General features: G+C 57.4%; 4 protein-coding genes across 9 annotated transcripts; 2 read left to right on the forward strand and 2 right to left on the reverse strand.

Moving 5' to 3' along the window:
* The first annotated feature begins 1,157 nt into the window (after nucleotides 1-1,157).
* LOC115644243 (ceramide kinase-like) lies at nucleotides 1,158-19,095 on the forward strand. 3 transcript variants are annotated; one of them, XM_030548359.1, is made up of 13 exons: nucleotides 1,158-1,442; nucleotides 9,390-9,482; nucleotides 10,811-10,936; nucleotides 11,526-11,654; nucleotides 12,699-12,762; nucleotides 12,898-13,043; nucleotides 13,426-13,500; nucleotides 13,755-13,907; nucleotides 14,355-14,460; nucleotides 15,059-15,147; nucleotides 15,961-16,160; nucleotides 16,474-16,673; nucleotides 17,591-19,095. In XM_030548359.1, the coding sequence occupies exons 1-13, from the start codon at nucleotides 1,319-1,321 to the stop codon at nucleotides 17,652-17,654; spliced, it is 1,569 nt and encodes a 522-aa protein (XP_030404219.1). In that variant the 5' UTR covers nucleotides 1,158-1,318; the 3' UTR covers nucleotides 17,655-19,095. The 3 variants fall into 3 exon arrangements, with proteins under 3 accessions (XP_030404219.1, XP_030404218.1, XP_030404220.1); XM_030548358.1 differs by lacking the exon at nucleotides 17,591-19,095 and having other exon boundaries at nucleotides 15,961-16,555; XM_030548360.1 differs by lacking the exons at nucleotides 13,755-13,907; nucleotides 17,591-19,095 and having other exon boundaries at nucleotides 15,961-16,555.
* A 264-nt stretch (nucleotides 19,096-19,359) lies between these two features.
* Nucleotides 19,360-31,463, reverse strand: G6PD (glucose-6-phosphate dehydrogenase). Of its 2 annotated transcripts, none has more exons than XM_030548327.1 (13): nucleotides 31,395-31,463; nucleotides 30,518-30,657; nucleotides 26,190-26,227; nucleotides 25,979-26,087; nucleotides 25,536-25,753; nucleotides 25,206-25,364; nucleotides 24,892-25,017; nucleotides 24,059-24,152; nucleotides 23,476-23,662; nucleotides 21,922-22,157; nucleotides 21,494-21,570; nucleotides 19,782-19,874; nucleotides 19,360-19,450 (listed from the first exon to the last, which is right to left on the reverse strand). In XM_030548327.1, exons 2-13 carry the CDS (start codon nucleotides 30,635-30,637, stop codon nucleotides 19,360-19,362), a joined length of 1,548 nt encoding a protein of 515 aa, XP_030404187.1. In that variant the 5' UTR covers nucleotides 30,638-30,657; nucleotides 31,395-31,463. The 2 variants fall into 2 exon arrangements, with proteins under 2 accessions (XP_030404187.1, XP_030404188.1); XM_030548328.1 differs by having other exon boundaries at nucleotides 31,337-31,405.
* Nucleotides 31,464-31,750: 287 nt separating this feature from the next.
* IKBKG (inhibitor of nuclear factor kappa B kinase regulatory subunit gamma) lies at nucleotides 31,751-42,915 on the forward strand. 3 transcript variants are annotated; one of them, XM_030548324.1, is made up of 15 exons: nucleotides 31,751-31,846; nucleotides 32,157-32,360; nucleotides 34,091-34,302; nucleotides 34,541-34,624; nucleotides 34,914-35,042; nucleotides 38,080-38,144; nucleotides 38,462-38,524; nucleotides 38,803-38,926; nucleotides 39,734-39,852; nucleotides 40,022-40,174; nucleotides 40,335-40,431; nucleotides 40,536-40,685; nucleotides 40,771-40,913; nucleotides 41,205-41,266; nucleotides 41,398-42,915. In XM_030548324.1, the coding sequence occupies exons 2-15, from the start codon at nucleotides 32,177-32,179 to the stop codon at nucleotides 41,553-41,555; spliced, it is 1,743 nt and encodes a 580-aa protein (XP_030404184.1). In that variant the 5' UTR covers nucleotides 31,751-31,846; nucleotides 32,157-32,176; the 3' UTR covers nucleotides 41,556-42,915. The 3 variants fall into 3 exon arrangements, with proteins under 3 accessions (XP_030404184.1, XP_030404185.1, XP_030404186.1); XM_030548325.1 differs by having other exon boundaries at nucleotides 31,766-32,033; XM_030548326.1 differs by lacking the exons at nucleotides 31,751-31,846; nucleotides 32,157-32,360 and adding an exon at nucleotides 32,396-32,517.
* Nucleotides 42,916-59,223: 16,308 nt separating this feature from the next.
* LOC115644235 (selenide, water dikinase 1-like) lies at nucleotides 59,224-61,593 on the reverse strand (the record flags this gene model as incomplete). Its single annotated transcript, XM_030548335.1, has 3 exons — nucleotides 59,224-60,153; nucleotides 60,841-61,053; nucleotides 61,432-61,593. Coding segments are annotated over 3 exons (605 nt in total), but the record flags the coding sequence as incomplete, so codon positions are not given.
* Between the last annotated feature and the right edge of the window lie 125 nt (nucleotides 61,594-61,718).

Genomic DNA, 61,718 nt, shown 5'->3' on the forward strand with positions numbered 1-61,718 from the left:
CATACGTCCTCAGCTGTGTCTCCCCATACACACCCCTTCAATCTAACTCCCAATGGTGACGGTGTCACCAGGACTCCATGTCTCTATCCCAGCCCCAGCTGCCTTTCTGGAAGTTGCTTTATCCAAGTACAAAGGATTGGTCTCAGTACAAGGGTAAGTGGATGAGTCTCAGGTTGGACTGAGGGCTAATGGTCCCCTGGATCTCAGAATCTGTCCCTCCTGGCTGCTGAACCTCCACCCCACGGAGCCCAGCCCCACAGGGTCTGTAACCTGGGCTGGCAGTTCCCCCTGGGGACCCGTCTCTTTAACTCAGCGTCTGAGGCTGCCAGGTTTATGGGCACCTTATCAGCCCAGGCATTACAGATCAGCCCTGAAATCCAGCCCCTTCCCCTGCTCATTTCACTCCAGGCCTTCTTTTATCCTTGTCAACAAAGGGCTCAGCCGCTCCCAGGCCTGGGACGCCTGAGGGACCTACAGAGCTGTGTCCACAGGGAACAGGGGAGAGCAGAGAGGGTCAAAACAGGTCTTGGGCAGCCATCTCTGGGATGGGGCAGGGCGGCTTTTTCTACAGGGAACTCATGAGACACAGCCCCACTGGCATGGAGCCCAGGGGGTCAGTTTACACGGGGACCCCTTGCCAGGTGCTGAGATGTGGCCCCTCCAGGTAGGGCCCAGGAGCTGTTTAGATGGGTGGCCCCCTCACCTGGTGCTGAGACACATACATAAGGTCCTCTTGACACTTGGCTTGGAGATATAGCCACCTCTGGGGTGAGGCGCTGGGGCTGTTTACCTAAGTGCAGGCTGCAGAACAGCCTATGAATGAGCTGTACATGGGTATTGCCCCAGCTGCCCCATCTGTCTGGGGGGGGGGTGCATTGGGGGGGACTGGAGGCTCACAGAAATGTGGGGGCGGGATCTGGAGGTTCCTGGGGGTGAGAGGCTGGAGGCTGTGAGATGGGGAGGGGGGTGGGAATGATGTGGCGCGCGGGGTCCTAGAGGTGTGTGTGGGGAGGGGCTGGAGTCTGGATGCTCCTAGGGGATGCTGCGGGGGCGGAGGCTCCCGTCCCGTCCCGTCCCAAGGGTGGCCGGGGGCGGGCCTCTCCGGTTTCCCCGCCCCGGGAGCAGCCCGCACCTCTCGCAGGTTAAAACACCCGGAGCCGGGATCCAGCTGCAGCGCCTCCACCAGACCCTCTAGTTCCCGTGGATCCGGACCCGAACCGCCCGGACCCGATCCAGTCTGACAGCTGCAGCCCTGAACCCTCCTAGAACCGAATTAACCCGCGACTACCCCGACCACACTCCCCGATCCTTCCTCGCCATGGGAGACCCCTTCCACTGCTCCCTGCTGCGCACCCCTCGTGGCCGGTTCCGCGTCTCGCTGCCCCCGGGGGGTGAGTTCCTGCTGGGGACCCCGGAGCCCCTGAGTCGGCTGGGCGCCGCTGGTGAGTCCGGGGACCTGGGAGGTGGATAGAGACAGGTCCCTTCCGCAGCTCCAGGAGGGAGGGGAGGTGTCTAGGACTCCTGGGTTCTAGTCTCAAGTCTGGGAGGAATGCGGGAGGGGGGACTCAGAACTCCTGGGTTCACTGCACTGAGGGAGGCTAGGCCCAGGGGACGCGGTGTAGATCCCTGCCTCGGATTTAGCTGCCATCGTCCCGCTGAGCCGGGCAGGTGCCTCACCAGAAGAGAATTGTCCTAGGGAACTGCCTGCCACAGACCCTGGGGTGGGAGCTGATTCAGTGGTGAACCAGGGGAGCTCCCACAGGAATGGGGGGAGGGGGGAGACAGTTTTCGGAGTGTCCCTCACCCTAACCTGAAACCCTTTGCTAAGAGGGGGGCTCGGCAGTGCCAGGAGGCAGAGGAGCCCGTCTGAGGGCAGAGGGTGGCGAGGCGTTGAACAGATTATTCTGTGTCTAGTACCTGGCACTGTGGGGGGTGTGGCCTATGGCAAGGGCCCCGAATGAGCCAATTGTGATTTGTTATCTAATGTGACCCAGGCCAGAGAACATCCCCCAAATTGAGCATTTCAGTCCTCAGGGGCTTAGCTGCTGTGTGCCAAAGTCAGAGCAGAGGAGAGCTGTGTGGGGCTCGTCTGTGCCCCACTCCATGCCTTTTCCATCACACAGGGCCATCGCTGCCCAGCCCATGTGTGGAAACTGCCTCCCACCCACCATTCATGTGGGAGTCTGGGTTGGGACATCAGGGCCTCTTCTCCCAGGGCAATGCTCCTCTGTACAGCTAGGCAGAGGGGGCCCTGCAGAGCCCTTTGTTTATGTGCGTTCTGTACGTGGCTGGCTCTGCCCCAGCATGCTCAGGTGTTTAGGCCAGATGTGCGACCCAGACTTTGTGTGTGTGTGTGTGTGTGTGTGCGGGGGACGACGACTGGGCACTTCTGGGGTCTAATCAGTGGGGCCACAGGCCACCAGGGAAAGGCCAGGTCCACTTCCTCCCACCCCAAGTTATTCAGTAATATTTGCCCTGTGTTTTAGTGCAGATAAATGGCCCACTCCTCCATGGGTGTGATTTCCTCCTGTAATTAACCATTAACCAGGGCAGCCTGTTTGCATAGCAGGAACCCTCCCTGCACTTGTAGGAGGTCAGGCCAGGGTTGGACACTGTGAGTTAGGGATGACTGGCCTGTGCTCCTGTCTGTCTGTCTCCAGCGGTGGTCTCAGTCTCCAGGTTAGTTGTCTATATGCAGGAGTGGTGCCAGGGTTTTTGGTGCCCTAGGCGGGGGTCCTTCCGCACTCCCGGTCTTCGGGGCACTTCGGCGGCGGGTCCCAGAGTGAGTGAAGGACCCGCCGCAGAATTGCCGCCACCGCTCCAGAGCGTGGAAGGACCCCCCGCCACCGAAATGCCGCCCTCCCAAATCCTGGTGCCCTAGGCGACTGCCTAGGTTGCCTAAATGGAAGCACCGGCCCTGTCTACATGCAAGGTTAGTCAGGACAAGCTGTTCTGGAATCATCATTTCCGATTAATCCCACACGCAGACAAATTCACTCCCATAGAACAAACTAACGTAGCGGCCTCAGTATCTCTCGAAGTGTTTGCTGTCTTCCTCCACCTCTGCGAGGGAAATACATCCGCTCCATTGCCTAGTAGGGCAGCGGAGACACAGAGAGTTGGGGCAGCCAGGGCAGAGCAATGAGAATTGAACCAGCTGCACCAATGTCTCCAAACCCCTTCTCCACAGAGGCCATGTCTGCATGTCTTACAGCAGCACATCTATACTGCTGGGCAGTGCTGCTGTAAGGTCTCCCGTGTAGCTGCTCTGTGCTGGAGGGAGAGAGCTCTCCTGTCAGCCTAATTAAACCACCCCCAATGAGCGGCAGTAGCTGTCGTCCGGAGAGTGTCTCCTGCCCACATAACATTGTCAACATCTGCGCTTCTATTGGTGCAATTTATGTTGTTTAGAGGGATTTTTTTTCACATCTCGAGTGACATAAGTGCTAGTGTAGACGTGGCCTAAACTAGCCAGCAACAAGCTACTCCTAAAAGGTTTGTCTACAGTTGAAGGTTAATCTGAATTAAGGGAAGGTAAGACCAGGGCAGTTAGTAAGACGTTTCTTACCTTCAATGGACGCAGGGAAAAGAAGTGACGGGCTTAACCTGCAAGAAGGAAGATGTAGGTTAAATTTTAGGAAAACACTTTCTAGCTCTCAGGGTCGTTCAGCTCTGGAATCGGCTTCCCAGGGAGGTCGAGGAATCCCCATAATGGGAGGTTTCAGCACAGGCTGGACAAGCCCTGGTCAGGGATGGTCTGGATTTCCGTGGTCCTGCCTCAGCATGGGGGGCTGGGCTAGATGACCTCTTGAGGTCTAGGGTGCAAATTTAAAGTGCAGTTGCTCCCTGTACAGGACACTACAATGTCTTACTTCTGTTCAAAGTTGGAGTAAGAGGAAACAGAAAGTAGGCACTTCTGTTCTGGAATGGCAGCATCCACAGGAATAGCTGTTGTGCTTTAAATTCACACCCTAGCTTAATCTACAGGCTTGTCTGCACCTGGGAGTTAATTCAGATTACATCTCTTTGTTCTGTGCAGAGCCTAGCACAATGTGGCCGTGGTCCATGACAGAGACACCACAATACACATCATAACAATGTGTAGATGCAGCAGGGTGGATGGGGCTTGTGCCTTCATGCCGGGAGCACAAAAGCACCAGGGTCTTTGGCTGTATCGCTGCCTCTGCAAGGAATTGGGATACCAGTTCTATCAGCCATCATGAGCAGTAAATAAACTCCACAGTGCAGGCCCCTCAGCCCTCCGCGGCAGGGGCACCGAGACACTGGCCTCGTCATGCTCAGCACTGTCTCCTAAGGAGCCATCTAGCCTCATAAGCAGCCTGCAGCCTCTCCATAGCCTGAGATAGGCCCACGGGCTCCTCAGCCAGGGAACGGAGCTAGGCACCGGAGCTGCCCAGCAGCCTAGTGGTCAGAGCACTCCCCTGGGGTGCAGGAGAATGAGAGTCAAACCTCTGTCCCCCTCAGTGCAAGGACTGGCAGAGACGCACTTCCATCCAGGCTGTAAGGGAGGTTGGGGTGTGGCTCCCCTGCCGAAGCTGGGGAAACAGTCCTCTGAGGAGGGGGCCGTGAGACTAGCTGGGGTCCCACTCTACCCCCTGCCTATGAGGGATGCTACGGCAGAGTGTTTTCAGTCTCTGGGTGAAGCTGATCCATGGCGTGAACTGCAGTTAAAGTCTTTAGACACAGGGACTAGACCCAGCCGGTCTGATCTCCTGGGGACAAGCCCACCCCACCAAGCCATTTTGCAAGTCACAGGCCGGGTTGTGCCAAGGAACGTTTGTTTGTGCCAAGAACAGCAGCTTCAGCAGAAGAGACTGAACCAGCCCCATGCCAGCGAGCAGGGCATGGCCTTGGGAAGGAGAGAACTAGTTATTGTGTAAACCAGGCCAGACACCTAACTTGGAGAGTCCCAACCCTGGGGGGAAAGGCCCCATATCCCCTCATCCGGACGGACTAGCCTCGCCCATGTCCCACAGCCCAGCCTGTCCTGGGGCCGGGTTAGCCAGAGACCCCGAGGGACCAGGCCCCATATCCCATTCCTGTTCTTCCAGCCCCCACAGCCCAGCCCGTCCTGGGGCTGGGTTAGCCAGAGACCCCGAGGGACCAGGACCCATATCCCATTCCTGTTCTTCCAGCCCCCACAGCCCAGCCTGTCCTTGGGCTGGGTTAGCCAGAGACCCCGAGGGATCAGGCCCCATATCCCATTCCTGTTCTTCCAGCCCCCACAGCCCAGCCTGTCCTGGGGCTGGGTTAGCCAGAGACCCCGAGGGACCAGGCCCCATGTCCCATTCCTGTTCTTCCAGCCCCCACAGCCCAGCCTGTCCTTGGGCTGGGTTAGCCAGAGACCCCGAGGGACCAGGCCCCATATCCCATTCCTGTTCCTCCAGCCCCCACAGCCCTGCCTGTCCTGGGGCTGGGTTAGCCAGAGACCCCGAGGGACCAGGCCCCATGTCCCATTCCTGTTCTTCCAGCCCCCACAGCCCAGCCTGTCCTTGGGCTGGGTTAGCCAGAGACCCCGAGGGATCAGGCCCCATATCCCATTCCTGTTCCTGTTCTTCCAGCCCCCACAGCCCAGCCTGTCCTGGGGCTGGGTTAGCCAGAGACCCCGAGGGACCAGGCCCCATGTCCCATTCCTGTTCTTCCAGCCCCCACAGCCCAGCCTGTCCTGGGGCTGGGTTAGCCAGAGACCCCGAGGGACCAGGCCCCATATCCCATTCCTGTTCCTCCAGCCCCCACAGCCCTGCCTGTCCTGGGGCTGGGTTAGCCAGAGACCCCGAGGGACCAGGCCCCATGTCCCATTCCTGTTCTTCCAGCCCCCACAGCCCAGCCTGTCCTTGGGCTGGGTTAGCCAGAGACCCCGAGGGACCAGGCCCCATATCCCATTCCTGTTCTTCCAGCCCCCACAGCCCTGCCTGTCCTGGGGCTGGGTTAGCCAGAGACCCCGAGGGACCAGGCCCCATATCCCATTCCTGTTCTTCCAGCCCCCACAGCCCAGCCTGTCCTGGGGCTGGGTTAGCCAGAGACCCCGAGGGACCAGGCCCCATGTCCCATTCCTGTTCTTCCAGCCCCCACAGCCCAGCCTGTCCTTGGGCTGGGTTAGCCAGAGACCCCGAGGGACCAGGCCCCATATCCCATTCCTGTTCTTCCAGCCCCCACAGCCCAGCCTGTCCTGGGGCTGGGTTAGCCAGAGACCCCGAGGGACCAGGCCCCATGTCCCATTCCTGTTCTTCCAGCCCCCACAGCCCAGTCCGTCCTGGGGCTGGGTTAGCCAGAGACCCCGAGGGACCAGGCCCCATATCCCATTCCTGTTCTTCCAGCCCCCACAGCCCAGCCTGTCCTGGGGCTGGGTTAGCCAAAGACCCCGAGGGACCAGGCCCCATATCCCATTCCTGTTCTTCCAGCCCCCACAGCCCTGCCTGTCAGCAAAGAGCCAGCTGCTGTCAGAAGCTTTGGGCCACGTTAGGTACTTGCAGATGGTGATCATGTCATTGCGTAGGCTCTTGGATAAGGCCTGGTATAAAGTGAGCCTTCAGTGAGATTAGGAGGATGGGCCAGCCCCGTGGGTGTCTGAGCTCGGCTGACTGTGGACATATTACTGAGTTTGTCGAGGGGCACAGCCATACCCGGGGTGCTGAGACATTACAGAGCATGAGTTGCTCAAACACTGGGGAGACGGGTGGGAGGGGGAGTGCCTGAGACCTAGATGATAGAACTGCCTCGCTCAGGGAGGCGAGATGCCTGCCCCCCGAGCAATGTTGTGACACCCACCTCACCCCCTGCAGGCAGCGCTGTGTCACCAGAGCATGTCTCGGGGAGTGGATTAACTACGCTTTCTCCTGATGCTGCACTTTCAGGGGAGACCTGCCCTTCAGTAAATCAGCTTCTCACTGAAAACAGGTTTTCCAACCCTCGGATGATCCTTCACACTCTTTCCTGAATCCTTCCCAATTTATCACCGTTCCGTTGAAGTGTGGACACCAGAACTGGGCAAGCTATCCAGTCTCGGGCTCACCAATGCCATATGCAGAGGTGCCACCTGCTCTACTCCTACTCACTAGTGCTCCATTTGTACCCAGTTACTCCTTTTCACTGATTGGCTGGTCAGTTTGGGTCCCAGGGGAGGTTCCCGTTGGACGCAGGACCTGATGGAGTCCATATTGCCTTTCATACAGTCTTGTTTGTTCATTCCTTGTAAATAAAGTCCTGCTTCTCCAAACACAGGAGAGACCAGGAACAAAGTGAGCTGTTCGTTAGCTTGCAGCCCCAACCCCATTAGCCACCAGACCCAAAAGATCTGGCTGGCTTTTTCCAGCATCACACCCTGCTCACAAGCTTTCTTGCTGTTTGCCTCTGCCCCTCTCTCTTTGTTCCCCGTTTGAGCCAGCGGGTTCTTCTTTCCCTCAGCCACATGTCGGCAAAACAAGCCCCTTCTCCCCACAAGATGCAGCTTTTGGGGCAGAAGATTAGGCCTTGTTATAGGAGTGGCCCCTGAAGCATTTCTTACAGCTATGGTGTGGGCTAAAACCTCACAAACACTTGCGAACTCAGCCCATTGCAAGAGTTCACCCAGCTCAGAGCACCCTGGGCTAGGCCAATGACTTGTCTGTGTCTGAAGCACCCTTGTGTTTAGTTAAAAGTGTAGCAACTTCCAGAAGGGCAGACAGTTGTTATCCAAAAGCCATGATCCCCCACTTCCCCTGGTAGTTTGTGTAGCTAGATATTCATCGCATGGTTAACCGGCGTTCAGTTGGTATCTGCCGGGACACCCCTGCCCAGTCCTCTCCAGAATCACAGTCCAGCTGCCCATCTTATGCCTGTTCCCTCCTGTTCTAAGCACGTCTGTATCTGTTGGGCCTGTATGACTGACCTGGTGTCCAGCTGCATTGAAATGCCCAGCCAGGTGTTGGTTGTACTAGCAATGCTTTTCTCTCTCCCTAGCCCGGGACCCTGGGGGAAAAGTTCCTGCCTCCCCTGCCCAGCCCAGAGAGAGGCCAGCCCTGCGACACTGCCGGGAAAGGCCCAGTGCCCCATTCCCTGCGGCTGGAGCTGGTGACCTCAGGATCAACGTGTCTCCTATTTCTGGCACTGTAGTTTTGATGCCTGTGGGTTTGGCTCTGACCTCGGGTTCACGTGGCAGCGCTGGTATCGAAGCGTGCATCCGGGTGTCGCGAATTCTGCCTTAGGCCAGACAAGGGGCACTGGGGGTTAATTGCTTAGCTGCATATTTTAAAACACTCCTGTAATTAAGCGATTCCCCAAGGGAACCCAAGTGCCAGGGATGGGCTGGCATTTATTACCCAGTGAAGTGGCAGCTTCAGTTTCTGCTTAAAACTTGAAATCTCCAGAGGCTCAACAACCCACCCAAAAGCCAAACCAGCATGAAATGTGGCAGGTTGGGCTGGGCATGGTGGTGGTGGTGGGAAGGTTGGGGGGGAAATGGGATGCTGATTGCAGAAAGAGTTCCTGAATAGGGTGTCCCTCTCGTCCCAATATTAGGGGTTTTGTCCTATAAAGGACCCTATTCCTGCCCCACTCCCCCGTCCCGATTTTCACACAATACTTATTTCCAGGGAAGTGGGAGCGAATCTGAGCTATCAGCGAGAGGCTCCATATAGAAGCCAGAAGTCCTGACAACCAGCTTCCTACTCGCTGCTCTAACCCACCAGACTCCCCTTCCCTCTCAGAGCTGGGGAGAAACCAGGAGTCCTGGCTTCCAGCTCCCTCCGTTCTAACCTTCTGAACTCCACTCCCCTCCCAGAGCTGGGGAGAAACCAGGAGTCCTGGCTTCCAGCTCCCTCCGTTCTAACCTTCTGAACTCCACTCCCCTCCCAGAGCTGGGGAGAAACCAGGAGTCCTGGCTTCCAAACCCCTGCCTCCACTCTAACCCCCAGACCCCACTCTACTCCCAAAGCTGGGGCGAGAACCCAGGCTTCCTGTTGAGTCAGACAGGCATGCTAGGGGACCTGAACACAAGCTAGCGGAGGTGGGAATGCCTTGGGGCTGTGGGGTCTGAGGCCCCAGAGCAGTAGCATCTGGGGACAGCACACAATGGTTTGTATGTGCCCAGGGAGATATGACAGAGCGTTATGCTCCTGAGCACATCCGGTGCCACCACCCCTCCTGCCCTGCAGCAGCTGAGCTGGGTCAGCGAGTGGCACAACAGGTTGGGCTGGTCAGAGCTGCCCCAGGGCCCAGTCTGGAGACAGCTCCATGCACACAGAGGCCTGGCACAGCTTCCCCCACTTCCTTGGGCTGGGGGAGGGAGGATCACTGGCTCCTGGGCTCTAATCACTAGACCCTATTCCCCACCCAAAGCTGAGGAGAGAACCCATGAGTCCTGCGCTAACCCCTCTCCTGATCCCTCACAGGGCAAAGCTTCTGCATCCCTATCAGTGAGATGGTCAGGGTGCAGCTGGGTGGGTCTGGTTCGTCCCTCACAGTGGAGGGAAACCAATTCACAGGTGAGTCAGGTGGTGAGGGTGTGAGGGCTGTGGGGCAGGGTGGAGGGGCTGTATTTGAAGCATCCGAGACTGTCAGCAAATGATGAGGTGGCGGTGCCAGCCAGCGGAGATGGGTTTGGGGCCAGCGCCGGGCAGCAGAGATGGGTTTGGGGGAGAGGGCTGTGCAGCGGAGATGAGTTTGGGGGACAGAGCTGGGCAGCGGAGATGGGTTTGGGGGAGAGGGCTGGACAGCAGAGATGGGTTTGGGGACAGGGCTGAGCAGCAGAGATGGGTTTGGGGACAGGGCCGTGCAGCAGAGATGAGTTTGGGGGACAGAGCTGGGCAGCGGAGATGGGTTGGGGGCAGGTCTGGGCAGCGGAGATGGGTCTGGGTACAGGGCCGTGCTGCGGAGATGAGTTTGGGGGACAGGGCTGGGCACTGGAGATGGGTTTGGGGACAGGGCTGGGCAGCGGAAATGGGTTTGGGGGCAGGTCCGGGCAGTGGAGATGGTTTTGAGGGACAGGGCTGGGCAGCAGACATGGGTTTGGAAGACAGGGCCGGGCAGCGGAGATGAGTTTGGGGGACAGAGCTGGGCAGCGGAGATGGTTTTGAGGGACAGGGCTGGGCAGCAGACATGGGTTTGGAAGACAGGGCCGGGCAGCGGAGATGAGTTTGGGGGACAGAGCTGGGCAGCGGAGATGGTTTTGAGGGACAGGGCTGGGCAGCAGACATGGGTTTGGAAGACAGGGCCGGGCAGCGGAGATGAGTTTGGGGGACAGGGCCGGGCAGCGGAGATGGGTTTGGGGGACAGGGCCAGGCAGCAGAGATGGGTTTGGGGACAGGGCTGTGCAGCGGAAATGAATTTGGGGGACAGGGCTGGGCAGCAGAGATGGGTTTGGGGGCAGGTCCAGGCAGCAGAGATGGGTTTGGAGGACAGGGCCGGGCAGCGGAGATGGGTCTGGGGACAGGGCCATGCAGCGGAGATGAGTTTGGGGGACAGGGCTGGGCAGCGGAGATGGGTTTGGGGACAGGGCTGGGCAGCGGAGATGGGTTTGGAGGACAGGGCCGGGCAGCGGAGATGGGTCTGGGGACAGGGCTGTGCAGCGGAGATGAGTTTGGGGGACAGGGCCGGGCAGCGGAGATGGGTTTGGGGACAGGGTCAGGGAGCGAAGATGGGTTTGGTGGGCAGGTACAGGCAGCAGGACAGGATGGGGTGAGGCAGGTTGGAGCAATGGAAACGGGGGACAGAGACTAATGGGAGTGACTGACCCTCCCATCTCCAGGGCAGCTGCTCTGCGGGGGTCAGCGCCGTCCATGGGCTCTGACCCCCTGTCTCTGGTTCCCCCCAGTTTTCTTTGTGCAGCGGGAGAAGCATCAGCGCTGGAGCCTGGGCTCCCTGGAGTTCACTGTGACCCCTGGCTCGGGGCTGGCCCCACGCTGGGTCGATGCCCTGCAGTGTAGCATCCAGCTGCATGGTCAGTACTGGGGGTAGGGGCGGTCAGTAGTGGGGAACAATACTGGGGGGACTGGTCAATACGGGGGGGGACCAGTCAGTAAGGGAGGGGGAACTGGTCAGTAGTGGGGGACAATACTGGGGGGACTGGTCAGCACTGGGGGGACCGGTCAGTAAGGGATGGGGGACTGGTCAGTACTGGGGAGGACCGGTCAGTACTGGGGAATGGGGCGGTCAGTAAGGGGGGTACTAGTCAGTAAACTCGGGGAGGAGGCACTGGAGCAGGCTGTGGATCCAGAGGGTCCCTGGGAATTGCAGCAGTCTGGTTATTTCCTACTCCCAGGGTCAGCCGTTCTGGGGGACCCCTCCCCACCCATGATGGGCAGAGGGGAGGAAGCTGTGACCCTCTCCATGGGGCTTGGTGCCAGCATCCTGGGCTGGACCCATAGCAGCTGCTCTGGTGGAGGGTGTCCCTGGAGGGGACTGTGGGTTGGGACATCCCTATGGCAGGGTGGGGGGGAAGAACCAGTGCTCCAGGAGCACCCCACTCCATCACGCACCTTGCCCAGGAACCTGTGACCCAAGATGATGCTCTCTCTGCTCCTCCCCAGGTGTGACACGCCCCAGGAAGCTGCTGGTCTTCGTGAACCCTGTGGGGGGGCGGTGCCGCGCAAGTGAGATTTACCGAGACCGGGTGGCTGGGCTTTTTGCCCTGGCGGGGATCCAGACGGAGGTCATAGGTGAGTGTCCCCACAACATCCCCCCACATCCCCACCATTGCACTGTGTTGCTCCCTCCCTCTGAGTGACCCCCCCAGTCACAGACCCACAGGGTTGATGCTATGCCCCCAGCTTGGGAACAGTCTCTGGGAAGGACCCTTCAGTGTGCCAGACCTTCCCAAGGTCTCTCTCTTCCTTCGGGGTACACACGGCCTCCCTCTCTGCTTGGACCGAGCCCCAGGGCTCCAGCCCTCCAGAGTCACACAGGGAGCTCGGCCCAGCAAGGCCGCTGGGACAGATGCCTGCTAGAGACTCAGCTGTGCAGTGGGACTGATGAGAACAGAACATAACAATAGCCAGGCTGGGATGGACCAATGGTCCAGCTAGCCCCATGTCCTGTCTGCTGCCTGTGGCACATGCCAGATGCTCCAGAGGAATGGACAGAGCCAGGGGTCTATTGTGTGATCCATCCCCTGTGTCTAGTCCTGGCATCTGGCTGTCAGCAGCTTAGGGACACCCAGAGCAGGGGGCTGCATCTGGGGCCATCCTGGCTAACAGCCAGCCATAGACTAAGGCTCCAAGAATTTGCTTGTGTCCTCAGGGATTTGTACATTGATCGGTGGCCGGCCTCGGACCTGTTTAGTCTCTGGCAGTGAGGCAACATTCACCACAATGTCTCTGGGCTTGCCCTGAGCCCACGCAGTCCTTTCCCACCCACCAGGTAACACGACTATGCACAGGGGAAGCTGAGGCATGCATAGGGTTCATAAAAATAATACAGAAAATTTCCATTTTGTGACAGCCCCTCCTTCTCCATCCCTGGCCAACTCCACCATGCTGCCCCCTTCCTCTGAAATCCCCCATCACCAGACATCCCCCACTGGTCCCCCATCCTGAGTGACCACCCCACTCCACCGCACTGTGCTGCTCCCTCCTGCTGAGACCTCCCACCCCTGCCCCATGAGCAATTCCCACCCTGCAACCCCTCCCTCCAAGTGCCCCCTGACTCCCTCCCACTCCCACCCACTCCCATCTCTGCTCACTCACTCCCCCATCTCCCCACAGAGACCCAGCGACCCCACGAGGCCCGAGACCTCATCCTGCAGCGGGACCTGGGCGACCTGGATGGGTGAGAGACCCCTTTACCCTGCCCCGCCACCCAACCCTAGGATGGGGCACTCCCATTAACTCCCCCCACCTCACATACCCCATGGGCAGCTCTGTCCCCCCCAGCCCCAGTAACCCCTAGGTCTCTGGCCCCCAGGCTGGTTTGCGTTGGAGGTGACGGGACATTTAACGAGCTGATGCATGCACTCATCTCCCGGACGCAGAGGAAGGCTGGGATTCCTGAGGACAACCCCACGGCCCCGCTCCTGCCCCCACGGCTCCGCATCGGCATCATTCCTGCAGGTGTGCATGGGAGGAGAGGGGACAGTGGAGGGAAGCAGGGACTGGTGGAGATAGCAGACATGGGGGGAGTGGGCAGCAGGGGGGGAGGACGGGGGGAGCTGGTAGGAGGGAGGGCACTGGGGACAGGTGGGGGCAGAAGAGGTGGTCGGGTGGAGGGGTTATGGGAGGAGCTCCAGGGGGACAGGGGGGAGTGGCAGGTGGAGATAATAGACACGGGGGAGGTGGGCAGCAGGGTAGAGGGTGGATGATGGGGGGAGCTGGTCAGAGGGAAGACATTGGGGAGAGGGGGTGGAAGAGGGGGTGGGGGTGGGGCTGTGGAGCCTGCAAGGGGCAACAGCTCAGCAGGCCCCAGGGGATGACTCACCCCATTCTCCCAACCCAGGCTCCACGGACTGCATCTGCTTCGCCACAGTGGGGACCAACGACCCTGTCACCTCCGCCCTGCACATCATCATCGGTACAGGATGCCTGGCTCCTATCTGTGCACCTGGGAGGGGAGTGGGGTCTGGTGGGTCGGGGGTTGGGAGCCCGGACTCCTGGATTCTCTGATGGCCCTGGGACGGGAGTGGGGGCTGGTGGGTCTGGGGGTGGGTTCTCTCCCCAGCTCTGGGAGGGGAGTGGGAGGTTGATGGAGTAGAGTGGTGGGGGTGAGGAGTGGAGGAGAAGCAGGACTCCATGTATTTAGGTGCCCATGCCCCCCCTTTGCCCCAGGGGACAGCCAGCCCCTGGATGTGTGCAGTGTCCACCACCATGAGCGGCTGCTGCGGTACGCGGTCTCGCTGGTGGGCTACGGCTTCTATGGGGACGTGGTGAGCGACAGCGAGCGGCACCGCTGGATGGGCCCAATGCGCTATGACTTCTCAGGTGCCGGGGGGCCCAGAGGGCATGGCAAGGAGCCCCCAGCTGGGGTGTCCCCTTCCCCCAGGCCTGGGGAATGGGGGAACCCCAGTGAGGGAGAGGCCAGTGGTCCCCTAGCCAAAGAGGGGGTGGGGACTGGAGAGGGAGCCCCTGCCCCAGGATGGGGTGTGAAGGGGGGCTTGGGCTCAGGGGATCCTCTCACTCAGCTGGGAATCCAGGGAATGACCGGGGGATGGGGCAGAAGGAGCCGGGCCTGAGACGTGCCATAGGGTGGTCACTGCCCACAGGGAATGTGCTGGAGAGGCCTAGCCAGAACAAGGCCACCAGAGGGGAGGGGGCAGCGTGTCTGGGGGGCAGGAAAGGAACGAGCCTCAAAGGGGGCTCCGTGGGGGGGGGGGAACAGTTTTGACTGGAGCAGGCTATGCAAGGCCTTGAACCCTCTCCCTTATGCAGGATTCAAGGCCGTGCTGTGTAACCGCAGCTACGAGGGCACGGTGGAGTTCCTGACGGTAGGGGGAACTGAGGCCAATCCCCGGGACCAGACGCGCTGCAGGGCAGGGTAGGTGGGGGTGGGATGCAGGGTGGGGGGGCTGCTGGCCTATGGAAGGGGAAGTAGGGTGGATGGGGCTGTGGGTAGAGGGAGCTGCTGGCCTGTGGGAGGGGCTGCTCTCCTGGGGGCATGCTGCAAGGCAGGGGGAGCATGGGAGGGGCTGCAGAATGGGGTGGGGTGGCTGGTGTCCTGTGGGAGGGGCTGCAAGGTAGGGTAGGTGGGGGGATTACAGGTGGGCTGCTGGCCCATTGGGATGGGACTGGATCCCACCGGGGGTGGGGGGGTGTCAATCCAGGCCCTCATGTCCCCCAGCAGTGGCAGCCCAGAGCATTGGGGGGAGTGACTTCCTGTCCCACCCACAAACTAGTCTGCATCCATTAAATGTTCAAGCAGCTGCTTCCCCCTCACACTGATTGGCTCAGGCAGCATCAGTCATACTTGGGGCAGCTCTCCCCCACCACTCAGAGTGATGGGCTCAGGCTCTCTGCAGACTTAGGCAGCATTGGTCACACCTGGGGCAGCTCCCCCAGCACCTACAGGATGGCTCTGAACCCTGTGGAGGGGCCAGGGCCCTGGACACTTGCTGTCACAACTTCTTCCCTTGCAGCTGCCTTGTCTGCTCTGAGTCCAATCACCAGTGCCTGGGGGACAGCAAGGAGGAGAAGCTGCTGCAGCAGGAAGGCAATAGGGCTGTGGGTGAGCTGAGCACAGGGCAGGCATCCCTGCCCCTTGCAGTAACAAGCCGGCTAGGGCCGCAGGAGCCTCTGGGGACATCCTAACTAGCTCGTGTAAACCCAGCTCAGCCTGGGGGCGCCTGCAATGACATGCAACAAAAGGAGGCTGAGCTGGGCCCAGAGTCACAGGCACCAGCAGATCTGGGGAGACAACCCAGGAGTCCTGGCGTCCAGCTCCCCCCAACCCTCACGCTCTGACCCACCAGACCCCACTCCCCTCCTAGAGCCAGGGGAGAACCCAGGAGTCCTGGTTCTGACTCCCTTCCCCCTCTGCTGTCACCTACGGGGCTCCCCTGAAGTCATGCAAAAGGGCACTGTCTCCCTGGTGCAGGCCAGGAGGCGGGAGTGTCAATCTGGGATTTAAAGTGTTCCCAAACCAGCAAGTGGTGGTGGTGATTTGGGGCAGAGGGATCAGAGGGTAACGGTGTCTCTCCCCCAGCCAGCGAGCAGAAAGATCAGGGGGGTAATGGTGGCTCTCCCCCAGCTAGTATGTGGCAGAGGAATGCGGGGGGCAGGTGCAGGGGTTGGGGCAGGGAGACCAGGGGTAAGGGTGTCTCTCCCCCAGCTAGCGAGTGATGGAGGGATGGGAGTAAGGGGTTCAGGGTAGGGAGACTGGGACTAACGGTGTCTCTCCCCCAGCCAGCGAGTGGTGGAGGGGATTCAGGGCCAGGAGACCAGGCACAAGGGTGTCTCTCCCCTAGCCAGCGAGTGATGGAGGGATGGGGGTAAGGGGTTCAGGGTAGGGAGACTGGGACTAACGGTGTCTCTCCCCCAGCCAGCGAGTGGCAGCGGGAGCAGGGCCGTTTCCTGGCCATTAACTTGACCTGCATGAGCAGTGCCTGCCCAAAGAGCCCCGATGGCCTCTCGCCCAGTGCCCACCTAGCTGACGGCACGGCCGACCTCATCCTGGTGCGCGAGTGCTCAGCCCTGGGCTTCCTGCGTCACCTGAGTCGGCACATGGACCATCGGGACCAGGTGTGTGTGTGTGGGGGGTGGAGACCCCCAGGGCCCAGGAAAGGGGCAAGGGCCAGACCCAGGGGCATGAGGAGGGTGCACAAGCCTGGAGTCACAGCCATGGGGTCAGCAGGTTTGGGGGGGGTTGTAACGCTGAGTGGGACCAGTCACTGTGAGGGGTCGCACCCTGGCCCTTCTGGGTCCAGCCCCCAGGAGGCTCCAGCATCAGGGGAGCAGCTGCCCCCCACTGTGGGGGATGGGGCAGTCCCTGCCAGCAAGGCTGGGTCCCTCCCCAGGCCTCTCGCTCAGTCCAGCACCCCTCTTCCCTCTGCAGTTTGACCTGCCCTTTGTGAGTGTGCACCGGGTACGGGCCCTGCGCTTCACCCCCAAGCAGCTGGAGGACGACGACGAGGGGGAGCAGCCTGGCCGCAGGGGGTGGAAGGGGCTTCTAGGAGGGCTGTGCTGTGGGGAGCAGCCACTGAGCTCCTGGAGCTGTGATGGGGAGACCCTGCCCCACGCCGACATCAGTGTCAGGTGAGTTTCCATAGCCCCATGGAAGGGAGGGGGAAATGCTCCAGAGCAGGCCATGTCCATGCCATGAAACCCACTTGACAATGGCATACAGGGCTTCCCCCCACGGCATTATGGGAACTTCCCAAAGGAGTGTGGGAGTTTGGTAAGCAAGACACAAGCAGTAATTCTTCTGCTCCACTCCACACGGACAAGGCCTCAGCTGCAGGACTGTTTCCAGTGCTGGGCCCCATATTTCAGAAAAACGTGGGCAAATTGGAGACAGTCCAGAGAGCAAAAAACTCATCCAAAGGCTAGAAAAGATGGAGCTGTGAGGGAAGATTGAAAAACTTGGGTTTGATTAGTGTGGAGAAAAGATTGGGGGGAGGGGGAACTGAGAAGCATTTTCAATTACATAAAAGGTTGTCACAAGGGGGAGGGAGAAGACTCGGTCTCCTGCACCTCTGAGGGTATTACAAGAAGCAATGGGCTTAAATTGCAGCCAGGGCAGTTTAGGTTGGACATAAGGAAGTTTTTCCTAAACAGCCGGGGTGGTTAAACACTGGAACAAATTGCCTAGGGAGGCTGTGGCATCTCAGTGGAGGGGTTGAGAACAGGTTAGATGACCCCTGTCTGGTTATTACACAGTGCTACCTTGAGAGTAGGGGCTGGGACTAGGGGACCTCTTGAGGTCCCTTCCAGTGGCATTAGCCTTTCGCAGCCACATCACACTGGCAGCTCCCAGTCATCCTGTGATCGACCAACACACAGGACTTTCTCCTCCTTTGTTGCTTCCAACCGGTCAGGCCCCAACTTGTAGCAAAAAGCCTTGGTGCTTGTCTCTGAGTGCAAGACCTGGCCCTGTGCACTATTACGTTTCCTCTCATTTCTGTCACTCCCACTTTCCAGGCTGCCCTGTTGATATCGTCTTTTGTCCACAGGGTGCACAGGCAGCTCATCCACCTGTTTGCCCGGGGCATTGAGCAGGGGATGGGCCTGCTTTAGGGGCCGCTTGGAGCTGTGCCATGTGAGAGGGCTGTGCCCTCGCCCATCAACGGAGACCAAGAGCCCAGCAGGGCAACAGAGATGCTGTGGTTTGCAGGGACAGCCACATGTCAGAGCCCTCTGTTTGCTTCCTGGCCCCCAGAGGGAGCTGTGCCGTGCTGGGTCAGCTGTGGGGGAGTCAAACCATCCCCACCTGGCTGGCTCCGAGGTGGGGTGGGGACAGGGGCGGGATGCGCAGTCCTCTGCAGCAACCTGGAGGCTCAGGCCGCCCCCACCGAAGCCCAACTGGACAGTAGCCACCCCTGCGGATGTTGTTCAACCAGGGCCACGTCTACGCTAACTTACATTGGTGTGAAGCCACCGCAGCGATCACAGTCCGTGGAGCGGGGTGGTTACATCGGCAGGAGCCAAAGTTCGGTGTTGACACTTTCAGTTAGGTTGACGTCAAGTGGCCTTGGGTCAACCTAACGCTGTAGTGTAGCCCAGATCCCGGGGGTAAGCAGGGACAGATATAATGTAGCGGGGAGTGGGAACGATGGGGGGAAAGTACGGGGCTTCTGAACAAGCAGCTCAGTCACAAATAAAGGGAGAACAGGTTCTGCTTGGCTGTGTTTGATTTTCACCAGGGGTGGGGATCAGGGGCATCCAGTGCCTTTGTGGTGGGGGTAGGCAGCAGGCCATTCCCTGACAGGCTGGGGGGCAGCCCTGGGCATGGATGGAGACTGGCCTCTGATTTAATGCCAACCCCGCCCCCCCGGTGGCTATCACTAGGGCCATCCGAGTTACCAAGCAACACCCAGGAGAGCTGGGTGCAGGGTCAGCCTCTGGCTATGAAGCTGTCAGATCCCCAAGGGGCACAGGACGCAGCAGCCAGACAGACGGAGCCAAGGCAGATTCCAACAATCGCTGTTTACAAAACGGCGCCATTTACAAAAGCCCCAGGGCTGTGGCGTGGCTGGAATGTCTCAGCAGCAAAGCAAGCACAGAGTCCCAGACCAGGTGGTGGCAGTCGGCCCCACCGGAGCCAGAGGCTCTAAGCTCCCTCAGCCCAGTGTGGGGCCAGAGCCTAGGGCAGGGGCGGGTAGCGAGATGGGCTGTAAACATGACAGGCTGTTGTGGTCCCAAGATGTGAGTGGGGAAGGGGATCTAGACCCAATGCGGGGCAGGGACCTGGCTGGAGTGCATCTGGAGGGGCAGGGAATCCAGACCGAGGGAGCTGTAGGGTATTGGAGGACGGTGTAGATAGGATGGGTTGGGGGGTTAGTGTCTGGGCAGGGGCTACAGGAGACCTCGGTGAACCAGGACCTGGGCCTACTGGGGGGGTAGGACAGGGCCACAGAAATCGCAACCCATTTGATTGTCAAGGACACATCCCCAGTGCCCAGCGCCACCCTCCCTGCCCGCCTCCCCCACCATACCCAGCTCTCCCATCCCCTGCCCTTCTCTGCCAGTCCCCCCCACCCATCCCCAGCTCCCCCAACCCTGCCCTTCTCTACTGGCCTACCCACCCCATCCCCAGCTCCCCCAACCCTGCCCTTCTCTGCTGGCCTCCCACCCATACCCAACTCTCTCCTTCCCTCTCCACCCCCAGCCACACGTCCCCACCCCAGCTGTCCCAGGAGAGGGGGAGCAGCTAGCAGACCAGACAGACCCCACCAGGGTGAGAAGCAGGGTTGTTTTGGGGAGGCAGCAGCTGGCCCCCAGCTCAGAGCTTGTGCGGATTCACCCAGCGGTAGGTGCCCTCGTATTGGAACCCAACTCTCTTCATCAGCTCGTCCGCCTCAGGTGGGCCCCGGCTGGGAAAGAGCAACACCCCCAGGTTAGCGCCCACAGGCAGCCCTATCGAAAAAAGTGTGGGGCACAGGGTCCTTACGGGAGGTGGGGCAGGGCAGCCCTCCCCACCATCTCCCCAATCATTCACCTCCTTCCTCCGCAGCTCCAGCCGGAGACTCGCCTTTCTGGCAGCTTAACTCCCACCTAAGTCAGGCTTGTGCCCAGCCAGTCCCCACAGCATCTCTCCCTCTTCTCTGGCCAGGGTTAGGGCTCCTGCCAGCCGCCCAGCCCCCCCTGCCCAGTGCCCACCCTGTCTGCTGCCCGGGAGTCCAGCACAGTGCCCTGGGCCCTCACCTGCCGTAGCAGTATGGTATTGGTTTGATCCTCTCAGACTCGATCTTGTGCAGCAGTGGAGTGAAAATGCGCCAGGCTTCACGCAGCTCGTCACTGGGGGGTGAGGGGAGCAGCATCAGTGTCTGTGGCAACCGGGGGGGGGGGGAGGAACGGGGGACAACATGGGGGGGTGGCGACAGCCAGTATCACATCCTGAGCAGGTGGACGCAACCTGTGAGTGCTGGACAGGAGGAGGCAATCCCATGCTAAAGGGAGAGTCTGTCCCACACTGGGATGGCAACCAGCACCCACCCAGCCTGCTCTGGCCAGACCCAGCACCCATCCAGCGCCGCCCTGACCAGGCCGCTTCCCAGGCACCAGCCGCTCCCCAGGGCACCCCGCCTTGCTCAGACCCCCACGGTCCCCAGGCACCAGCACCCACCCAGCCCAGGCCGCTCCCCAGGTACCAGCACCTACCCAGCCCCGTTCTGCCCAGACCCAGACATTCCCCCACGGTCCCCAGGCACCAGCACCCACCCAGCCCAGGCCGCTCCCCAGGTACCAGCACCCACCCAGTCCCGCTCTGCCCAGACCCAACTGCTCCCCAGGCACCAGCACCCACCCAGCCCGCTCTGCCAGACCCAGACGCTCCCCCATGGTCCCCAGGCACCAGCACCCACCCAGCCCCTCTCTGCCCAGACCCAGCTGCTCCCCCACAGTCCCCAGTTACCAGCACCCACCCAGCCCCGCTCTGTCCAGACCCAGCTGCTCCCCCACAGTCCCCAGTTACCAGCACCCACCCAGCCCCGCTCTGTCCAGACCCAGCTGCTTCCCAGGCACCGGCACCCACCCAGCCCGCTCTGCCTAGACCCAGCTGCTCCCCCACAGTCCCCAGTTACCAGCACCCACCCAGCCCCGCTCTGCCCAGACCCAGACACTCCCCCACGGTCCCCAGGCACCAGCACCCACCCAGGCCGCTCTGCCCAGACCCAGCTGCTCCCCCACAGTCCCCAGTTACCAGCACCCACCCAGCCCCACTCTGCCCAGACCAGGCCGCTCCCCAGGCACCAGCACCTACCCAGCCCCGCTCTGCCCAGACCCAGACACTCCCCCACGGTCCCCAGGCACCAGCACCCACCCAGCCCCTCTCTGCCCAGACCCAGCTGCTCCCCCACAGTCCCCAGTTACCAGCACCCACCCAGCCCCGCTCTGCCCAGACCAGGCCGCTCCCCAGGCACCAGCACCCACCCAGATCAGGCCACTCCCCAGGTACCAGCACCTACCCAGCCCCGCTCTGCCCAGACCCAGCACCTACCCAGCCCCGCCCTGCCCAGACCAGGCCGCTCCTCAGGCACCAGCACCCACCCAGCCCCACTCTGCCCAGACCCAGACACTCCCCCACGGTCCCCAGGCACCAGCACCTACCCACCCACCCCACCCTGCCCAGACCAGGCCGCTCCCCCACAGTCCCCAGGCGCCAACACCCAGCTGCCCTGCCCAGACCCAGCTGCTCCCCATGGTCCCAGGTGCCAGCACCCACCCGCCCCGGTCTGCATGGATCCAGCCCCAGCACCTGGCTGCCCCGGGGACAGGGATCAGGGCCTGGATTGAGCTCAGCACCCAGACGCTTGGGGCCATCAGAGATGGGGGATCAGGGCCGGATAGGCCCAGCATCTGGCCGTCTCGGGGCTCTTGGGGATTGGGGATCAGGGCTGGAGAGGCCCAGCACCCACCTGCGCACAAAGTGCATCTGGTTGCCACAGAAGACATCCAGGATGAGTCGCTCATAGGCATCCGGCAGCTTCACATCCTGGGGAGATGAGACGTGACCTGGGGTTGTGTTGGGAAGAGGCAGCTGGGATGGGGGGGCTGGTTTGGCAACCGTAGGTCAGGTCCAGCTCTGACTCCTCGGGCAGTGGGGGTCGGGGATGGATGGGAACTGGGGGGCAGCACCTTGTAGCGGTTGCTGTAGGTCAGGTCCAGCTCCGACTCCTAGGGAAGTGGGGGACTGGGGGGGAGGGGGCGAGGGGGTGGTTGTGGTGGGGCCCGGGGTCTGACACCTTGTAGCGGTTGCCGTAGGTCAGGTCCAGCTCCGACTCCTAGGGAAGTGGGGGACGGGGGGGGCGAGGGGGTGGTTGTGGTGGGGCCCTGGGTCTGACACCTTGTAGCGGTTGCCGTAGGTCAGGTCCAGCTCCGACTCCTCGGGGTCAAAGAACATGCCAGGTTTCTTGGTCATCATCTTGGTGTAGACGGCCTCATTGGGCTGCACCCGGATCACCAGCTCATTGCGCTTGCACTGCCGCTGGAAGATGTCGCCCGGCACGTCCCGGAACTGCAGCCGCACCTCGGCCTTGCGCTCATTCAGGGCCTTACCACAGCGCAGCACAAATGGGACGCCTGGGGAGGACAAGTTAGAGACAGAGCTAGGGCTCCCCACCCCAATAGCATGACAGCAGACATGGGGCAGGGACGGGGTGTGTAGGAGAGAGAGACACTCCCCAGCATGTAACACTGCGGGAGAGGTGAGGGCATCATATATTTCCTGTCCCATTCAGGACTGTCCCGCCTGGGGCCACCCCATCCCGTCCCATCCCATTCCGTCCAGTTCTTTCCCAGGATCAGTCCCCTGTCCCATCCTCCCCATGGCATTGGCCCCCAGGCACTCGCTCCCACCCCACGGTGCTCACCCCCATCTCCCGACACTGACCCCCAGACGCTCATTCATGCCTCCCACAGCGGTCGCTCACATCCCCGCCAGTCAGCCCCCCCCGCACTCATCCCGCAGCCCCTTCCCTCCCCCGGCACTGACTCCCCCAAACATTCGCTCACCCCCACCACCACGCTTGCTCACTCATGCCCCCCACAGCACTCCCCCAGTCCCTTCTCCCCCAGCACTCATCCCCCAGTCCCTTCCCTCCCCAGCACTCATCCCGCCGCCCCTTCCTTCCCCCAGCGCTCATCCCGCCGCCCCTTCCTTCCCCCAGCACTCATCCCGCAGCCCCTTCCCTCCCACGGCACTGACTCCCCCAAACATTCGCTCACCCCCACCACCATGCTTGCTCACTCATGCCCCCCATGGCACTCCCGCAGCCCCTTCCCTCCCCCGGCACTCATCCCGCAGCCCCTTCCCTCCCCCGGCACTCATCCCGCAGCCCCTTCCCTCCCCCGGCACTGACTCCCCCAAACATTCGCTCATCCCCACCACCACGCTTGCTCACTCATGCCCCCCACGGCACTCCCCCAGTCCCTTCCCCCCCAGCACTCATCCCGCAGCCCCTTCCCTCCCCCAGCACTCATCCCGCAGCCCCTTCCCTCCCACAGCACTCATCCCGCAGCCCCTTCCCTTCCCAGCACTCATCCCGCAGCCCCTTCCCCCCCACAGCACTCATCCCGCAGCCCCTTCCCTCCCCCGGCACTCATCCCGCAGCCCCTTCCCTCCCCCGGCACTGACTCCCCCAAACATTTGCTCATCCCACCACCACGCTTGCTCACTCATGCCCCCCACGGCACTCCCCCAGTCCCTTCCCCCCCAGCACTTCCTTACCCCCCCATGATGCTCACTCATCCCCCTATTCCTGTGCGCTGGCTCACTCCCCCGCTGGTCATGCCCCCATGGCGCTGGCTCACCCCCAGCCCCTTCGCCCCCGGCACTCGCTTACCCCCACATGGCGCTGGCTCACTCCCTGCTGATCACCCCCCCACAATGCTTGCTCACCGTCCCATCTCTCGTTGTCCACGTACAGCACAGCGGTAGCGAAGGTGGCCGTGCTGGAGCCAGTGGGGACAGTGGGATCATCCAAGTAGCTCTTCCGGGCCTTGCCCACCCCATCGGGGTTCCCCACATACTGGCCCAGCACCACATTGCCCAGCTGCAACTCCGAGATGCACTTCAGCACCTTCACCTGCAGCGGAGACAGATGGCTTAGGCCCCAGCATCACCACGGGGGCCAGGGAGGGCGCTGGGCTGCTTGTCGAGCAGCAGAGGAAGGGGAGGAGCCCAGGGTAACGGAGTTCGGAGAGTGACAGCAGAAGGACTGGGGAGCACAGGGTCAGCGCCATCATACCAGAGAAGTAGCTAGTTTGGTTCAGACACATGCAGTGGCAGCTCTGGGCCACAAGACAGCATCTCGACCCAATCCAGTAGGACAAGAGCAGCTAAGCACAGAGCTGGAGGGGTGGGGGTGGGAGGGCAGGATATCTCCTGGCACAGGCCCTGCCCTGGGTCCCAGCACTCTATGCCAAGGGGGATGCCCCCTGGGCCAGGGCCTGGGGTGCTTGGTCCCTATGCAGTGACCCACCTTCTCATCCCGCACGTCATCTGAGTCGGTGGAAGCCGGTTTTTCCATGGCCACCAGGCAAAGCATCTGCAGCAGGTGGTTCTGCATCACATCGCTGCCGGGAGGGGAGAGGAGTCAGTGCAGGAATCACTGCCCCATCCGGCCCCACAGCACAATCCCCTGTCTTCTCCATCCACCCCCAATCCCCTAGATCCTTTCCTCCCAGCAGGGGGAGGGGTCAGCGTGGGACTCTCCACCCCAGCACGGCTCCTGTCCAGCCCCCCAGGATGATCCCACCTCTCCTCCATCCACCCCCACTGCCCGGGATCAGTGGTTCACAACCAGGGGTACATGTGCGTCTGAGGGTACTCAGAGGTCTTCCAGAGAGTATATCAATACATCTAGATATTTGCCTAGTTTCAGAACAGGCTACATAAAAAGCACTAGCAACTTCAGTACAAACTAAAAGTACAACATTTATATTCCAATGGATTTATTTTATAATTCTGTGGTAACAATGAGAACATCAGCAATTTCCCAGTAATCCTGTACTGTGCCATGTTTGTAGTTTTATGTCGGACTTTGAAAACAAGTGGTTTTTAAATGGCGTAAAACTTGGGGTACATGAGACACATCAGACTCCTGAAAGGGATACAGTTATCAGGAAAGGTTGAGAGCCTCTGCCCTGGATCCTTCTCTCCCAGCAGGAGGAGGGGGTCAGTGCCAGCTGGCCTGGGTATCCTCTCGCTCTCCCCAGCCGTTACCATCTCTACCCCCACCCCTCCAGCAGAAAAGCCAGCACCGCTCTGCCTGCCACCCCCACACCAAGGACAGGGGCCCCCTGCCCTGCTCACCGGATGATCCCGAACTCATCGAAGTAGCCGCCTCGCCCCTCCGTGCCAAACGGCTCCTTGAAGGTCAGGATGACGCAGGCCACGTTGTCCCGGTTCCACACAGGGCCGAAGATCCTGTTCCCAAACCTGCCAGGGAGACGCAGAGCCTGTCTGACGGGGGGAGCTCCCATGCTGGCAGGCTTTGGGGTGGGGGTCTCACCCTGACAGATGGCGAGGGGCCTTTAATGCTCCCCCGCCACCCGTGCAGCTTTTCCCTTGGGAAAGGGCCCAGCCATGCTCCCCCCGGCTCTGCCCCATCTCCCAGCCAGCCCCACCTCAGCACCATGAGGTTCTGCACCATCTCCTTGCCCAGGTAGTGGTCAATGCGGTAGATCTGGTCCTCCCGGAAGAGCGACGCGATGTGATTGGACAGTTTGTTGGAGCTCTCCAGGTCCTTCCCAAATGGCTTCTCCACGATGATGCGGTTCCAGCCCCTGAGGGGAGGGGAGAGCAGACAGTGTCAAACGTGGCTGCAGTTACAGAGGAACCTTGGAGCCCCCACAACTCTCCTCCATCCCATGAGGGTCTCACACACCCCAGGCCTGTGCTCTGACCCCATCCCCTGGGCGCTCACTCTTAGACCCTGCCCCACCTCCATCTCTCACCCATGACCCATGCAGCACTCCTTGATGTTGCGGGTGACGTGCTCGTAGACACTAGGGGGCAGTGCCAGGTAGAAGAGCCGGTTGGCCTTGTCCCCATTGTGCAGTGCGTCCAGGTGGGCGTTCAGCTGCCGGAAGGAGGTTCTGTGGTCATAGGTTCCCGACACATAGCTGTTCCGGGCGAAGAACTCCTCCAGCTTCTTCTGCTCATCTGGCTCCACCTAGGGGGAGGGGACGCGGCTGCCATCAGCTGAGGGACATGGCCCCTCCAGTCAGCTAAGGCACCGGGGGACACCCAGCCACACACCCCATCCAATCCCAGGGATAAAGGTCCTGCCCCGCACTATTCAGGGGAACTGTACCCCAGACACTGCCCCCCCCAGGGCTGGGGACCCCAGGCCCTCCCCTGTTCTGGAGGGGCTGGTGGGCAGGCTGAGGGGCCACACCTTGAAGTAGGGCTGGCTCTGCTTGCGGATGTCGGCCACAGTGAGCTGGGAGCGGGCGTAGCCCACCACGTATGTGTCATCGGGCAGGAGGCCATCCCGGAAGAGCCACCTGGAAGAGAGTTCAGTGGGGTCACCCGACGCCAGACCACCGAGGCGCCAGGTACCACCACACAGCCCCGGCCTGGTGGGGTGGGCGGGAAGAGGGATTTACCAGATGGTCGGGTAGATCTTCTTCTTGGCCAAGTCACCCTGGAACAGACAAAGGGGAGGTCATAGCAGCAAACAGGCAGGGAAAGGCTCTGTGCCCCATTCCCACCTCCCTGCCCTGTGGCCGGATGGGAGCTGGTGCCCCCTAAAGGGGAAAGGCCCCGTGCCCGATTCCCTGCCCCCCTGAGCCAGGCAGTCCCTGCTCTGGAGCCAGATCAGAGCCAGCACCCCCTACAGGGGAAAGGCCCCATATCCAATTCCCCACCCCTCTCTGCAGGACACAGTCCCCCCAGGTCTACCCATACCTTCACACGTCCTTTCTTTGCAGCTTGGGCCTTTACCCAGGGTAAAGAGAGGAGAGAGGAGCTGAGCTAAGCTGCCACAGTGCTGCAAGCAGGCAGGCAGGCGTACTTGCAGGCTCTGTGCCAGGCCTCACATCCTGGCACGGGTGCTGTTTGCTCTTGGGGTTGGGGGGGGAAGGAGAGGGGCAGATCAGGCTGATTGGGTCGAAAGAAACAGGGAGTTGCTGAATCATGGAGGCTCAGCACCCAAAAGAAAGGCTGTTCTTGGTGCAAGGGGCAGTGGAGAGAACGGAACGGGATCCAACCGGTCACCGGCTCAGTGCAGGGGTGACAGGGCGACTCCCCGGCCTGAGCCACACAGACAGTCTTATTCGCTCTCCGGCTGACCATGAAGTCTGTGCATGCAGGCTGACAACACGGGCTCATTGTCTGCGCAGCCAGTGCAAGCAAACACCTGTCTGTGCCGGCAGGGACGTCCCCCAGATGGGGCCACATGTTATGTATGGGGATGGATCTCCGTCTGTCTGTCCCACCCTGAGGGTTTGGGGGCTCTGTAGAGCCAGGCTGTCCCCTTGGGATGCTGCTCTGGGGAGGGTCAGACACAGGGGGCAGGGAGGTGGGTGCAGACACAGCAAAACCTATGGGGTGGATTAGACGTGGGGTGGGGAGACAGGGAGGTGGGTGCGGATGCAGCAGGAGCTCTGGAGAGGGTCAGACATGGGGGCGCAGAGAGGTGGCTGCAGAAAGTGGGACCTATGGGGCGGATTAGACACGGGGGGGGGGAAACAGGGAGGTGGGTGCAGATGCAGCAGGAGCTCTGGAGAGGGTTGAACATGGGGGAGCAGAGAGGTGGGTGCAGACACAGTGGGACCTAAGGGGCAAGTTAGACACAGGTGTCGGAGCAGGGAGGATCACACTAGGTGGGTCAATTAATTCCCCAAGGGTCTAGCTCTGAGGGCTTCTCTGCTGGCTGCAGAGTCACCACCCCCCATCCCACCCGTTTGCCCCATTCAGCAACTGCAGTGGCTTAGCTCCTCCTTTTCAGCTAGGCCCAGCCTGGCAGAGGGCTGTGTAAGTTTGCCCCGGGAGGCGGGAGCTGGCTCCCAGCCTGACCTAGTGTTGCTCTTATCCCATGTTGGCTTCACCCACCAGCCCAACTCAATGCAAACTGGTTCAGAGAGAGGGAGATGGGGACAAAACAAAATAGTGAGTCACTGCCTTCCTCCCTTGCATGACTCAGCAGGGGCAGTGCCCCAGGCAGAAGGTGTCTGAGCTTGGAGCAAGTCAGTGTACATACACACAAACACACATATAGAGTAGGGATGTCAGTCCCAGGCCAGGAAATGGCTGGGCAGGGCTCTGGTCAGCTAGGGGTGAAAATGAGCCAGTGACACCCAGGTGTCCGGGCCAGCCGAACCAGCAGGTCCACAGCTCCCCTCCCCAACACACAACAGCAAGGACATTTGTGTTTGCCACCCGTCCTGCCCTGGAGCCAGACACCACCTTCTGCTCATTCTGTGTCCCAGATTTCAGCTCCCCCAGAACCTGGCCCATTTCCCCACACAAAGCCCTTGGGAAATGAACAGGAAACCAAGGAAAGTCCTTATCAGTGTTTGTGATAGATAAGCCGGCTTTCTCATCCCTCCCTCTGCTGTGGAGGGGCAGGTGCCAGGGATTCAGCTTGGGCCATCCCTGCCTGACCCACAGAGACCCCAAGGGATGGCAGCAGCAGCCCCCCCACACAGCTGGCCCCGGCCTGGCTCATAGCATGGGGACACCTAGCTCCTACCCATGATTCCCTGATGTGAGAGGGGCTACGGAGGGCATCGGCTCCACTAACTTGGGGTTAACCCACTACACATGAAGCTGGGGGAAGGGGAGCCAGGCTCCTGGGTTCAATTGCCTTGTATGACCTTGGACTAGTCATCAAATCGCTCTATGCTTCAGTTTCCCCACTACAGCATAGGGACTGTGTGTCCATACAGCATGCAGCGTAACAGGGACCCTGCTCCCACTCGGGATAGGGTGGGGGGAGTGCGTGTGATGTCCGTCTCGGCCACAATCTCTGCAAAGAAAGGTGTGCATTACACACCTAGGAACAAGGAGCCCACTGCACGGGAGCAGGCTTTGGAAAGCCGTGAATCTGAGGAGGACCTAGAGGGCTTAGTGAATAACCTGAGCTCCCAAGGCCATGTTGTGGCCAAAGGGGTTCGTGGGATCCTGGGGTGTATCAACAGGGCAGCCATGAGCAGAAGCAGGGAGGGGATTTTACCACTGGACACGGCCTTGGGATATTGTGTCCAGTTCTGGTGGCCACGTTTTAAAAAGGCTGTGGAAAAATTGCAGAGGGGGGAGAAAGGAGCCAGAAAAATTATTCAAAGGCTGGAGAAAAATGCAGGAGCCCTAAAGGGCTTCATCTGTTTAGCATTTCAAAGGGAAGACTGATTCCAGCGCTGAGGAAAAAGGCAGCCCCAGCACCGGGAAAGGGAAGCCAAAGCTGGAGAAATTCAGTCCAGCAATAGGGCACCTATGGGGATGATTAGCCATCGGAACAAACTCCAGAGTGAAGCGATGGCTTCTCCGTCTCTGCTGCCTCCCAGTCCAGCCGGGCTACCTTGCTGGAAGATGCTGGAGCCACACACAAGGTACTGGATAACCAGTGGCCGAAATGGGTGAGAGTCTCTGGCCTGGGACACACACGTGTTGGACTAGATGCCCCACGCTGCCACAAGCTAAGAGAGAGTTACTTCTATGAAGCTAGCAAGGATGAGCGGTGTAGCATTGACCGTACCCACCTACATGGAGGTAAGAGCTACCTGGGGCTCATCTGTGCCAGGACTTATAGCGATAGCCACATCCACGTGACCACACACCACTGGCTGCACAAGGACAAAGCCCACCCACCACCAGCTCTGGGGCTAGAACAGCCTCACTCTCCTCTGTACACAGAGACTCCGCAGCGCCCGGCACTACTCCTTGTGCTAACACCACAGATCCCACAGCGTGAGTGTCACCATCACGGCCCCTCTGAGAGCAGAGGGAACCAGAAAGCGAGGTAGAAAATTGTTAAAGTGAAGGCCCTGGAGAGGGAACTGGAGCAGTTTCAGCGAATTAGGGGTGCACTGGGGTAAGTGTGGGGAGGCTGGGGTGGTTTCAGGGGCCTAAAGGATGACTGTGGGGTGGGGCATTTGGGGGGCATCTGGGAGTGTCAGGGCAAATTTGGGGTGGTGGGTGAATTTGAGGGCACCGGGATGATCTCAGTCACACACATTTGCTTGCTGAAATCCTGCTACTGCTCACAGGATCAAGATAAGGGGGGTTTGGCCAAGCCATGGCCTACCCCCCCAGCACTGTCATCACCACAGCCAGCACCAGCAATGCACCCAGGCCTTGCGTTTCCGCATGGCAGGGCACACAGCTAAACCTGATCTGTGCCTACAGGGATTAGATCCCCACCCCCTAAGCTGCTGCTGCTGGAGCCAGGTTACACACTGAGCTGTAATCGCTGCCTGTGTTACACAACGCGGTGCAGGAAGTTGAGTCACTCGGCGCCTGGTGCTGGGCAGCCTGGCTGCAGCCATCAGCACTAATTATCTCAGCTGGTAAAATCCCTGCCCTCTCCTTCGAGCCCCGTGTGGCAGTACCCGAGTAGCCCCAAGGGAGGCTGGAGGCCTGCAGCCATGTGGTGCTTCAGGCCTGCTGTCTCTCCAGGGGAAGATCATTCTTCCCACAGCCCCCAGAGCCATGGGCCAGAGGGATTTCAGGGTCCCAGCCCATGGAAACACAGAGCCCTCTGAGGGGGATCTGGGTCCATCCGTGAGGCCCGCTGCCCAGATCCATCCCCTCACTCAGTGCTCCAGAGAGACCTACAGGGAGCTCCTTGTCCCCTCTCAGCGCTGACTGTATGCAGACTCCAGCACTGGTGACTTGGGTTAAGGCTGGAGGCGCTGCATGGGCCAGGCGCTCCAGGAGAAGGCGCCGGCATGGGGCACCTGCCTGGATGGCTCCAGGCTGGGCTATGGGTACTCACCGAGGCCCCCATGATGATGAAGATGTGGGTGTCAGACTGGAGGAAGTCCTTGCCCTGGCACAGCTCCTCACGCATCATCCCGCACACCTGCGAGCGGCTCAGCTCCCGCTGAAGAGTCATGGTGCTTGAATTGCTGCTCCCTAAGAGCAAGAGAGAGACCAGGCTGGTTTGTGTGAGCTGGACTCCCCGCCCCTGGGAGAGCTGGCCCAGTTTGTGGCTCCCCGAGCCAGCACCCAGGGGAGCAGGGCAACAGGTCTCTGCTTGTCCAACAGGATGGGCAGATACTGAGCTGCAGGACAGAGGAGCCCCATGGCAGGGGGTGGGGTGGGATGAAAATGAGGCCTAGTGGGGATGTGAAGAGAAATCCCAGGACAGGCACGGGGGGAGGGGTCACTGCTGGGTCCTGCCCCAAGTATAGCCCCAGACACCAGAATCCCCTGCAGTCTTTCTCCCAGTGACACCTAGCTCCAGTCCCCCCAGCTAACCACACCCACTTGCTGCTCACCCTCCAGCACCCTCCTGCCCTCCCAGTGCCCTCACTCCCCCCAGTGTCCCCCTGCTCCTATTCCTACCCACCAGTGCCCTCTAACTCCTGACCCCCTCCCACTACTCGATGCCCCCCTTGCACCTGATCTCGCCAGAGCTCCCCACCCCCAGGGTCCCCGTTCCCACATGGCCCCCACTCCCTGTTCCCTGCCCCCCAGCTCCCACCTGCCCCCACCTCCCCCTGTTCCCTGCCCCGAGCTGCCACATGCCCCCACGTCCCCGCCCCCCAACTCCCACATGCCCCCAGCTCCTCGGCCCCCAGCTCTCACATACCTTCGCCACCCAGCTCCCCGCCTCTTAATCCCCCGGCACCACCCCCCGCGCTTCCTACCGGTCCCCAGGTCTCGCTCCCGTTCCACCGCCTGCCCAAGGCTCGCCCGGGCCCGCCCCCTTCCCCTGCCTCGGCCCCGCCCCCTGTCCGGGTCCCCATCCCGGCCCCGCCCCCTGCCCCTGCCTCGGCCCCGCCCCCTGCCTCGGCTCCCCCTCCCTGCCCCGCCCCCGCCCCCGCCCCCTGCCCCGGCTCCCCATCCCGCCCCCGCCCTCTACCGGCCACGCCCCCTCCCCGCCCTGCCAATCGGCGGCCTCGCCCTGGCCCCGCCATGACACCTAGCGAGGCGGAAACGGTGCCGTGTCGGACCGGTTCTCAATGGGGTTCGTTCCTGCCGCCAAGCGTCCCTTCCGTTTCCGGGTCCTTTGGCAGCACTTCCGCGGGGAGCCGCGATCCCGGAAGGGAGAAGGGGAAGTGCGAGCCGAGCCGAGCCGAGCCGGGCGGGGCGGGGCGGGGCGAGACGAGACGAGACACTAGGACTTTTGGCCGAGGAACCCGGGTGTCCGAGCCCCGCCGACCGAGGAACCCGGGCGTCCGAGCTCTCTCCCCCGCCGACCGAGGAACCCGGGCGTCCGAGCCCCGCCCCCCCCCCCGCCGACCGAGGAACCCGGGCGTCCGAGCTCTCCCCCGCCCCCGCGCCGGGTAAGGGACCCGGGCGTCCGAGCTTCCCCCCAGTGCTGCGTAAGGGGCCCAGGTGTCTGCGCTCTTCCCGGGACCATCTGGCTGGCGCCCCTGGGTCTCATCCTCCGCAATCTCTCTCTGCAGGCCGGGACCTGCCAGGTTGAATGAACGGGACCCGGCAGCGCCGGAGCTGCGAGATGGTGCAGCCAAGTGGGGGCCCTGGTGGCGACTGTGGAGCCCTGGGCGAGGACTCGTCCCTGGGCAAGGTGGCAGCCTGGCAGCTGCCCTCTGACCTGGCCGGGCATGAGGCCCTGCAGCGCTTCCTGGCCGAGAACCAGGACCTGAAGGGTGAGGAAGAGCCGGGCCCCCTGGAGGCCTCATCTCCTGACTGGGGGCTGGAGTGCTGCGATGTGGCTGGTCCCTGCTTGCCGGAGCAGGTTGAGGGCTGAGACGTGCTGTGCTATGGCAGTCCCTGCTCCCTGTGGCAAGTGGGTCGAGGGCTGGGGTGCGTTGCAGCCACTCCCTGTTCCCCATGGGGGGTGGTGGTTAAGGGCTGGAGTGTGCTGTGCTATGGCTGTTCCCTGCTCCCCGTGGCCTGTAGTGGGTGGATCAAGGGATGGGGTGCACTGCAGCACCTCCCTGTTCCCCATGGGGGGCGTTAAGGGCTGGGATATGCTGCGCTGGGGCTGTTCCCTGCTCCCCATGGCCCGTGGGGGGAGGGGGTTAAGGGCTGGGGCGTGCTGTGGCTAGTCTCTGCTGCCTGTAGGGGAGTGGGTGACAATGTCATGGATCCACAGGGTCTGGTCTATGACTGAGCCTGTAACTAGTCCCTTGGGAGTCACCCCTTCCATGGGCTGGGCCCCAAGCACCCGTACAGTTTACAGGGGCAGGCCCGTGGCCTTCGAGGCAATTGCAGACCAGTAAGTCTGTCAGTACCGGGCAAATGAGTTGAAACAATCATAAAGAATAAAATTGTCAGACATATAGAAGAACATAAATTGTTGGGCAAAAGTCAGTGTGGTTTCTGTAAAGGGAAATCATGTCTTACTAATCTATAGAGTTCTTTGAAGGGGTCAACAAACATGTGGACAAAGGGGATCCAGTGGACATAGTGTACTTAGGTTTCCAGAAAGCCTTTGACAAGGTCCCTCACCAAAGGCTCTTACGTAAATTAAGTTGTCATGGGATAAGTGGGAAGATCCTTTCATGGATGGGGAACTGGTTAAAAGAAAAGGAACAAAGGGCAGGAACAAATGGTAAATTTTCAGAATGGAGAGGAGTCACTAGTGGTGTTCCCCAAGGGTCAGTCCTAGGACCAATCCTATTCAACTTATTCATAAATGATCTGGAGGAAGGGGTAAAAAGTGAGGTGGCAAAGTTTGCAGATGATACTAAACTGCTCAAGATAGTTAAGACCAAAGCAGACTGTGAAGAACTTCAAAAAGATGTAAGTGATTGGGCAACAAAATGGCAAATGAAATTTAATGTGGATAAATGTAAAGTAATGCACATTGGAAAAAATAACCCCAACTATACATACAATATGATGGGGGCTAATTCAGCTACAAGTAATCATGAAAAAGATCTTGGAGTCATCGTGGATAGTTCTCTGAAGACATCCACTCAGTGTTCAGCGGCAGTCAAAAAGCAAACAGGATGTTAGGAATCATTAAAAAGGGGATAGAGAATAAGAGGGAGAAAACTTGTTCTCCTGGACCTCTGAGGACAGAACAAGAAGCAATGGGCTTAGGGGTAGGAGAATACCTCCTCCTACTGGGTTGTTGCCAGATGTGACCTGGCATGTTCTGCCCATCGGGGCTCCTGTTGTCTTTCTGCATCCTCCATGGCCATGTGTGGGTGTCAGCCAGCCCTTGAGTGACCTATTCATGCCACGCACAGCAATGTCAAGCGGAGAGGGAAACTGAGGCACACATGGGCATCATACACATTACCAAACTTCCCCCTTGGTCCCAGAGAGACGGATGGGGCCAGAGAGCCAGTAAGGGGTGTGCCCCTCATAGGGGGAGGGTAGGAACTCAGCCAGTACCAGGCTAAGACTCTCGCTGTTCCTGAGGCAGAGGCCATTCGGCAGAGTAACCAGATGCTGCGGCAGCGCTACCAGGAGTTCCTGTGCTTCCAGGCCGCACAGCGTGAGGAGAAGGAGTTCCTGATGCTCCGTTTTCGGGAGGCCCGGGATGTGGTGGAGAAGCTGAATGCTGAGCGGACCGAGATGAAGTGCCAACTGGAGCAGGCCCTCTGGGAGGTGGAGCAGCTCAGGGGAAGACAGCAGGTATCAGGAGAGCTTCCTCTCCCCCACCCCCCACACACACACGGGGAAAGGGGGTTTGCAGGGGCATTCTGTGCCATCGTCCCCTAACACCAAGCCCAGGAGGGGGTCTCACCTGGGCACTGAACTCTTCGCGGTTCCCCTGGCCCAGTTCCTTTCTGCAGCATGGCCATGGGGCGTCGGGAGGTAGATCAGGACAGCTGCCTCTTCTCAGATGACTGACTCTTTTGCAACTTCCCAGCCGAGCGCCTTGGAGAAGGAGATCCCTGAGCCAGAGGAGGCGGACACTATGACCCTGACCCAGGAGTTGGCTGAGCCTCTGATGGTGAGACTCACTTGTCTGGGGGGTGGGGAAATCTCATCTAAACCAGCTCCCAATTCCCTGAGGAACAGAATACCCCACCTCCAAAAGCCCCTTCTTTGCCTCATCCACAGCTGTGCTAGTGAGAGAGTAGAAGGAAAAAGGCCCATCAGGGGCCCTCTGGCCTGGGAGGAGCTCCTGGCTATTCCAGCCCTGGCCTCTCACAGCAGGGGGTGGGGTGGGAGCACTGGCTTGGGGGGTGGGGAGGAGAGCAGCCTGTGGTGTCTGTCCCTCACTCTCCCCGTTCCCCCAGGCGCCTGGCCCGGAGAACCTGCAGCTGCTGAAGGAGCAGCTGGAGCAGCTCCAGGAGGTCAACCGGGCTCTGCAGGCCCAGATCCAGCAGCAGGTGCAGCCCCCAGGAGAGGCTGGTGTGAGGGTCAAGGTAAGGGACTGGTTGGGGAGGGGGATATGAATGTTACCTGTAATGCCCCCATCTCTCCCCAGGGTCACAGGGCACCTCGCTCCCACCTGCCCTTGTCTGGACCAGTCAGGGTTCAGCTCCCTGCTGGCTTCGGCCATGGGCAGCACCAGGCCTCTCCTCATCACACGCAGGCTAGCAATGGCCCAGCATCCCCCTGAGTGCCCAGCCCCTGATCCACTGGATGCTCCCAGAATTAGCAGACCAACTGTTCCCAAAGGAACCCCCAGTGCCCACCCTTGCTTTAAAATGAGGCCTTAAAAACATCATTGCCCATCATGGATACAGATGACAGAAAACCCCTTGGGACTTTCACCTGATGTGCTAAGACTACCTCTGAGCCCATTTTCCCTGGTAGCTTGGGACTTCAGTATCCTGTCTTGTTGAGCCAGACATGCTAGCCTGCTGCAAACACAGACACAGGTCTGAAGCATGTCCCCCAAAAGCTGCAGACTTAACTGAAAACAGCTTTAAGAAAAGTGCTCCTGTCTTCAGCACCCAGATACCCAGTTCCCAATGGGATCCACATCCCAACCGAAATCCGTTTTACTCTGTATAAAGCTTATGCAAGGTAAACTCATAAATTGTCTGCCCTTTGTAACACTGATAGAGGTACAGGGGAGTTGCATCTTATGCGGTGATTAGCTTCCAAAGTCAGCCCTTAAGGCGAAAATCATGTATAGTCAAACGCTCATTGAGTGGAATGGCGTGTGGAATCACCTGCACTACAGATACAGTATTTAAATTATTTTTCTCTTTTTTGTTTTCTTCGCCGAGTGCACATAGTTAAAATCGTGTAAGTTAAATGTGCCTATGATGCGACTCCACTGTATGCACAGCTGTTTGCTTCCCTAGGTATTATTCGCTTACTCTGGGTTAATAAACAAAAGTGATTTTATTAAATATAAAAACTAGGATTTAAATGGTTCCAAGTAGTAACAGACTGAACAAAGTAAATTACCAAGCAAAATAAAACAAACACGCAAGTCTAAGCCTAATACGGTAAGAAACTGATGAAACCTCACCCCCAGAGATATTGCAGTAAGCTTCTTTCATAGACTAGTCTTTCTAGTCGGGCCCAATCCTCTCCTGTGGTACAGTCCTTGTTCCAGCTCAGGTGGTAGCTAGGGGATTTCTCATGACTGACTGCAGCCCCCTTTGTTCTGTTCCATCCCTATATATCTTTTGCACAAGGCGGGAATCCTTTGTCCCTCTCTGGGTTCCTACCCCTCCTTCTGAATGGAAAAGCACCAGGTTAAAGATGGATTCCAGTTCAGGTGACGTGATCACGTCACTGTAAAACTCTACACTTACCTCCGGAGCAATCGATTCGGCAGGGGTCAATTTATCGCGACTAGTGAAGATACAATAAATCGACCGCTGAGCACTCTCCCGTCGACTCCGGTACTCCACCAAAGTGAGAAGCGTGGGCGGAGTCGACGGGGGTGCGTCAACAGTCGACCTACCGCAGTGAAGACACCGCGGTAAGTAGCTCTGAGTACATCAACATCAGCTACGCTATTTTCGTAGCTGAAGTTGCATAACTTAAGACGGACTTAGCTCGTGCCCCCCATGGTGTAGACCAGGCCTTTATTGCCCACTTGCCAGCACATAGGTATACAGGAAGACTCACAAGTAAACAGAGCCATTTACAACCAATTGTCCTGGTTAAAGGGAGCCATCAAGAGTCCATATTCGTAGTTTCATATACAAGAATGACACATTTATACAAAGAGGATGACCATACTCAATAGGTTATAAGCTTTGTAGTGATACCTTACATGAGACCTTTTGCATGAAGCATATTCCAGTTACATTATATTCACATTCATTAGCACATTTTCATAGAATCATATGGAGTGCAACGTCACAATCATCTCTGCTAGCCACGTGTGCTGTTCACAAAGCTTGTGATGACCAGTGTGACATAGGCTTTCACTGGATAGGAGGCTCCGTGGTGAACTAGAATGTGAACGCCAGACTCGGGGGATCTCTGTAATGCCTCCGTATACTCTGCCAATTAGCAGGATGTCAGCTCCGTGGAGGAACCCCTTCAGCGTGCCAGACCCCCTACCCCTGGCAGAGGCAGGCTCTTGGAGCTCCAGCATGCCTGATTCACGCTGTGAGCTCTGCCCAGCAGAGACATTCCTGGTCAGAGACTGTCATGCTGTGCAGGGACTAATGTGCCCAGGCAGGATTTGCAGAACAAAGCTGGGTTCATTAGTCACCTGTAACCCAACGTGGGGCCTCCTTACCTTCACACAGAAAAACAAAGGTTAAGACATAGTCCATCAAACCAGGACAGAACAATTCGCCAGCCACGGTGGAGTGGGCCTCACTTCAGGTTCTGTCTGTGCCCCTTTCTCAGCCCCAGATGAGAGCTGCCAGACTCTGCACACCAGCACTTTATCCCCTGCCAGCCACATCCCAGTACCTTGTTCTCCAGCTGCTCTCCGCTCAGATTCCCTGATGAGGGGGGCGAGCTGGGGGGACATCCTTCCTCTGGGTGATGGCATGCTATGTGTCAGTGTTCCGGCCATAGGGGTTTCTGTGTTCTTAGGTGCTGAACTGATCTGGGTCGCTTTCAGCGGGTTCCTTACTGAACCATTCCTACCACCCCATCCTGCGCAGCCCCAGAGAAAACTTGACCCCCTCCCCCCGCAAACTGGGTAGCAATTCAAAGTATGTGGGGGGGGGGAACTGAGGTACAGCGAGGCATCAAAAAATCCCACGTCCTTACAGAATCAAGGGTTCTGGGGGAGGTCCTAGGGATGTGTGAGGGCCCCAGCCATAGAGGTGCTGGGAGAAATGAGGTGAGCCCTGTTTCTGGGACGGGGAATGGGACCCCTTTCTTGGGGTGCCCTGTGCTGGGCAGGGAGACCTGGGCTCCTGGGGATGCCAGGCTGGCCCTACTCAGCCTGGGACCGGTTCCCAGGGGGCAGCGGGAGTTGGGCTGGTTCTGGTGGTAGCTGTGGCTCAGTAGTGCCAGTGTCGTTCACAGGAGAATGGGGTCCAGCTGGAGAGGCCGGTGGAGCTGGAGGCCCTGCAGGGCGGCGGGGACAGCGGGTAAGAGCAGCTCATGCGCTGGAGGGGTGATCCAATGAGGCTGGGAGACCTCCGCTGGTGCCCAGACCCCCTTGCCCCCCAGGCTGGGTGTCCCTTCCCCATTGTGGGGGAAAGAGGGGGCAGGTTCTGCAGAGGGAACAACAGGGATCCCCCTGTGTGCACACCATGGACCATGTCCTTCGTGACAGGAATGACTGATTAGTGTGTGGCAGGGGGGCTGTGACTGAGGGGAGCAGAGAGCTCCCCAGGGGCTGAGCACCAGTCCCCTTGGGCTCGGATCTGCCGGGTACCCCTCATCGCCCCGCATGTCCTTTCAGACCCAGCAGCAGGCGGGATGCAGGCGAGCTGCTGCAGAGGAGGCTGAAGGAGACAGAGGAGGAGTAAGTTGCTTCCTGGCTCGGACTTGTGCCACTGGGGACGGCGCTGGCGCTTGTGTGTGGGTTAGGAGCTGACGCAGGGGGCTGTGGGATGCTGTGTGTGGGCATGAGGGGAGGTGGGATGCAGGGTGTTCTCAGCACTTGGGGGATGGAGTGGGTCAGTGGGGGACACTCAGGAGAGCGGGGGGCTGATGGTGGATGGGAAGGGAATGCAGAACACTCAGCGTGGGGGCCTCTGGGTGCTGATCCATCACCTGCTCACTGTGCGGGTTCCCTGGCAGGAGAGTGGGACTGAAGCAGCAGCTGGCATTGGTGCGGGAGGAGATGGCCAAGCTGGGAACCAGGGCACAGGAGGCTGAGCAGCAGGCTGAGCAGCAGCTTCAGGCCCTGAGGAAACAGCTGGAGGTAAGTGCAGCCCAAGTCACGGCCCCACAGGATGGATGCTAGGCCCCAGCCTTTAAACAGCCCCTCAGAGGAACCCCGTAAGCATGCTCCCTGCCCCCAAGGGGTCCCCCTCTTCCATCAGGGGAGGCCAGGCAGCTTTATTGCATCACAGAGACCCCAGGCTCTGGCCTTCTGAGACAGGCTCCTGGGAGAGACTTTTACACTCTGCAGGGACCCATACGCCCCAGCCAATTATGCCCGGCAGCCAGGCGTTCTCCAAACAGAACTGGGTTTAGTCACTTGGGGGCAGCTTTGGACGCCCTTTGGTTAGCAGAGAGAAGCCAATTGTGAGACCTGCTATTAACCCAGCCCCATTGTCTTTCCTGCAGAACTTCCTGAGTCCCCAGGCTCTGCCTGCTGGAGTTTGCTGCTGTTAGGTGTTAACTGTTCAGTCCTTGGGCTCCCATTGACATGGGTCACTTGCAGCCAGTCCTCCAGCAACCCCTACATGTGATGCCCCCCCCACCTCATGTTCCTTGCGCAGACCCAGGAGCAGCTTTTTAACTCTTCTTCCCCCACAGGGTAGCGATCTCTAGTCCAGTAGTCACTGCCATGCATATCAGTCACAAACATTTTCAGGATATTCCTGCTTCGTCATCCACCCACATGTGCAAACACATCGACATCAGCTCCTCCTCCAAGAAGTCAGGGAAGTGGGAAAGGGTGGGGGCTCCATCCCAGCCTGCAGCAGCCTCACCCTCTCTCTGGATCTAGGTCCCCCAGGCGGGGTGGCCTGGGCTAAGATGTGGTCCCTTTCCCTCCCTGCAGCAGCTGACGGAGGACAGGACCTCGGTGAAAGCCCAGGTGACCTCACTGCTGGGGGAGTTGCAGGAGAGCCAGAGCCGGCTGGAGACCTGTATGCTGGAGAAACGGGATCTGGAGGAGAAGTGAGTGTGTGCACCCGTGAATTTCCCCCCGATCTGGGGCTGGTGGCAAGTTCGTTTAGCTGCAGCCACTGATGTGACCTGGGTCGGATACAGGCCTTAGCCTTCTAGGGGGCACGTGGGACTGAGACCCCTGCTAACGTTGGCATCTCTCCCCTGCCCGGTGCGGCAGAGCACAGGCTGCTACCGAGCGGTGCTGCAGGCTGGAGCAGGAGGCTGAGGCGCTGCACAAGCAGCACAGCGTGCAGATGGACCAGCTGCGCATGCAGGCCCAGAACCTGGAGACAGCGCTGCGGGTGGAGAGACAGGGCGCAACAGAGGAGAAGTGAGTGAGCATTGGGAACGGGGGCCATGGAGCAGAGGAGCGTCTGTTTGTCTGGGGGGCTGGGGGAGTGTACCACTGAGATGAGTGGGATGGAGAGTTGGGGCAGCATGGGAGCAGAGTGGGGTGAGGAGCTGCCTCTAACCTCACAATTATCCCTTAGGAGGAAGCTGGCCCAGCTGCAGGCAGCCTATCACCAGCTCTTTCAGGATTACGACGGGCACGTGAAATCCAGCCTAGAGAGCGAGAAGAGGAGCCAGGTGGGTTTAGAGCTGGTTTGGGGAGGAGTGGGGCTGCTTGGCCCCTGCCCTGCCCCCTGTGTTCCCTGCTGCTCAGTGTTCTGTGGGCCTCTCCCCCACTCCAGGGCATGGAGCTGCACCTGGAGGAGCTGCAGCAGCAGCTGCAGCAGGCTGAGGAGGCACTGGTGGCCAAGCAGGAGCTGATTGACAAGTTGAAGGAGGACATGGAGCAGCACAAGGCTATGCTGGAGACCATCCCTGTGCTGAAGGCCCAGGTGGGTGCAGGGGGATGGGGGGGGGGGTAACCGTGTGTGTGCATGCAGCTGCTGAAGGGCAGGGTTGCTGGTTCCTCCCCTGCAGGCCGATATCTACAAGGCGGATTTCCTAGCGGAGCGCGAGGCCCGGGAGAAGCTGCACGAGCAGCGCGAGGATCTGAAGGAACAGTTTGAGCAGCTACGGCGGGACTATGACAAGCTGAAGGCAGATGCTAATGGAGCCACCTGGTGAGCATTCTCTCTGTCATACAAATACCTGCCCCTTGGCCTGGGGGCCCTGTGCGTGGGTCAGCTCAGTGCAGCTTTCTGTCTTGCTAGATGAATCTGCAGATAGCTGCCGTGGAGAGCCAGCATGAGATGCTGGTGACCAGCCCCAGCCATGCCCACTGCCCTGCATCTCATGGGGGTTTGAGCCTCTCTCTAATGCTCACAGGGGGAGGAAAGGGATGCTGAAGTTCTGCTTTGACACCCCTTCCCCCCCCCCCCCCCCCCCCCGCAACCTCTTGCTATTTTGCAAAGGACTCTGATGGAGGAGATGAGGAACCGCCATTCGGAGGGGCGCCCACCTGTTCCCCAACCAGGTGAGTCTTGAAACTCTCCCCAGGTGGGGAATGCTCATGGCCCAGGCCTGTAGGGGGCATCAGAGGAGTGGGCTCTTGTGTGGGAAGGTGCCAATTGTTGGGACAGTAACTTTTTCTCTCTTTCCCCCTAGTTTACAACATGGCTCCAGTACCTTTCCAACCCCTGCCAGCTGCAGGGTGCAGGCAAAGTATCCACGAGGAGCAGCCGGATTTCTGCTGTCCTAAGTGCCAGTACCAAGCTCCGGACATGGATACCCTGCAGATCCATGTGATGGACTGTATCAAGTGATGCCCATGAAGGAGGAGGAGGCTGGATGCGAGGGGGGTGCCCAGCCTGCTCCACTCTTTGCTTTCCCCCCATGGCACTTGCTGTTCTGTGACACAATGCTGCAGCCTGGGTTCACAGCTGTCTTGAGCCAGTTGGAATGGACAGTGGGTACCATGGGGGAGGATGGGGTTTGCACCATTGTCTCTGCCTTATGTGAAACTGAATGTACCTGATCTGCTGTAATTCAGGGATTTGACAATCTGTAGAGACTAACAGATTAGTGGTGGGGAGCAGGGGTCCTGAAAGCTACTGAACCAAACTTTAAACCCTGTGTATAATGGAAACCCCTTCAAGCTGGGCAGCACTTGGGGGAGGGGCAAAGAGGGGTGGCAGGAACATTTCACTGTTCATCTCCCTTTTAAGCATTTGCAGAGTGTGGTGAAGACAGATTCCCCTGCTCAGTTTCAGGCTATCGCAGCATCTCTGCTTTCCTTCTACACTGTGCTCTGGTTATTTAACATTATGGTCCATGTGCTGCTCCCAAAGTCAGACTCTTGCCTTAAAGTAAATTCTACTGAAACTTAATGCAGAGGGAGGAGAGTTGTGTTTATGGATATTGCTGTATTAAGCCCCCTTCCTGGTGTTGCTAAAGCATCCACAACATGGAGAATCTTCCCCTTTTCTAAATACCTGGTATTTTCTTTTTGTTAAAGTGCTTATACACTGAGCTAGATTCACACAATCACCAGGTCTGCCTTCCTTTACCATGGAACAACAGAAATATCCAAAACACAAGAGCTGGCACTAATGAGGGGAGGGGGGAAGACAAGATGGCAAATAAAATTCAATGTTGATTAATCCCAAGGGCAGCTGTTTTACATACACACGGTGTGTAGCAAGCACTATGCTTTCTAAGGAGAATTTGTTTGCATTTATGGATCATCTGGCAACTGGGCCCCCTTCAGGGCTGCCTCCAGGGGTTTTGCCACCCCAAGCAGCTCCCCCCACCCCAAAAAAAGCTGCAAGTGCGATCTGTGGCAATTCAGCGGGAGGTCTGCTGAATTGCCGGCACAAGCATGTGCTTGCTGAGCTGGCCCTGGCCCCCTTATTGTTTAAGCACCAGATCAGGGCAGACAGTAGGGGGTCTGGGTCACTTGTGTCAATCCTTAGTCCACTACTATTCAAGTCTTGTGAAATAGTGAATAAGCTGCCACTATGCTCCATCTACACACACTGTTGAGGCCTGAGTGGGAGTGCTGCCACCAGTTCTGGCAGAAAATTTCCAGTTTAATTGCTCTCTTTGAAAAGGTTATGAACACTGGTCACTTTTGGAAGTACTTTTTAAATTAACCTTAAAAAAGTAAAATTAGGAAGCTACCAACTGGTGGAGTCTTATGTCTAACATGTTTATAAACTAACAAACCATCCTATAGATTAGCCAAAAAAAAGTACTGCCTACACTGAGTATAGCCTCCTGTTGCAAGCTTATGGCGTTAGGTGAGTTCAGATAGAGGATATGTGGCTCACAAAAAAACAGTACTAAGCATCTTCTCATGCACAGCCTTTTTCAAGGCTCTTTGTCAGCTGCTTGCTTTGCAGCATTTATGTCTCATGCCCTAATGAAACCACACCTGGACTCCAAGCTTGGCAATTTGATTCTCCCTGGAGCAGCAAGTCTGGCCAGTGGTGGGGGTTTTCCCTACCCTGCATGAGGGGCCCAGCCAGGCGGGTTGGAGGTGGGGGGCATTACATAATGGGAAATCAAGGCCACTGGGAATGACTAGCTGACCATTGGTACATAGCAGACCAATCAGGAACCTTGCTTCACTTTGCTTGTGGCTCATTGGCTGAGGCACCTGGGGCAGGAGCCCAGTGGGTGCTTCTATTAGCAGCCCCCTGCAGCCCAGCGCTGAGCCTTATCTGGTGTCACTCTGTGTTGTTGTCCATCCCTCTGCCCTCACTGGACCCTGACTGGAAGCACCTAGCACCCCCCACACCCCTCCCAACATACAGTTTACATCAACCATCACAGGCACACCCCCCCCCCCAAATTTCTGAAGCATAAAGAGCGTAAGTGAACCCCACCATAGCACTCCCCACCCCTCCTGTGAGTGTCCTCCTCTAAAGTGACAGAGCCACATTCTCTCCACCCCCCACTTTGGGGCCAGTCTCTCTCTCCAGTTGCAGTTATCGCTAGGGAGATTTAAATAAAAAGTCTGGTTTATACGTTGATGTTTAAAAGCCAGGCCCATTCAGCAAAGCACATCACCATGCAAGTGGCCTCTGGGGTCACAGTGGCAGGGACCCTGCTGTTCCAATCTGATTAGGGGCATGGAATGGTTTCCATATGAGGAGAAAGAACAGGAGTACTTGTGGCACCTTAGCAACTGACAAATTTATCTGAGCATAAACTTTTGTGGGCTACAGCCCCCTTCAGCAGATGCACAGAATGGAACATATAGTGAGGAGCTATACACATACAGCGACATGAAAAGGTGGGAGTTGCCCAACCAACTAAGAGGCTAATTAATTAAGATGAATTGTTGTCAGCAGGAGAAAAAAAACTTTTGTAGTGATAATCAAAATAGCCCATTTAAGACAGTTTGACAAGAAGCTGTGAGGATACTTAACATGGGGAAACCGATTCAATGTGCATAATGGCTCAGCCATTCCCAATCTCCATTTAAGCCTAAATTGATTGTATCTAGTTTGCATATCAATTCAAGTTCAGCAGTTTCTTGTTGGAGTCTGTTTTTGAAGCTTTTCTGTTGCAAAATTGCCACCTTGAAATCTGTTACTGAACGGCCAGAGAGGCTGAAGTGTTCTACTGGTTTTTGAATGTTATGATTCCTGATGTCAGATGTGTGTCCATTTATTCTTTTGTGTTGAGACTGTCCGGTTTGGCCAGTGCACATGGCAGAAGGGCATTGCTGGCACATGATGGCATATATCACATTGGTAGATGTGCAGGTGAATGAGCCCCTGATGGTGTGGCTGATGTGATTAGGTCCTATGATGGTGTCACTTGAATAGATGTGTGGACAGAGTTGGCACCAGGCTTTGTTGCAAGGATAGGTTCCCAGGTTAGTGTTTTCGTTCTGTGGTTGCTGGTGAGTATTTGCGCTGGAGAGGTTTTAGTTGGGGGCTGAAGGTGACAGCTAGTGGTGTTCTGTTATTTTCTTTGTTGGGCCTGTCTTGTAGTAGGTGACTTCTGGGTACTCCTCTGGCTCTGTCAATCTGTCTTTTCACTTCAGCAGGTGGGTACTGTAGTTTTAAGAATCCTTGATCGAGATCTTGTAGGTGTTTGTCTCTGTCTGAGGGATTGGAGCAAATACAGTTGTATCTTATAGCTTGGCTGTAGACAATGGATTGTGTGGTGTATCTTGGATGGAAGCTGGAGGCATGTAGGTAAGTGTAGCAGTCAGTAGGTTTCCGGCATAGGGTGGTGTTTATGTGACCATCGCTTATTAGCACAGTAGTGTCAAGGAAATGGACCCCTTGTGTGGTTTGGTCTAGGCTGAAGTTGATGGTGGGATGGCAGTTGTTGAAATCATGGTGGAATTCCTCAAGGGCTTCTTTTCCATGGGTCCAGATGATGAAGATGTCATCAATGTAGCGCAAGTAGAGCAGGGGACGAGAGCTAAGGAAAAGACGGTTACTCACCTTTGTAACTGTTGTTCTTCGAGATGTGTTGCTCATATCCATTCCAGTTAGGTGTACGCGCCGCGCGTGCACATTCGTCGGAAAACTTTTACCCTAGCAACTCAGTGGGCCGGCAGGTCGCCCCCTAGAGTGGCGCCACCATGGCGCTCCATATATACTCCTGCCGGCCCACCCGCTCCTCAGTTCCTTCTTGCCGGCTACTCCGACAGTGGGGAAGGAGGGCGGGTGCGGAATGGATATGAGCAACACATCTCGAAGAACAACAGTTACAAAGGTGAGTAACCGTCTTTTCTTCTTCGAGTGATTGCTCATATCCATTCCAGTTAGGTGAATCCCAAGCCTTACAAAGGCGGTGGGGTCGGAGTGAAATGTGGCAGAATAAAACTGCCGAGCCAGAGGCTACAGCCTCTCTTGACTGCTGAACCAGGGCATACTGCGAAGCAAAGGTAAGGACCGAGGACCAATGGAGCTTCGTGACAGGTCTCGTGGGTAGAAACACGAGCCAGCAAGGCGGCAGATGAAGCCTGAGCCCTGGTAGAATGCACGGTGATGTGGCTTGGGGAAATATGAGCCAAATCAGAACAAGTGGGGATGTCCGCCATCACCCAAGATGAGATCCTCTGAGAGGAAAACAAGCAAGCCCTCCCTTTGGCCCGCTACCGGGGCAGAGCTGGGGCACCTTAGGAAATGATTCTGTCAGCACAACATAATGCGAGCACTCCACAGATGTCCAAGGAGTGCAACGGTTATGCCCATTGCGTTGAGCTGTGGGTAACATGAAAGGCCAAAACACCTTAGGGAGGAAAGCCGGGTGCGGTCACAACTGCACCTTGTCTTTGTGGAACCTTCGTAAGAGCTCTGATCTCAGAGACCCGTCTGGCCAAGACTAGGTTGAGGCCCCAGGGCGGGGCTGGGCGGCGCACCCGAGGGTGCAAGCGCTCCAAGCCCTTGAGGGACCTCGAACCCATAGAGCGTGGGACACTGAACGTCCATCTTAGCCTGCTGGAAGGTAGGGACGGCTGCTGAGAGTATCCTCAGCGATGATACCGCCAGATCCTGCCGCTGAAGGCCAGAGGCAGGCCAAATAGAGGGGATCGAGACCTCAGCAGGAGCAAGATCGAGCGTACTGCAGCTGTAAAGGAAACGCTTCCACCTGGCTCGGTACGTTGACCAGGTGGAAGGCTGCCTGTCACCCCAACTCAAGTACGCAGGAGCCACCGTGAGGCGAAGAGGCTGCAGGTCCGAGTGACGAAGCCTGTCATTGCCCTGAGTGATGAGGTCTGGGCTGACAGGCCGAGCAACGTGGTATGTCAGTGCTGCCTGGACCACTCTGGAGTGATCATGATGACGCACGCTCCGCCCCTGCGGAATTTGAGCAGGACGTAACGAACCAGTGGGAACAGCGGGAAGGCATAATGCAGTTGGCCGTTCCACGGTATCAGGAATGCGTCCAAGATCGATTCCGAGGAGAGACCTTGGAAGGAGCAGAACACCTGGCATTTCCTGCACTCGCGGTGAGCGAACAGGTCTGTGTGAGGAACCATTTCCACCTCCGGAAAGCGGGACGCCTCACATGGGGCAGAGTGATGACTCGTAAGACAGGAAAGACCTGCTGAGTCAAAGAGATAAGACGTTCCGAACGCCTGGGAGAAAGGACGTCGCCAGCTCCATCGAGCGGGCCATGCAAAAGACCCGGAAATGGATGGCCTCCTGACAAAAAAGGGGGGAGGACTATGTCCCCCCTGAATGCTTATGAAGCACCTGGCCATTGTGTTGGCTGTAAACACCGAGATACAACGGCCTCGCAGCTGCCGCTGGAACCCCTGGCATGCCAGGCGGACTACTCTGATTTTTGGGGCATTAATGAGGAATGCCAGCTCCCTAGAAGACCGAAGGCCTTAAGCTCAGAGGTGACCATGAGCACTCGAGCAGAGAGATGATGCGTCCGCCGTCAGGGGCAGTGAGGGCTGGGGCGGATGAAACCGCATCCTGTCCACACCAAGGAGGGGGTTAGCCACCACTCTAGGGAGCCTAAGGCGTTCGAGGGAACGGTGACTACCATGACCATTGGCTCCCTGTCCAAGCGGTACGCCGAGGTGGGCCGGACTTGGAGAGGACGGAGGCGGAGCTTGGCGTGCTTGGTTACAAACTTGCGGGCAACCATGGACCCAGGAGACTGAGACAAGAACGAGCTGAGGTCGTTGGGAAAGCCTTCAGACCTCAGATGATTGATGCCATCGCCTAAAACCGCAGTTGCGATAAGCAGGCTCCGGCTAGGTAGGAGACCAAGATAGCCCCTAGGAAGCCCAACCTCTGCGTGGGAACCAGAGTGGATTGCTCTATAGTAATCATCAGGCCTTGATCTGTGAATAAGACCGTGACGATGCCCACGGCTGAGTGGGTTGTGCGTCAGAGTCTCCTCGGATAAGCGAATCGTCCCAATACGGAAAAACGCATATCCGACATAGCTATGGTAGGCGGCGACTATGGCCGTAAACCGGGAGTATTCACCGCTGGCTATAAAGCGGAGGCATCTCCCGTGCGGAGGGAAGATGGCATTGCGAAAGTACGCGTCCTTCCTATCCAGGGCGGCATAGTAGCCCCCAGGAGGCAAGGATGGAATAATGGTTCCCAGGGATACCATGCAGAACTTTAACCTTATCCCAAACCGGTTGAGTCCATGCAGGACCAGGGAGGTCTGAGACCTGTGTTCGAGTGGGGAACTAGGGCATAACGGGAGTAAAACCCCTTGCCCCTTTCGTCCGCTGAAGGGGGACAGGGCTGGAGCAATTTAAAGGTGGTACCTATGCTCCATCGTGCGCAGGACCCAGCGATCTAAAAGTAACTGGGGCCATGCCAGGAGAAAGCGGGATCAGGACCCCGTCCTGCGACTGGTACACCGCCCTCCGACGAACCTTGGAAGGTCCGTCTTTGGTCCCAGTGGTAATTGCGAGGGACCTCGACTCTGGCTTTTTAGGGGGCCTGACGTTTGTCTGCGACCACCTTGGCCTTGCCGTTTTCCAGAGTTCTGCCTCTGGCTAGGCACAGAGTATGGCGGCTGGGGCCATAAAGGCCTGCGTTTGGTCGCAAGCGTATACACGCTGAGACGCATTAGGACCCTATTGTCCAGCAGGCTTCGCAGTCTGGGGCTGTCTCTGCCGCGAAGATGCCTTTACCAACAAAGGGTAAATTCTTTCCCCCGTCCTCCAAGACGGCAGCGAACTCTAGGTGGGAGGTTCGAGGGAGAAACTCCTCCACCCAGGTGCTATAATTATCGCAGCTAAGCAAGGCTTGTTGCTTTGCTACCCAGAGGCGCAGGGCCCCTGCAGAGTACACCTTGCATTCGCCAAGGCTCTTTCTGCTTCGGGGCTGGCGCCCGCTGGCCATGATATCAGGATCGTGGTCCTGAGCATAAAATCTGCGCATATGGGATGACACGGATGCGTGTCCGGATGGCCATGGAGGTACTAAAAGAAGGCACGGGCCGAGTCTCTGACTCACTCGGACCTTGCCCAACTCGGCACCGGGGACCGGCATCGGGAGGCGTATCGGTACCTGGAACGAGATCCAGACCCGCAACCAGAACGGTGTCGGGAGGTCGACCGAGATCTCGAGGCTCGGAGAAGAGCTACAGGAGTCAAGGTACCTGCCCCGGTGCCAGATGTCGGAACGGTGCCGATAGCGGGTCGGCGAACGGGATACCGACCGGTGCAGCGAGTGTGACCAGTACCGAGGAAAACAGTACCGGGACTGCCAGTGGTGTCCGGCGTGCCGACAGGACTTGGAGTGTCTGCGGGACCGTGATCATGGACGGTGCCGCTCTGCTGTACTGACAGGGGACAGTCCCTTGAAGAGACTGTATTACCCGTACCGGCGGTGCCCGGGTCAGGCAGCACTGACTCTGTCATGGCACTGAGAGCCCTCGCCGTTGGTAACATCTCCGGCGTGCAGGGAACAGCAGGCTCAACCACAGTGCGTACTGGGGAGCTGTCAGGCACCGGATTCGACGGCCCTCGTGGGGCCGGGATCCACGGTACCGAGGTCATTAGAGCTTCGGTAGGTGCCGGTGCCGGGCGAACCGAGTTAGATAAGCTGTCTGGCTGCGGTGCCGTCAGCACTGAAGCAGCGGGAGTAATACGCTCAACCACGGCGCGTGCCGGGGAGCCGTCGGGCACCGGATTCGATAGCCCTTGTGGGACTGGAATCGACGGTGCCGATAGAAGCAGCCGGAACAGGAGCTCAACCACGGCGCGTGCCTGGGAGCCGTCAGGCACCGGATTCTACGGCCCTTGCGGGACCGGGATCGACGGTGCCGACGTCATCGGTGCCGCAGCAGGTGTCGGTGCCGGGCGATCCGACTTAGACTAGCTCTCTGACCGCGGTGCCGTTGGCACGGAAGCAGCCGGAGCATTAGCTCGACCACGGCGCGTGCCGGGGAGCCGTCAGGCACCGGATACTACGGCCCTTGCGGGACCGGGATCGACGGTGCCGACGTCATCGGTGCCGCAGCAGGTGTCGGTGCCGGGCGATCCGACGTAGACGAGCTCTCTGGCTGCGGTGCCGCTGGCACGGAAGCAGCAGGAGCAATACGCTCAACCACGGCGCGTGCCGGGGAGCCGTCAGGCACCGGATTCTACGGCCCGTGTGGGACCGGGATCGACGGTGCCGACGCCATCGGTGCCGCAGCAGGTGTCGGTGCCGGGCGATCCGACGTAGACGAGCCCTCTGGCTGCGGTGCCGCTGGCACGGAAGCAGCAGGAGCAATACGCTCAACCACGGCGCGTGCCGGGGAGCCGTCAGGCACCGGATTCTACGGCCCGTGTGGGACCGGGATCGACGGTGCCGACGCCATCGGTGCCGCAGCAGGTTTCGGTGCTGGGCGATCCGACGTAGACGAGCCCTCTGGCTGCGGTGCCGCTGGCACGGAAGCAGCAGGAGCAATACGCTCAACCACGGCGCGTGCCGGGGAGCCGTCAGGCACCGGATTCTACGGCCCTTGTGGGACCGGGATCGACGGTGACGACGTCATCGGTGCCGTAGCAGGTGTCAGCGCCGGGCGATCCGACTAGACGAGCTCTCTGGCTGCGGTGCCGCTGGCACGGAAGCAGCAGGAGCAATACGCTCAACCACGGCGCGTGCCGGGGAGCCGTCAGGCACCGGATTCTACGGCCCTTATGGGACCGGGATCGACGGTGACGACGTCATCGGTGTCGTAGCAGGTGTCAGCGCCGGGCGATCCGAGTAGACGAGCTCTCTGGCTGCGGTGCCGCTGGCACGGAAGCAGCAGGAGCAATACGCTCAACCACGGCGCGTGCCGGGGAGCCGTCAGGCACCGGATTCTACGGCCCTCGTGGGACCGGGATCGACGGTGCCGACGTCGTCGGTGCCGGGCGAGCCATCTTAGACGAGCTGTCTAGCTGTGGTGCAGCTGGCACAGAAGCAGCAGGAGCAGTAAGCTCTACCACGGCGCGAGCCGGGGAGCTGCCAGGCAGCGGATTCCCTGGTCCTGGGGGACTGGAATCGACGGAGCCGAAGTCATCGGTGCCTCTGCAGGTGACGGTGCCGGATAACGCAACTGAGGCGAGCTCTCTGGCTGCGATGCAGGTGGCACGGAAGTAGCGGGAGCAGGGGGCTCAACCACGGCGCGTGCCGGGGAGCCGCCAGGCACCAGCAGGAATCGTAGACTCTCTCGACCTCGGAAGAAGGGAGCGGTGCCGAGTCGACATCGGTGCCGGCGACGGTCGGTGCCGAAAGGCCTTGGTGGTACCGGCGGGGTCCGGTGCCGAGGAGGCGCTTCTGCCCGCCGCTTGAACATCGCTCCGCGCCCAAGGTGGAGGGGCAAGTGAAAGTCCCGCACCTTTTTGTTCTCGGCTTAAAAGCCTTGCAAATGGGGCACTTATCTGTCAAGTGTGATTCCCTGAGGCACTTCAAACAGGAGTCATGCAGATCTCTCTTCGACCGCGGCTTCTGGCAAGCCGGGCCCCTTTTTAAAACCCGGTGAGCCATGCATGGCTCCGGCACTGGGCTCATGGAAGGGGCTACTTCCTGAACCCCGCTAACTAAACTAACCATACAAATATATATATAAAAGTGTTATAACTGCATAATTATATACGAGAAAACGAGTAGCTAGGGAAGTGGAGGTCAGCTAAGCCGCGCTCCACTGTTCCAACGACCGACACGGGCGGTAAGAAGGAACTGAGGAGCGGGTGGGCCGGCAGGAGTATATATGGAGCGCCATGGTGGCGCCACTCTAGGGGGCGACCTGCCGGCCCACTGAGTTGCTAGGGTAAAAGTTTTCCGACGAATGTGCACGCGCGGCGCGTACACCTAACTGGAATGGATATGAGCAATCACTCGAAGAAGAAGCATTGTTCTAAGTCAGTCCTCTACACCATCATTCCACACAAAAATGGACAACAAGTCGTCAGGAACATTATCCCCAATAATGTCACGGCAAACCTGATGGCTGAACTTTGCGACTCTGTCCTCACCCACAACTATTTCACATTTGAATACATACCTTCAAGTCAGCGGCACTGCTGTGGGTACCTGCATGGCCCCACAGTATGCCAACATTTTTATGGCTGACTTAGAACAACGCTTCCTTAGTTGTCGTCTAAAACCTCTCCAGCGCATCATCAAAGATCTACAACCTATCCTGAAAGATGATCCCTCTCACACATCTTGGGAGATAGACCTGTCCTCGCTTACAGACAGTCCCCCAACCTGAAGCAAATACTCACCAGCAACCACACACCACAGAACAAAAACACTAACCCAGAAACCTATCCTTGCAACAAAGCCCGGTGCCAACTCTGTCCACATATCTATTCAAGTGACACCTTCATAGGACCTAATCACATCAGCCACACCATCAGGAGCTCATTCACCTGCACATCTACCAATGTGATACCTGCCATCATGTGCCAGCAATGCCCCTCTGCCATGTGGATTGGCCAAACCGGACAGTCTCTACACAAAAGAATAAATGGATACACATCTGACATCAGGAATCATAACATTCAAAAACCAGTAGGAGAACACTTTAGCTTCTCTGGCCATTCAGTAACAGATTTCAAGGTGGCAATTTTGCAACAGAAAAGCTTCAAAAACAGACTCCAACAAGAAACTGCTGAACTTGATATGCAAACTAGATACAATCAATTTAGGCTTCAATGGAGACTGGGAATGGCTGAGCCATTACGCACATTGAATCGGTTTCCCCATGTTAAGTACCCTCACAGCTTCTTGTCAAACTGTCTTAAATGGGCTATTTTGATTATCACTACAAAAGTTTTTTTTCTCCTGCTGACAACAGTTCATCTTAATTAATTAGCCTCTTAGTTGGTTGGGCAACTCCCATCTTTTCATGTTCCCTATATGTATATATCTTCTCACTGTATGTTCCATTCTATGCATCCGATGAAGTAGGCTGTAGCCCACGAAAGCTTATGCTCAAATTAATCTGTCTGTCTCTAAGGTGCCACAAGTACTCCTGTTCTTTTTGCGGATACAGACTAACATGGCTGCTACTCTGAAACATTTCATATGAGGAGAGAATAAGAGGACTTGGACTTTTCAGCTTGGAAAAGAGATGAAGGGGGGTTATGGTAGAGCTCTATAAAAGCATGATGGTGTGGAGAAAGTGAATAAGGAACTATTATTTATCCCTCATGACACAAGAACTAGGGGGAACAACATTAAATTAACAGCAGGTTTAAAAGAAAAGGAAGTATTTCTTTACACAACCCCCAGTCAACCTGTGGAACACTTTGTCAGAGGATGTTGTGAAGGCCAAGACTTATAACAGGGTTCAAAAAAGAAGTAGAAAAATTCATGGAGGAGAGGTCCATCAATGGCTATTAGCCAGGACAAGCAGGGATTGTGTCCCTAGCCTGTTTGCCAGAAGCGAGGAATGGGCGACGGGATGGATCAGTTGATTTCCTGTTCTGTTCACTCCCTCTGGGGCCCCTGGCATTGGCTGTCAGAAGCCAGGATACTGGGCTAGATGGACCTTTGGTCTGACCCACTATGGCCATTCTTATGCCAAACCAGGGTTACACCAACACATGGAGGCAGGGGGAACTGAGATCAGGCTACAGGCTAAATTGGACTTAACAGGATTACACAGAGGGACTCAAAAGCAAAATACAGCCCCCATTCAGAACAGCTGCAGCACTAAAGCCCTCCCATGGGGCAGCAGGATGTGCTCTGCTGGTGTGGTGATTCCAACTCCTCCAGCACATTCAGGTGCATCGTCACTGGCTCCCTTTTAGGGCCTTTTACCACCTGTTGCATTGTCCCAGCAGTGTGAAGAACTGACTGCAAGGAACAGCGCACTATTTTCTTACAGATGTGTGAGAGAGGGGGACTTTTGCTTCTTTTTTAACACACCCTCCACCAGCTGAGTGCAGCTTCCCCTCTCTACAGACAGGAGGATGGGAGGGGTCTGATAGTATCTCAGCGCCAGGAGGCCAATACCGTTGCTATCTCACAGTGCACCATTGTGACCACTCTGAACAGCAATCTGAACTTGGATGCACTGGCCAGGTAGACAGGAAAAGCCCCGCGAACTTTTGAATTTCATTTCCTGTTTGCCCAGTGTGGAGCGCCGATCAGCACAGGTGACCATGCAATCCCAAATCCAAAAAGAGCTCCAGCATGGACCATACAGGAGATGCTGGATCTGATCACTGTATGGGGAGACAAATGTGTTCATTCAGAGCTCCGTTCCAGAAGATGAAATGCCAAAGCATTTGAAAAAAAATCTCCAGGCTATGACAGACAGAGGCCACAGCAGGGACTCAACACAGTGCTGCATGACAAGTGCAACGGAAAGTCAAAGAATCAAATGGACGCTCATGGAGGGAGGGAAGGGGGACTGAGGACTCGAGCTATCCCCCAGTTTCCACAGTTTCTGAAAAGCATTTGCATTCTTGGCTGAACTCCCAATGCCTGAAGGGTCAAAAACATTGTCGCGGGTGATTCAGGGTATGTGTCGTCAATTTACCCCCCTCCCCGTGAAAGAAAAGGGAAAAAATCGTTTCTCGCCTTTTTTCAATGTCACCGTATGTCTACTGGATGCTGCTGGTAGACGGGGTGCTGCAGCATTAAACAGCAGCATCCCCTCCCCTCCCCAATGGTAGACAGTGCAATAGGACTGATAACTGTCGTCGTCATCTCGTGAGTGCTCCTGGCTGGCCTTGTTGAGGTCGGGTGGGGGCGCCTGGGCAAAAATGGGAATGACTCCTGGTCATTCCCTTCTTTAAGCTTTGTCTCCTGGAGATTCAGTCCTGCCTGGACTATCATAGCAGCTGGAGGCTGCCTCCCCCTCATTTTATGTCACTAAAAAGTCAGTGTTATTCATGCATTCTTTATTACTTCATCACAGAAATGGGGGGATAACTGCCACGGTAGCCCAGGAAGGGTGTGGGAGGAGGGAAGCAATGGGTGGGGTTGTTGGAGGGGCACCCCTAGAATGGCATGCAGCTCATCATTTCTGCGGGATGTCTGTGGCTCTGACCCGGAGTGGCTGTGCTCTCTAGTTCTTTAGTAGGCTTGCCCCATATTCTAGGCAGGACTGACTATTTTTAGACAAAACATAAAGAAGGGAATGACCTGGGGAGTCACTCCCATTTTTGTCCATGCGCCCCCAGCCGACCTCAGCAAGGCCAGCCAGGAGCACCCATGACAGCAGACGGTACAATAGGACTGGTAACTGTCATCGCCAATTTCCAAAGCAGCAGACGGCGCAATAGGGCTGGAAACTGTCTCTGGTACCTTGCAAAGGCAAATGAATGCTGCTGTGTAGCACTGCAGTACCGCGTCTGTCAGCAGCATCTAGTACACATATGGTGAGAGTGAAAAAAGGCTAAACAGGCTCCATGGTTGCCGTGCTATGGCATCTGCCAGGGCAATCCAGGGAAAAAGGGCGCGAAATGATTGTCTGCCGTTGCTTTCACGGAGGAAGGATTGAGTGACAACATTTACCCAGAATCACCCGCGACACTGTTTTTGCCCCATCATGCATTGGGATCTCAACCCAGAATTCCAATGGGCGGGAGACACTGCAGGAACTATGGGATACCTACCCACAGTGCAACGCTCTGGAAATCGACGCTAGCCTTGGTACATGGACGCACACCGCTGAATTAATGTGCTTAGTGTCGCCACGTGCACTTGACTTTATATAAGCTGTTTCCAAATACCGGTTTCTGTAAAATCGGAGTAATCTCGTAGTGCAGACATACCCTAAGTGGAAACAAAAGTTTGTTAACAGATGCATTGGGGGAGGGAAGGGTGAGAAAGGCAGCATTTTGGTACCAACGCTTCTCTATTCCCGCATCAAAGATCAAAAATTCCCCCACAGCAGAGTACAGCCCTAGCAAGAATGCTCTACCAGGGATGGCAGCAGCATCGCAACCCTCTGAGATGGTATCTCCAGCTAAGGTGCATTATGGAGCACAAATATGTGAGAGTCCACTTTTGAGTGCCAGTTTGTGATGGGCCAGCATTGATGCCACAACCTGCAACAAGAACAACGAGTTAAAAGGAGACCAGGGTGCAAGAGCAACATTTCGAGCAAGATCAGGGCCACGCTGCTGGCAGAATTACAGGAGCACATAGAGCCCGTTAGAGGGCTGTCCCTTCACCCTCCCACTTCCCTGGTTCTTGTCATGCAGACAGCAAGGGGCAAAACACCAGAAGTCTGAAGCACAGACAATGCGATGTTTATTGGGGTTAGTTTCCAAGCAAGCATATTCCAAAGTCCTTCACACCAGTTGGGCTTATCTCTATATGCCGACAGTCTGTTCCCCAGTGTTCCCTTGCCTGTGTCCCTGTTCCTGATTCTCTTCCCCCCACATCCCTTAGCAAACAGGATTTCAATTTCCCTTTCCACTTCCTGTCTGACTCCAGTTTATATAGTAGTAATCTCAGCTATAGATTAACCAATCATTTTCCTGAAATCTAGCTAACCAATCCTAACATATTGTAACAGAATTCTCTAACCAACTATATCCCATTACCCTAATTAACTTACACCTAGCAAAATTAATTATACATCAGACAAACAATTAGAGAACCAGACAGATTAACAATAGAAAAGTGGGGGCCATAAAGATAAAACATACAGAAATGAGGGTTTCACAACCACAGTCATTGAGAAGTGATTTCTTGCCAGACAGGATGCTGTCAAACTAAGTTTTCTTTAATCATGTTTATCTGGTGATGACAGGCACTATCAGGACAGGATTGTATTTCTAACTGCCCAATACCACCTTATTTCAATATGACTGGTTTGAGATGTGACCCTAGGCTTCCCAGCTTATGGCTGCCCCTGCTGCTTAGCCAAAGGCCTTAGCCTAAGAACAAGGCCTCAGACTATCCTAGTGAGAGACGGCCCATACACAAGTGAACTGTGATTTTGTTTTATATCTTTATAACTAGCTAAGTGATAAAAATACACAAGTTCTTAAAGTATAGGCCTTTACAGGTAGGCCTGCATATCTATATTCTAACAGCCCGACTATTAAGTTTATGTTAATAGCATTGTGTTAGCACCCAACAATCCCAACTAAGCTGAGGGTGCCCCATCAGAGAGTGCACACCAGGAACAGATAGCTGAGCTAATATTACGTAGAATTCTATGACAGTCTCCTCTTTTCCCTGCACCTTAGCTCAGCTGAAAACTCTACAAGGAGCGTTAAGACCAAACTCTGGCCTTTGGCTCCACAGAGTCACATTCAGGGCCAGTGTGTGTAAAACACCAATTGCTGGTGTCACTAATTCCCAGCCAGTTTCAAAGACAGAGCCCCTTTAGTAAACAAACAATACACACAGCAAACACCCTCAACAGCATTTGGAACATTTATAGATAATATCTGTTTACTACCTATTAGGTAATAACAGTGCTGCTGTTCCCCATAAAGACTGCCCCACTTTGTTGCTATTATGCACAGTCCAATGCACGACTTCAACAAACCATTTACATTTCTATACCTCAGCCCATGCATATGAACACATCCCATCTGCTGAACTTCTCACTCTGCAGCCTGCCCTGAAGTGCAGCACGGGTCCCAGGAAGCTCCAGAGCTGGAGAAGAATAGCAGTGTCTCTGCGCTTTTCCAAACCCTTCCAAGCCTTGTCCGCAAGCAGTCTGGGATCCTCATGACTAGCAGTGCTCCAGCTTCAGGTTAGCAACTGCATGATCTGCTCAGGTGCTGGTGAGAGGGGAAATCTGTAGCCTATATCCAAAGTGGTGCAGGCTCTGGGACCAGGATATAACACCCCCCATTGCCTGGGTGCTGTCCTCTCTCCACACACCCCGCTAGGGCAGATGAGGTCTGACAAACCTTGCCCTCACTCGACTCAGCTCAGTGTAATTAGCTCCCTGCTTTAAACTAGGACAGTAGTCTGTAGCCTCTAGGGCTGCCAGTTCTCCCTCCAGATCCATAGGACACACTTGCCTATTGTGTGCATTCGCCAGCAGTACAGCTGCAATAGCACTTCCCTGCATCCAAAATGATCTAGGTGCTGGGACCAGCCCACACAGCAATCACCCACATCAACTGTCTGCAGAGTCCACAGTGCTGGCTTTAATACCCAAGCATGTAACCTTCCCCATGCTCTGACTGGCTCAACTCGGAGGGTGAATGGGTGAGGCCTGCAAGACTACATGCCCTTAATGGAAACTTCCTGTGGAGCTTCAGAAACAACTCCCAAGCATCTCCACTGACTGTCATGCCCTATTTCTGGGTGTTTCTTGGCTGTCGGATGAGTCTTCACGCCCTGCCCAACTGCGACTGGGACCCATTACACAGTATGCATTATAGCAGCACAAGGATAGTTGAGCTCAGAATCACATTTTGCCAGGCACTGCACAGTCCTTGACCCAAATAGCTCGATTTGAATAGACACAAGGTGAGAAGGGGAAACAGGCACAGAGCAGGCAATGGACTTGACTGTGATCTCATACCAGCTGAGTGGCAGATGTGGGAACTGAACTCCTCCTCCCCTCTAACCAACCAGACCCCCCTCCCCTTCCAGAGCCAGGGAGAGAACCCAGGAGTCCTGGTTCCCAGCTCCCACAGCCCAGTGGTTCTCAACCTTTTTTCATTTGCAGACCCTTAAAACATTTTCAATGGAGGTACGGAAACCCCAGGGGTCCACAGAGCATAGGTTGAGAACCACTGCACTAGACCCCACTCCCTTCCCAGAGCCGTGAATAGAACCCAGGAGTCCAGGCTGAATTCAGGCAGAACCAGAGGCCACTATGGGAGAACACTAGGGTAATTTCTTCTCACAGTTGCAGCAGCACCAACCTCCCTCACAGACACCAGGTGGCATCACCACCTGGCCCAAACAGACCATCCAACTACCCCCACCCCCCTGCCCTCCCTGATCCTCATGGCTATGCCATACCCCTGGGTTCAGTGATCATTTGAGGGGTTTCCTCTCTCCTCTCCTCCAGCCCTTTCCCATTAACCATTTTGCAAAGTGCACTGGAAAGGCAAAAACAAGGAGTACCCCCAAAAGTCAAGTGGTGGCCCCAAGCCCTCCTCATCTTTCGCATTCCTAGCTGGCCTGGTCACACCCGACCCAACCCTCCCCACCGCCCCACGCACTGCACGCTCCCACCTTTGCACATGCATGCCCCTTGGACATTCTCACCTGCACTGTGTTTACCTAGCTGTATGACCTTGTATTAAAATACATTGTTTGAATGGCCCCCGCTTACCAAGCTAGGGCCAGATCATTCTTTATGGCTGCCCTCTCCTCATTGACCACTCCACCAATCTTTGCATCATCTGCAAACTTTAGCAGCAGTGATTCTACAGTAACTTCGATACTGGATACATCTATTGGCTGACATTCAGCCCCCACCCTTCCTGCACCATCCCATCCCACTCTGATCGTGTCAGTTCTGAAGTGGCTTTGTTGCAGGCCCTCTGCACAGTATCTCTTTGAACTGAGGTGCAGTGTGTGTCAAGCCCCTTCCCTGCAGATTGACCACCACAGCACATATAGAAATTGGTATTTATTGAATCAATCACCAGGAATTTACAACCCAAGAAGCAATCCACCTGGCTGAGCTCGTGCCCTGCCCTCTGGGGGTCCTCGACTCCTCCTAGCCCCAGGGTGGGTTTAAGGGGAAGAGCTTCATTAAAGAGAGAAAGGGCATATGCCCAGCCACATGGCTTATACCAACCCTCCCAGCCTTTATACCAGCTGCTCAGTCTGAACAAAAGCTGGGGGAGCCTGAGAGCTTGTCAAAATATTCCAATAAATAATTCCAGATAGAAATTACCTGCTGCTCTGCATTATCTGCATTTATCCTTAATAAATAACTAATTTATTTCATCTGCAGGAATCAATTAGCCATGTTAACCCCCTGAATCAGTTTGTGGAGGAGGCTGCATCGCGTGACACTCAGCTCAGGCAGTCTGGAAGGGCCTCGCCTCAGCCACCCTGACATTGGGAAGGGGAGCCGTTTGATCATGGTGCTTCTCTGAGTTGGGGAGAAAGATCAGCACCTGCTGCGCCGTGAGAAGAGCACAGATCTCATGGGAAGGATGGTATAGCGCACTCCTGCCGTAAGTGCAGAGGACTGGACTAGATGTCCTATGATTCTGTGATTCCCATTCCCAAAGCCAAGACACCCAGCCAGCCCTGCGTCTGCGGGCAGAGGCCTATAGTGTCCAAAGGAAGGAGGGTCTGCCATCTCACGAGGCCGCTTCAGGGCTGGTGGTTGAGTTGTTGTCCTGGGGGGAGGCCGTGGCGCCCCGGGGCGTCACTTCGATGATGCGCGGCTTGTCAATGATGCGCGCAGTCTGGTTCCCCTTCTCCACAATGCCGATGATCCAGGCCTGGTGCCCCTCCCCATATTTGGGAGACTTGATTTCAGCACAGAAGCGGGCAGCCTGTTCCCGGGGCAAGCAGATTAGCAGCCCCCCTGCAAAGAGGGACAGGGCTACTCAGTGCCCATTGGGGGTGGGGGGGAGGGGTGTCAATTCGCTCTCAAGCCTCACTGCCACGTCGACCGTCAGCAGCAGTCGTGAGGGGAGGGTTGCTACTGGCCCCCCAAACCTTCTGCCACGGGGACAATTTGAGCAGCTCAGAAAGGGATGAAAGCTCTCCTCTGCCCCACAGTCCGCTTGTAGGCAGATGCCACCAGAGTCCTGCTGCCCAGCCACTAGCTAGAGTCGGTGCATATGCAGTGGCTTGGGCTGACGTGGGGATGATTGTCTCCCTTTGCCCCGGGCAGGGACTGCAAGGCAGGATGACTAAGGCCCGACAGCCAGCCCAGGAGGGTGGAGTCGATAAATATTGGAACAAGAGGATATCAGATTCTGCTCTGCCAGGTTAACCCAGTGAGTCTCTCCCTCCTGTCGCACCAGGCCCCACCATTCTGGTCAACATCTGTCTCACACGAGGCCCCAGTGCCAATCCCATGTTGCCTTGCCCAGCTTCATCCGAGGGACATCAAGGTTCTGAGCCACAAACTGTCCCAGCTACCTCCCCTGAAATCCCCAGGGAACAGGCCAGGCCTGATGATGAGAGACAGCCATCCCCACCCGCCTGTGGGGAGGTGAATTAGGAGGCAACCTCTAATTCAGGTGACCCTGGCTCCCCATCCTACCTGATGTCTCTGGGGACGTCCCCTGCAGCAGCCCGAAACGATTCCCGCAGGCCTTGCTGATGGCAGCCATCTTGGCGATGATGGGCAAGTTGTGGATGACAAAAGAGACCTCACTGCGCTGCTGCTTGGCCAGGTTTTGTGCGTGGCCCAAGATCCCAAAGCCCGTGATGTCGGTGGCAGCGTGAGCGTTGAAAGTGTGCATCAAACTGGCAGCTGTGGCAGGGAGAGGAGAGGCACTTACGGGCCGGTCGGGGAGGAGCTAACTCCATGACAAAGGGGTGGATTCCAAAAGGGACTTTATGCACCTCTCACAGCCAGGGCTTCGTCTCTTTCTCTTTTGGGAGATTAATGTCAGGAGAGGAGGAGTGCTCCCCTGAAGGCTCCCTGCCAAGCACAGATCTTAGTTTAACCTGCTGCTTAGTTTAACCTCTGAGCTCACAAGCCAAGAGGCTGTGGCTGCTCCCTGACTACTAGCTCCAGACAGTGAGACAGGAAGCAGGTCCTATTGCCACAAGCCCAGTCAGGCTATTAATGGGAGCTGCAAAACAGAGCAGCCCATGCTCCTCGCCAACTACATGTCCAGATGCCTACCTGTCCTGTTCAGCATGGCCATACTGAACATGGCTTCCTGGTAGGCCAGCTCCACATCCTCTTTGGACACCACCAGCTTAATCTTATTCCACTTCTCGGGCTGGAAAAGAAAGAGGAGAGGATAAGAGGCACCCAGGCCTGCCTCCCTGCCACCCCCAGGGGCTCAGTCTCCTCCAAACAGTATGAAGGTCCCAAAACAAGGCCTGTTGCCCATCTTGTGGATATTCTATCGCCTGGGCCCCAGGATATTTGGGAGCTCTCCCATAGAAGCTCCTTAGTCTTGACTC

This window comes from Gopherus evgoodei, unplaced genomic scaffold (assembly GCF_007399415.2).
Source record: "Gopherus evgoodei ecotype Sinaloan lineage unplaced genomic scaffold, rGopEvg1_v1.p scaffold_98_arrow_ctg1, whole genome shotgun sequence".
Classification (NCBI taxonomy): Eukaryota; Metazoa; Chordata; order Testudines; family Testudinidae; genus Gopherus; species Gopherus evgoodei.

Excerpts from the sequence above, each read along its gene's own strand:
- LOC115644243 (XM_030548358.1), top strand. The coding sequence starts at position 1,319 with ATGGGAGACCCCTTCCACTGCTCCCTGCTGCGCACCCCTCGTGGCCGG. Across the intron at positions 10,937-11,525 it reads GTGTAGCATCCAGCTGCATG|GTGTGACACGCCCCAGGAAG; the intron begins GTCAGTACTGGG and ends GCTCCTCCCCAG. Across the intron at positions 13,044-13,425 it reads CATCGGCATCATTCCTGCAG|GCTCCACGGACTGCATCTGC; the intron begins GTGTGCATGGGA and ends CTCCCAACCCAG.
- IKBKG (XM_030548324.1), top strand. The coding sequence starts at position 32,177 with ATGAACGGGACCCGGCAGCGCCGGAGCTGCGAGATGGTGCAGCCAAGT. Across the intron at positions 35,043-38,079 it reads AGGCTGGTGTGAGGGTCAAG|GAGAATGGGGTCCAGCTGGA; the intron begins GTAAGGGACTGG and ends TGTCGTTCACAG. Across the intron at positions 39,853-40,021 it reads AAACGGGATCTGGAGGAGAA|AGCACAGGCTGCTACCGAGC; the intron begins GTGAGTGTGTGC and ends CCGGTGCGGCAG.
- G6PD (XM_030548327.1), bottom strand. The coding sequence starts at position 30,637 with ATGACTCTTCAGCGGGAGCTGAGCCGCTCGCAGGTGTGCGGGATGATG. Across the intron at positions 25,754-25,978 it reads AGAGCCAGCCCTACTTCAAG|GTGGAGCCAGATGAGCAGAA; the intron begins GTGTGGCCCCTC and ends CCCTCCCCCTAG. Across the intron at positions 25,018-25,205 it reads CAGAACCTCATGGTGCTGAG|GTTTGGGAACAGGATCTTCG; the intron begins GTGGGGCTGGCT and ends TCTCCCTGGCAG.